At 34.8% G+C, this 72089-nt stretch overlaps 1 protein-coding gene across 4 annotated transcripts; it reads left to right on the top strand.

Annotated features, from left to right (window-relative positions):
- The first annotated feature begins 15630 nt into the window (after positions 1-15630).
- On the top strand, positions 15631-58499 carry LOC145666368 (uncharacterized). 4 transcript variants are annotated; one of them, XM_081733538.1, is made up of 4 exons: positions 15631-16086; positions 38435-38557; positions 43146-43672; positions 53969-58499. In XM_081733538.1, the coding sequence occupies exons 3-4, from the start codon at positions 43209-43211 to the stop codon at positions 55155-55157; spliced, it is 1653 nt and encodes a 550-aa protein (XP_081589664.1). In that variant the 5' UTR covers positions 15631-16086; positions 38435-38557; positions 43146-43208; the 3' UTR covers positions 55158-58499. The 4 variants fall into 4 exon arrangements, with proteins under 4 accessions (XP_081589664.1, XP_081589663.1, XP_081589665.1 ...); XM_081733537.1 differs by lacking the exon at positions 15631-16086 and adding an exon at positions 32790-33702; XM_081733539.1 differs by lacking the exons at positions 15631-16086; positions 38435-38557 and adding an exon at positions 41273-41888.
- Positions 58500-72089: the final 13590 nt, after the last annotated feature.

The following is a 72089-nucleotide window of genomic DNA, read 5'->3' as shown; positions in this document are numbered from 1 at the left end:
TCATACTCATCTACCATCATAAAGCGTTTCTGTCACAATAGGGCTCTTAAATGAAACTGTGTTCTTAATGTGCTCCTTGGTCTGGTGAAATTTTGTTAATTTTAACAAAATCACTTAAAAGAGAGAGCAGTAGGATAATTTCACTAATACTCATGCACTAAACATATAATCACTATTTTTAATATTCTAATATACACTTTTATATACACTTTATGTAGAAAATTTTATGTAAACGAATACCTGTTTTCTAGTGCGAGAAAGTATCTAAAAGATGAAAGTGATTATATTTGTAGCTTAACAACTCTTGAACCACCAGACTGATCTCGATAAAAAAAATTTCAACGTAGATGAGGTTCGGGCCAGGGGTGGATTTTACCATTTCACTTTGAAAGTTCAACTTGGAGGAAGGAACTTCAGAGATATATGTATATTGAAAATAACCGAACTCATAGTTTTCGGAGTTGTTGACATGAACAGTGACATTTCCGATGAAGTTTAAATTCAAATTCAGCACTGCAACTTAGGGGAGGGGGAAGGGAGATATATAAAATGGTCAAAAATGACCGATATCAGTGTCAAATCATAGTTTTCGTGGTTGCTGAGATGAACAGTAACTCTTCCGATGCTGTTTAAATAAAAATCAGGAGAGGGAAGGTGATATATATATATATATATATATATATATATCAAATGTTTGAAAATAGCCGATATCAGTGTCGAATCCTTAGTTTTTGGGGCCTCTTAGGTGAACAGTGACACTTTCGATGCCATTTAAATCCAAATGTATCTGGAAGAAGAGGGATATATATATATATATATATATATATATATATATATATATATATATATATATATATATATATATATATATATATATAATGATGCAAAATGATCGATATTAGCGTGAATCTGCAGTTTTCAGGGCAGCTGAGATGAACAGTGATATTTCCGATGCAGTTTAAATCCAAATTCAACGCCGAAAGTTTAGGGGGGAGGAAGGGGATGATATATAAAAAATGATCAGAAATGACTGATATTAGTGTCAAATCCACAGTTTTTGGGGTTTCTGTGATGAACAGCAACACTTCCGATGCCGTTTAAATCCAAATTCAGGGCCGCAACTTGGGTAGGAAGAGATATATAAAAATGACTTAAAGTGGCCGATATTAGTGTCAAATCCATAGTTTTCGGAGTCGCTGTGATGAGCAGTGATATTTCCTATACTGTTTAAATCCAAATTCATGCACGCAACTTGGAGGCAAGGAGATATATAAATATGATCGGAAATGACCGATATTAGTGTCGAATCCATAGTTTTTGAGGTCTCTGAAGTGAATAGTAGTACCTCCGATGCCGTTTAAATCAAAATTCATGCTCGTAACTTGGGGCGGGAGAGACGGGAAATATATAAAAAAAATGATCAATATTAGTGTCGAATCCATGTCTTTTAGGGTCCTGAGATGAACCTTAACACTTTCGATACTGTTTAAATCCAAATTCAGCGCACAACGTAGGGGGAGAGAAAGGGTGGATATATAAAATTGATCGAAAATGTCCTATATTACTGTCGAATCCATATTTTTTGGGGTAGCTGAGATGAACAGTGACACTTCCGATGAAGCTTAAATCCAAATTCAGCCCCCATTAATTATCGTAAAGGGGAGAGTGACATGTAAAAGTGACAGATATTAGTGTCGAACTCATAGTTTTGGGGGTCCCTAATTTCATTCGTGACAGTTTTGGTGCCCTTTATACCCAAAATGAAATTTATTCTCCCCCTGCGAAGAACGGGTATTCAGCTAGTCTTTAATAAAAAACGAACGGAAATTTTACATGTTAAATTCTTTAATATATTTGCCACTGTTCAAATTTACACACTTGTGTGGCAGTACCCGATTTTAATCAGAATTTCATGTATAATAATTTTATTTTATTGATATCGGGTTTTATAAAATAATGAGGTGAAGGTAAACAACTGTTAAGAATCGAGATTAACGCAAGCTGATGCAAGTGTATTGTTTAATTGTCAGCAAGATTCAGTAAACAAAAATGCACAATGGAGAGTCTGCGAATGCAGGAAGACAATGTATGTAATGCGTTAACTCCTACATAAACGACATTCTGTAAATCATGAAAAGTAATTGTAATCTGTTTGTGAACATTTCATACATTCACGGATATGAGGAAATTGCCTAGAATCGGGAAATCGGAGTGTGTCGAGTGTTGCAGTTTTTGAGTCTTGACACAAGGAAAGAATTTGTTTTTCCAAATGAAAGGAGGTCACACGTGCCGAACAGCAGACGACACCAGAGAATTCCAGAACGGAGAAGTTGAACAAAACCAAGAGACAGGTGGTCTTCGAGAGGGAAAGTGATAGAGAACCAGGAGAGTGACAGACAGTCAGATAGGAAACCTTGAATTCTATTGAAAGAGAAGTCATCGCGATCTGGATGGAAGCTTCAGCTTTTAGAGAAGCTCCAGTATTTTATTAAAGAAGTTCTACGATTCATCTAGCGCATTGGGAGTGAGACCAGACTCAATGCTAAGCAACAACGCCTGTCCATAGAAGTATCAACTTTGAGATACTGGATTCAACTCGTCAACACCGAGGTCATCCAAGAACGTCATCTGAAAAAGAACTGAAAGGTATGTGTTTCTCCTATTCAGGATTCAAATGCTCAATGCTCGATAAGCGATACTCGTCTGGCAAAGTTTCCGAATATCCGTAATCAAATTCACAACATCTACATTCATTACATTTTACTGAATAAGAAATACAGTTGTTATCTAGTCATTGAAGTCAATGTTTTACTACTAGAACTCAATCCCCAACTGGTATGTGTAAAATTTACAAACCTCTCGCATATGAATTTGAGAACTTGCCCACTCATTCTAGATGGTGAGTGGAAGGCGCTCAGCTCAACTCAATTTTGCATCCCCAAATTAGGCACGAAGTGAGCTGGGTTGTCATGGTGGAGATGCTGGGTATATGCATATGTGCGGTATATGTGCGTATATTTAAATCATAAAGAGTTTTTTTAATTAGAAATCAGGAAACTAAATGTAAAATTAAAAGCTGTTGCTTTAAGTATTTTTCCTGCTAGCGAAATACGTTGTATATATGCTGTGGACACGTTACAGAAAATAAGATTAGTATCAGGCGAAGAAATAGTTTTTAAATTATATTTTCCGGCTTTTGTCAATATTTTCGAACAAAGCATTTTTTCTAATGGGTTCAAACTTTCCGGAAATTTTATACAGCACAAGGAGGACACGTATCTCCATAAAATATATATTTGATTTTAATATAGTGGTATTGACTAAAATGATTCTGGCCCTGTTATTTTAACACTTCCTTGCTATAAAACGGTAACATTATAAGATTACTTAAGATAATTTAAATGCGTCTATATTAATTAAGCTAACTAGGATTATATTTTCGTATATTTTGCAGCCATAGCCCCATTCTATCACGGTGCTAACTTTAAAGGAACGGTGAAAATTTATTTCTTGCCACAAAATTTCCCTATTCTAATACAAGAAACATAACTACTCAATGATCTTAACTGTAAACTAGTAAATATAAAAGTTTTCATTTTAAAAGCATAATGTAGTAAAATATTCAAAAATTTCGATTTTCCCAATTTTTCCGTTTTTCCCAAGCTCGGGAAAAAACGGTAAAAACTGTATAATAAATAGAACTAAACCTCCTCTGAGAATTGATGAAAAACACTTTTATAATTGACATTATAAAATGTGATTCCTAATGTAAAAGTAAAACGAAATGAAATCTTTAACGTCGAACGATTATGCCCTTGAGACTAAGGGAAACGGTTGAAGTGAAAGTGATTATAACTTATGATGTATTCATACTAGTATGCTATAATACTGAATTAGGTCTTTAATGTTATAAAACATGCAAGTCTAATAAGAATTCTTGTCTGTAGTTTTGTTTACTAATTTCACTTTGTTTTGAGTATTAGTGTCTTTCATTCAAGGATTTATAGCGTGTTTTTGTATACTATTGCAAATATTACCAATAAATTTACTGTTTTGGGCATAGTTATCTTGATTGGTCAAATCATATATTTATTACATATTGTACTTTCTTTGTATCTTCCTCATATATTTCTTCAAAGTTTATAGGCAGATGAACACAGTAAAAATATTACCTGCCAGTTTTAATTCCACCTATATGCAACATGTGCATTTGTATTGAAGTATATATAAAGAGTTCGAGTCCCGGTCCAGCAAACAGCAAAGATTCATCTTAGAATGGATAAATACTTCATGCTTCATCAGCTGAACAGCATAGTGAAGTGATTCACGTAGCTTTGCCATCACGGGTGCTCAAAAAGGAAAGTACAACGATAACGTTGTATGTAATATTAGCAATCTGCGCCAGTTTACAAAAAGGGATCAGAGGCGAATTATTTGAGCAGTATTGTGTATAAAGAAAAGAAAGACATATAGAGATTTCGAGACATTATTTTTTTGTAATCGGTAACTAAAATAAGAGAGTGATTACTATAGCAACGTCGTAAATAAGGGTACATGTACGTAGACATCTTGTCGAGAAAATAAGTGTATGTATAAAGGTGTAGACATCTTGCTGTATATGCAGAAAGTTGATTATGGACGCTTCTCATGGTTAAGTATTAAAAACCAGCTAAGAAAGTGTTAAAGCGTTTTGTATTATTTTGAAGATTACTAAAATACGAGCCAAGACAGGCCCCTTACAAATACATATTCAGATTTTAAGAATGCTCTTCTATCAAGTTATGAATACGATTTTATGGTAGCGAATAGAGATGCCGTTTTGCGAACGAAGCATTACAATCCAAAATTACACCGGAGTATTACTGAATTTGTAGTATCTACATATCATGAGTTAAGATCATTAAACCCAAACCATCCGGAATCCCGAATTATAGCTTCCATTAGGATCTTATTGCCATTTAGACTACAACAATTGTTAATGTCTGCACAGTGCATTAACTTCAACCATTTAATTATGCTCATTCAGAGTTATGAGAGTCAGTCTGCAATTCAGAATAACAATAAAATGCAGGATAGAGGTCAGGGTAATTATGTACGTAATCAGACACAATATGCTTCTGTTCCTAATGTAGATATAAAACCTGAAAATGATTCTAATGTTCGTAGTTTCAATAATAGAATGAGTAGTTATAATGGTACCGGAAATCAAACGAAACCTAATTATAGAAATGGAGTTAGGAATTTCAGAAATAACAACAGGAATTTCAGTAGAAGTAATAATTATCGCCGATCTTCACAAAATCAATTTGCAGATGGCAGGATTTCTTTAAATAGGAGTCAAAATATGGTATCATCTTATGAAAGACAAGAACGTACACAAGATTGTGCCATACAATGTTGCTTAAATGAACCCTTCGAACGTATAACTTGAACTGTCAAAAAGGCATCCGACAGATTTGTATTAAGTTGACCTTTGCTTACGTCTATGGTTAATATGTTCCTCAGTCTATTTATTATTAAAATCTATGTTGAAAACATATGCAATTATAAGATCAGTTAAGAAAGTGATAAAATTAATTTATGGCAATTAACTGAAAATACTATTGATTTGTTCCTTATAGTTTTGCTGCAATTTCCTTTTATAACATTAAATGAGGAAATGTTGATTTGTGTTTCATGATAAGAAATTATCTAAAAACCTTATAGTAATGCAAGAATATACTGAGTTTGACAATTTATGTTTTCTCCAAGAAACATATATTTAAGCTATTCTTGTTTTCGTATTTTTATTCTATTCTAATTTCATGCAAATATTATAGATATTTAAAAATAAAAGATCATAATTTTAATGTAAACTTATGAAGGTAATGATAGACGTATATAAAATAGATGCATCTTATTATATGGAAAGAATAAAAATAATGAATATCGAATCTCTTAATTTTTCAAAGTTTATTAATGTATTAAATGATAATCATCAATGTGTTTATACGTTCTAATTTTGATGTCTCTGACCCTATCGATATTTAATATTATGAAGATCTTTGTTTGTAAATAATGTTGTTTGTATATGAAGGAATAGTTAATTTGTACCCTAGAAGGAAACTATCAGTTAGGTTTAATTTTTGAATAGCCTTATTCATGATAATTGTAATTCGTCGTTATTAATATTGAGATATATTGACAAATATAAAAATATGTTTTGCTATAATATATTATATATGAATGGAAAAGTAGAATATGTGTATTAAAGTTGATATTAAATATACGAGGGCTATTCAAAAGGTTAATGTTTCATGATATTTAACCCAGGGTTCTTTCTTTCATAGTAGAACTATTATGGAAGTCCCGTCCGAGCGACATCTACAACGATAACGTTGTATGTAATATTATATTAACAATCTGTGCCAATTTACAGAAAGGGATCAGAGGCGAATTATTTGAGCAGTATTATGTATAAAGAAAAGAAAGACACAGATTGGGGCCCAGGCCCCCTTGGCTCACGAAAATGTGTATGTAATATACTAAACCACGTATATTAAATACCATAAATACCAGACGTAATATGGAAACCATGGAGATGACTCCCTTCCCAGAAATTTTTATTCGAGCGACCCAGGTTTAAATTTTATGGGTAAATCAGTAGACTTTGAATACATTCACATCGCATTCACTGAGTTGCGAAATTGTGTACCTCCAGACATGGGCGGCCGAAGAAAATTTTCTAGGGGTGCATCTTCAATGTTTGCTATATTAGTCTGGCATTTAATGTGCATGGTTTGTTATATTTCATATACATTTTCGTGAGCCAGGGAGGTTCATTCTTATCAAACACGGAGACTAAGAAGGAGCAGATCTCCCGCAGTCCAACCCCGAGACAGAAACATAAGAGATAGGCTTTTTGCTTTTAAACAAGATAACGTGACTAGCGAATGCTTTACATTGTGAATATTATATTAGTGAAAATGAAACGAATATAATTTTACAACTTAATATACATATCACTAAATGTTGAGCTCCTCGTTGCTATGTGGTTAGCGTATGCGCCTTTGTCGAACGAGGTTTGATTCATGGTAGGAGCTCATGTGTTTCAAATCCAACGTTAAACTGTACGTTCACTTCTTGTAGAGCTTTGCTCCTCAAAATGATGCTAAACTATAATCTAATTTAATATTACTAATGACTTACTTTAATATTACTAATGACTAATGACTTAAAAAATAATGACTTACCAAGGTGACGTCAATTTGGCAGTCATAAAATCCATTTTATACTTTCACTTAAGCCAGTGGATATTAATATATCAATTACAAGACACACGCGCATATAAATACTCAGAAACAAGCACATACACACGTACACATACAAATATGAACACTTCAAATCTATTTACATGTGGTGGACTGCGCTGAATCAAGCACTGTTATCTTCGTCATCATCTTCTCATTTATCTGCATTATTTGATTCATCCACAGTTTTGTTATTTGTACGCATCATTCATTTTTGCATTTTCGGGCGGTTCAGGGTCATTTCTTCATTTAAAGAGTCGGTTCTTTGTATTGGAAAGAGAATCAGGGGAGGAAGGGGGAATTTATACTTTATGAATGGATAACATTTTAAGAAATATATACAAAACATGCCGCTTCCGACGCAGCACTGAAGCATTTATTTTAGCGGTCATACCCCCTACCCTCTCAAGTTGTAAAGTGAGAAGGGACAGAAACATCCCAGACACTCAGGGTTCAGTTGACAATAATAGAACTATGGGTAAGTAAACATCTTGTACAGAGTCATGTTTTGCATATTTTTGAACATTTCTGTGAATTCAACAATACAACAGCGGAAATACTAACTGGTTTTATTACTCCAACCAACGCTTCAACTAAGGGATAATTCCCAACGGTCAGTGAGCCATCTAAATTTTCGTTCTTTTTCTGTTCTCCAGAGGAAAGAATGAGATTTTGCCAAGATGCTAAAGTCAATATGCTAGATGCTAAATGGGAGTGAATTATGCTAGATCTAGCACCAAGATGCTAGATATGGCTTCACTGGCGGGCTCCGATATCTACAGAACTTTCTCCCAAAGCATACAAAGAAACATTAGCACAATAGTTTCGATAACAACTGTGTGGTCCTTCGGTAGGCTACACATCCGGTAAAAATCTGATTCCAAAGAGTAGCTTGGATTGCACCCTTGGCCACAGTTCAAGTTATACGTTCGAAGGGTTCATTTAAGCAACATTGTATGGCACAATCTTGTGTACGTTCTTGTCTTTCATAAGATGATACCATATTTTGACTCCTATTTAAAGAAATCCTGCCATCTGCAAATTGATTTTGTGAAGATCGGCGATAATTATTACTTCTACTGAAATTCCTGTTGTTATTTCTGAAATTCCTAACTCCATTTCTATAATTAGGTTTCGTTTGATTTCCGGTACCATTATAACTACTCATTCTATTATTGAAACTACGAACATTAGAATCATTTTCAGATTTTATATCTACATTAGGAACAGAAGCATATTGTGTCTGATTACGTACATAATTACCCTGACCTCTATCCTGCATTTTATTGTTATTCTGAATTGCAGACTGACTCTCATAACTCTGAATGAGCATAATTAAATGGTTGAAGTTAATGCACTGTGCAGACATTAACAATTGTTGTAGTCTAAATGGCAATAAGATCCTAATGGAAGCTATAATTCGGGATTCCGGATGGTTTGGGTTTAATGATCTTAACTCATGATATGTAGATACTACAAATTCAGTAATACTCCGGTGTAATTTTGGATTGTAATGCTTCGTTCGCAAAACGGCATCTCTATTCGCTACCATAAAATCGTATTCATAACTTGATAGAAGAGCATTCTTAAAATCTGAATATGTATTTGTAAGGGGCCTGTCTTGGCTCGTATTTTAGTAATCTTCAAAATAATACAAAACGCTTTAACACTTTCTTAGCTGGTTTTTAATACTTAACCATGAGAAGCGTCCATAATCAACTTTCTGCATATACAGCAAGATGTCTACACCTTTATACATACACTTATTTTCTCGACAAGATGTCTACGTACATGTACCCTTATTTACGACGTTGCTATAGTAATCACTCTCTTATTTTAGTTACCGATTACAAAAAAATAATGTCTCGAAATCTCTATATGTCTTTCTTTTCTTTATACACAATACTGCTCAAATAATTCGCCTCTGATCCCTTTTTGTAAACTGGCGCAGATTGCTAATATTACATACAACGTTATCGTTGTACTTTCCTTTTTGAGCACCCGTGATGGCAAAGCTACGTGAATCACTTCACTATGCTGTTCAGCTGATGAAGCATGAAGTATTTATCCATTCTAAGATGAATCTTTGCTGTTTGCTGGACCGGGACTCGAACTTCGGATATTTGGTTTACTGTGCCAATGCCTTATCCACTCGCTGTGATCTAGTGAACTAACTAACCAACTCTATGGCTTATGGAACCCGGAGGTTTAATGTCGCGTTCACAAAAGCTCTCCACTGACTTCTATCCTTAGCTTACTGCATCCACTGTCTACTTTGTATTCCAATCTCTGCGTGATCCATCTTAATATTGTCCTCCCATCTGCGCCTAGGTCTTCCTAATGGTCGTTTTCCTATGGGTCTACCAGTCAAGACTTTGAAAGCGTTTCTACTTTCTTCCATTCTAGCTACCTCCTAGACTTGACGACCCTAACAATGTTGGGTAAACCGTATAAACTATGTAGTTCCTCGTTATGAAGCTTCCGCCATTCCCCAGTTTTAAGTATATTCTTTCCATAATATTACGTGACAATATATTCCAAGAAGAGTATTAAACGAAACGATCTAAGCGGTTAAATGAATAGTTTGATAAATACTATTATATGAAGACGGATTATTTAGAATGATTTCTTATTTACTTATTTATTTCATTCTTTATATGTGTAGGTACTGTAGCTGAACCTAGGCAATTCGTTGCTCTATTCAATATCATCATTTGCAACTCTCCTTTCCAAGAAAAACATAGCTACGATTTTAAGTATGTTCACCCCATCACAATGTTATTAGTGTTAATAAAAATAATTAATAAGAAGAATTATAGCGTCGGTAAGAACATATATAAAGTTAGCGTTTGTTTGTTGGGAATTAAGTTCTAACTACCGTTTCCGCCAGTTATATGCTATTTTAAGCTAGGGTGAAGCATGAAGGTCACTTCAGCAATTAAACTAGAAATTCAGTTACTAATGTCCAGAGCTGACTTACTTTGTTCGATACGTTCTATGATATTAACTCTGTCCATGCAACGTGACAATAAACGAATACATTGTAAAATATGGTATGAAAATAAATGGGCCAGGTTAGAAAATTTAACTATCATTATCATGAAGACAGTTATCAACAGGATATATTCACTTTAATTATCCTTTATTTATATATATCCAATTTAAGTACTTTATGCAAAAATCTTTATATATACTTCAATACAAATGCACATGTTGCATATAGGTGGAATTAAAACTGGCAGGTAATATTTTTACTGTGTTCATCTGCCTATAAACTTTGAAGAAATATATGAGGAAGATACAAAGAAAGTACAATATGTAATAAATATATGATTTGACCAATCAAGATAACTATGCCCAAAACAGTAAATTTATTGGTAATATTTGCAATAGTATACAAAAACACGCTATAAATCCTTGAATGAAAGACACTAATACTCAAAACAAAGTGAAATTAGTAAACAAAACTACAGACAAGAATTCTTATTAGACTTGCATGTTTTATAACATTAAAGACCTAATTCAGTATTATAGCATACTAGTATGAATACATCATAAGTTATAATCACTTTCACTTCAACCGTTTCCCTTAGTCTCAAGGGCATAATCGTTCGACGTTAAAGATTTCATTTCGTTTTACTTTTACATTAGGAATCACATTTTATAATGTCAATTATAAAAGTGTTTTTCATCAATTCTCAGAGGAGGTTTAGTTCTATTTATTATACAGTTTTTACCGTTTTTTCCCGAGCTTGGGAAAAACGGAAAAATTGGGAAAATCGAAATTTTTGAATATTTTACTACATTATGCTTTTAAAATGAAAACTTTTATATTTACTAGTTTACAGTTAAGATCATTGAGTAGTTATGTTTCTTGTATTAGAATAGGGAAATTTTGTGGCAAGAAATAAATTTTCACCGTTCCTTTAAAGTTAGCACCGTGATAGAATGGGGCTATGGCTGCAAAATATACGAAAATATAATCCTAGTTAGCTTAATTAATATAGACGCATTTAAATTATCTTAAGTAATCTTATAATGTTACCGTTTTATAGCAAGGAAGTGTTAAAATAACAGGGCCAGAATCATTTTAGTCAATACCACTATATTAAAATCAAATATATATTTTATGGAGATACGTGTCCTCCTTGTGCTGTATAAAATTTCCGGAAAGTTTGAACCCATTAGAAAAAATGCTTTGTTCGAAAATATTGACAAAAGCCGGAAAATATAATTTAAAAACTATTTCTTCGCCTGATACTAATCTTATTTTCTGTAACGTGTCCACAGCATATATACAACGTATTTCGCTAGCAGGAAAAATACTTAAAGCAACAGCTTTTAATTTTACATTTAGTTTCCTGATTTCTAATTAAAAAAACTCTTTATGATTTAAATATACGCACATATACCGCACATATGCATATACCCAGCATCTCCACCATGACAACCCAGCTCACTTCGTGCCTAATTTGGGGATGCAAAATTGAGTTGAGCTGAGCGCCTTCCACTCACCATCTAGAATGAGTGGGCAAGTTCTCAAATTCATATGCGAGAGGTTTGTAAATTTTACACATACCAGTTGGGGATTGAGTTCTAACTTGGAGGAATGTCGAAGAGTTTGGGCTCAGAGAGCGGTACAAGTAAGATGCAAATTTTCGTCGAGGTCGCGGGAAAATGAACGGATTGTCATCTCTTCCTATATTTGTTTGCTATTTTCTGTTCTAAACTTTTGATATTGGCGAAACGTAATATTTGTAAATAGTGATACATAAACCCATTAGTTCCCCATGTTGCCTGTGCTTTTAACATTTGCTGAAGCCGGCATTATTTTCTTCTACTGGTGCTTGCTCCTACGTCGAATACCCGAAACTTCAATTTTATAGAGTTCAACACCAACTGAATTGTTTTCCAAGTTTGATTAAAATAACATAAGCTGTTTCAGTCATTTATTTGCCTCTATTTATTTCAAAAAAGGTGAAAAAATAACCGTGACAAAAATTCTTATATCACAATATCTAAAATATGTTTATTTATTTATTTATTGTCAACACAACAGGCTATAGCCCAATTACAGTGTTGTAAATTACGCAATTACATGTTCGTAACTCTTGATAACATAACTTGAGTTCACAACTCTTGATAACTCATGATAATGGCATTCCGAAATTTCTTAGGCGACATATCACATATATCAAATTCATTGTTATTTGTACACATTCTATTATACAAAGCTATTGTCCTCCAGATTGGCGATTTCATCATTATATTAGTTTTTGATTTTTTGCAGTAATAAAGACCAGTGTTTCTACATACTTTTAATGTGGAGACATGAAAATTCAATAAAGAAACTAAATCAGGAAAATCCACAATATTTTTCGTTACTTTTTGAATGAATAATAAATCAATCATATGTCGCCTTTGTTCTAGTGTAGGAAGATTAAATTTAGCAAGTATGGTTTTACAGCTGTCAAATGTAGGATAAATATGAGTTTCTTTATATGTTAGAAATGTAAAAAAAATTGTTTGTATTCTTTCTAATTGCTTGCGATGATTTATGTGAGTAGGATTCCAAATAGTAGAGCCATACTCTAACTTTGAGCGAACATATGCATTGTACAACTTCTATAATGTTGAACAGTTCTTAAATTCTTTTCCCGTTCTAATTATGAATCCTAATAGCTTGAATGCTTCGCTTGTTATATTTACAATATGATTGTCAAACGTTAACTTAGAATCAAACGTAAGACCAAGATCTTTAACTGAATCATGCCTATTTACTATATATTTATTAATTTCATAATTAAAGTGACGAGGTGATTTGCTCCTAGTGAATGATAATACTTTGCACTTGCTTTCATCGACCCCAAGTTGATTCGAAAAGCACCAGTTACCAATATGATCTAGACCTTGCTGCAGTTCTATGTTGTCGTCCACATAATTGATTTTAGCATATATTTTTAGATCATCGCCATATAGTAATTTTTCATAGTTAGGAATACAGCCAGGTAAATCATTAATAAACAAGATAAATAGTAATGGTCCTAAATTTTAACCTTGAGGGACTCTTGAGGATGCAATATATTCTTTAGATTTGTAAGCATTAAAAAGAACGGATTGTTTACGATTAGATAGGTATGATGAGAAGAATTTAATCAGGGACGGAGAAAAGTGGAAAAGCTTTAATTTTTCTAGTAATATGTTATGATTAACTTTATCAAAAACTTTTTCAAAGTCAATATAAATCACATCTACTTGGCTGCCTACATCTAATGAATTCGGTATAAAATCAGTAATAATTGCAAGATTTGTTATTGTGGATCTTTGTGAAATAAAGCCATGTTGTTTAATTGAGATAACCGGTTTGACGTGATTAAGGATTCATCGATACAAGATGTGCTCAAATACTTTGCCAAAAGTTGGTAATATTGCTATGGGTAGAAAGTTTGTAATATCTTGACTATTGTTGGACTTCGGGATTGGACAAATTAATGCTGTTTTCCATTCGTCTGTGAAAGTACTTGTTCTTAGTGATAAATTGAATGCAATTAATGGGGGATATTTAATATATCAGCGCAACCCTTCACATTGTAGGCGGGAAGTCCGTTAAAACCAACTGCCGTTTTGGACTTAAGGTTCTTAATAGCCATTTCTATTTCATTCAAATCTATCTGGCAAATATTTAGCGCTCCTATGCTACCATATATGTTATCTCCCAGATCTCTGTTGGGGTCAATTATCGTTTCTGAAGAAGAAACATACATTGATGTAAAATACTTCGCAAAAGTATTGGCTATTTCCTCGTTACTACACAGATTATGACCCTGAAACTTTAATGATTTGGATGGTAGATCTTTATTTAAAATACTACTACTAATAATAATATATTTCCATTATGCTGCATAGTTTTGCTTCAGTTGAAGATTAAAGGAAACAATTTCAAAAACTTTTTCGAGTTCAGTCATTGTACTTGTGTTATGTTCTAAAAGACATTGGTGATGAAATTATCGTGACAAAATTTTCGGTGCGAAATTACCTATGTGGTAATATTTTGGTGACAAAATTACCGGTTACGAAATTACCGTGACGAATTTTCCGGTGACAAAATTACCGCCGCCCTCGCGTATCATGGATTCATAGTAATATTAAACAACAACTCTCGATTCTTAAGGTAAGAGGTCAATCTGTCTCCTTTTTCTACAGTCCTGCACATCTCGACATACCTGACAACACTGTCTCAGATACCTTGGCTAAGGCCGGAACACGGGAAAAACATAACATCAACATCCCTCTTCCAATGCAGAGTCTACACGCTTTCCTACATCATCAAAGACAAGAAAAATGGAGATGCTATCAAGTGCAAACAAGACACAGCGAAGGTAAACACTTCTGGAATATATTTCCAAATCCTACGAACAAAAAGTGGATTTCACCCGAAGGTTGGACGAGGAGACACGACTGTTTACTCTTTAGGTTATATCAAGGCATAGCTCAAACGCCGTATCGATTATATCAGCAAGAATACCGCAATACACCTTTTTTGTTACTGTGGTGAATCAGAAGGGAGACTACCCCATCTCATCTTTCGTTCAGTTAACAGCAGCTTATTGTGATATCCTTTATATGGTTCTGTGCCGGTACCATAACATAACACCAGTGAATGTGTCGTTTGCCTTAACGAATAATATACGCACAGTAGTTTATCATTTTCTACAATACATAATAGTGAACAACATTTCGCTCTAACAATACTTTTTACAACAATTCAGTGAACATAATTCACATGAAAGGTTTTTCTTAGTAGACCGTTTAAAGTATACCTATACCGTCAAACTCCTCAGTTCATAAATTATCCAAACGTGGAAGCAGGGGCAAGAAAGCAACAAGAACAAGAATTGCATCGGGTAGTGGCTGTTGTAGTGTGTGCCTCGTGGTGCTCCGTGAGGTAGAAGGCAAAGTGGGACTTGCTCTACACCTACATTACACTTTCTGTTACATTTATACATACATACACTCCCTTCTTTTTTATACGCATTCCTTTTTCATTTTACACTTCCCACTTACCCTTAAATTTTTGCCCTGTTCATCTTGGCTTTTCGCCCTCTTTCCCTGTCCGAACTTCTTTCCCGATTTTGACTCTTTTCCTGGCTTGTGTCACTTTTCCCCGATTTTGTCCTGTATATTCTTCTATTTTATTTTTCAATCATAAATCCTCTGTTTGAGGTACACATTTGACCATTTAGCGTTAGTAGCACATATGCCTAGTAAGCTGGTGCACCCACTTATTTGACTAATCATAGTCCTATGAAGAGAAGAAGAGAAGAATGGCATTCAGCAGGGGACTCTTGATTCAGCTTTTCTGCTCTCGTTTTTCCCAGGATACTTTGAGGCCGGTGACGTCACGTGGAGGTATCGCGGTATTTTTCAACAGAACAAGGGAAATACTGCATGAACAATTACGCTACTGTTTCAAGATGGGCAAAAATCATAATTGCGTAGTAGCTTATTGAAATAAAAGAGGAAGCAATACAAATGAATTAATGTTCCCTCGATTCCCTAAAAATGATGAGCTTCGAAGAAGATGGATTTCCCGCTATACGCAAAAGAACACGTTAAATATAGATAACGCACGAATATGTTCTGTTCACTTTTCATCACAGAATTATCAAAGGGTTTGAAAACTGAGCTTGTAGGTTTCCCGCAAAAGTAGTGTTTAAGATCTGACACTGTTTCTTCATTATTGATACCAAACGCATGGGGAAAAAATAAGCTAGACGCTAGTCAAGTTGAAAAACAGGTGTGTAACAACAATAATTTATTTTGCTTTTATTGACATTTGTTTCTGAGGGTCTGAAACTTAGGAAGTTTATGTACGTAAAGCGGAGTGGAAGAGGGTACCAACGAGAATATACAGTAAATGTATACTCTCATATATCCTTTAGTTTAAATGATATTCTTAAATTTTGTTGAGTATCTGAATCGTTATTATGGCAAAGTACTCAAAGTGCACGTTGAGCAGAACATTCATGGGAACCTATTACGAACCGAACTTAACATAACCTTACCTAATCTTGTCTAAACGAACCGTACTTGTTACACGTAAATAACATTGATTTTATTTCTCCTCCAATGTCACATCGTGAGACAAAATCACTTGAATGCTCAAAGTGCACTCTTACCATTATTATTATAATTGAAGGGCTGACCTACAGAGGGAGCAAGCCACGGAAACTAAATTCCAAGAAATCGAAGGGTAAAGTGGAGGACAAACAACTGCAGATTTTCCCCTATGAAGTGGGTTCTATATATATACCACTCTATAGATATCTGTGCAACTTGTAACCTGTAATATATAATGTAAAGTGTGTTGTATGGAGTAATAAACGAATATTAGTAATATAAAGGAAATATTTTGCAGTGATATCTGACAGCTTGATTAATGCACACGAAATACAGTAGGTTAGGTTAGATTTCTGACCTAATCTAACTTAACCTAACAGGTTAGGAAATGAAATCTTTGAGTTTTACGTCCCACGGTTATGCCGGTTAGGCTAAAGGAGACGGTAATGATGATTAATGAATGAAATGGTGGAATGAAGAAAGTGGGAGGAAACGGGAGAACCCCGAGAAAACCCACGCACACGGTGTTTGTCCACCACAAAGTACACTTGGCGGGGGCTGGGATCGAACCCTTGACCCCAAGCAACAGAGGTGAACGCTCTACCACTGAGCCACCGTGGCCCCTAAGTTAGGTTAGGTTCGGTTATGTTAGGTTAGGGTAAATTACATTTCTAACGTAACCTAGCCTATCCTAACACAACCTAACCTAATTTGTTATTATATACCCGGAATCTGAATATTTTGAATTATGTTTGTTTATGTATTTTACTTCCTGAAATGCTGCCATGTAGAGAATTTGTTTATGGAAAGTATTTGAACTCTCCCCCCTTAGAATTCACATTTCAGTGAAAGTGTAATGACAAAAATCTATAATGTCACCGCTTCCCCACGCTCAAAGAGGATGAATTTGGATTTAAATGGTATCGGTAGGGTCACTATTAATTTCAGTGACACCGAAAATTATGGACTGAACACCAATTTCGATTATTTGTCATCTCTTTCCTATCTCCTCCCACCCCCGAGCTGAAAAATGATAAGAATCTGTGTTAGGCCTGGGTTTCTTAAAGTACCAAAAATACTTGGCACTTTAAGTTGGTCGAGGAGGAGTAGCAGTCAAACATAGTTATAATGGTTTTTATTTATATGAATAGAAAATGCCCCTTCTTTCCCTTCAAACAGAAATTTTCAAAATAATGGGGCATGTTTTCCCTTAAGTTTAATGAGGAGTTTTTATACGAAGTTTCATCTTCTAACTTTATAGGCTCGTGAGATGCTATATTTTAGGCGCAAATTTTGAACCTCTTCTTCCCCCTTAGGATTCGCCCTTTAATCAAAGTAACGTGATAAAAATTTTAGTCAGGTCATTTCAACTCATGTACTTAAAATTATAAAAATTGTCCCAAAGGTCTGGAATAAGTTAGCGAGCAAACATTATATTCATCTTTATTTGTATAGATAATTAATCATTATTGATGGTATTTATTTATTTATTAAATCATATTGTCTCATCTGTGAGTAGAAAGAAACTCATTACTTGTATTTGGAAAGACAAGGAAGTTCATAATTATGTTCTGAATCCATTTTTACCAGTAAAGCGCGAAGTGTAACAAGCAGGCAAGCGAAAAAATCTTCACGGATACCTTTACATGACGTCACAGACCGGGAGCCAATCAGAACACTAATCGCGAACTGGGTCTACCTGTTATTTTATATATATACCTTGGGCATTCAGTCATAGTAACAATTACAACGTGGGTAATAGTATACATGAGAACGCCGTGATCTGCGTTTCTTCTGTGTTCTATTACCACTTCTACATGAAATACCATAAATTTTCTACGTAGTGCGATAGTAAGAAGTATCCATGTGCACAAGACATGTGATATGCGTTAAATTCCCTCCCCCCCAACACACAGTCATAAATAAAGTACAAGGGCGCTACATATGCAGATATAAAGTACAGGTACGTTTTTTTTTTTTCGTATCAGTTGATAAGTAAATCAAAGTCGCTTTGTTACCCCTTTGGTAAGTTCGTAGATACTAAATGAATAATTCCTAAAAGTATGAACTTCCAGCTCCTTCGGGAACTGACGCGGCTTTACTTATACTATATCCATTAGCACATTAATGTTCACGGTGAGTTAATATAAAGTACATATTAACAATGTGGAGACATCCATTTTTATATATTTATAAATCAGTTTGTGATTCACGCTTCTTTTTTTTAAAAAAACCCTGAAAGTCCTCGTCCCCTACATTACTTTGACCTGCGCCACATGACAATATCCTACTTAGCACAGATAAAGTTCATGGTGTCCTCCAGAAATATTTTCTTAAAATACATTTTTGCCCGTTTTGCGTTTAAATATTGGGTCCAATCAAAGTCAGAAAAAGCTGTAATGCAGAACACACAGATGAAGTTGAGCTAAATGCCCACGAAGTAGCGCGAATGCTATGTTACTCAGTCACGGAGGTGCAGCTTGAGTCTGTCCATGAGAGAAGGGCAGCAGTTACTCTGCATTTGCTCATACGCTTTAATAATTCGTGGAAAGACGAGACAGCCATCCGAGGATACTGGCCTTTTTGCCTAGCCTGATGGTTAGTTGATGGAGCTCAGGCTGTTTGCAGAATTGAAAATATAGAATAGTCATTAATATTGGAACCTTCATCTAAACGAAATCTTTCGTATGTTAACGGATTAGATCTGAAAATCTAGTAATGCAAAACTTATAGATCATACAGCGATGGAATATTTCATCTTTTCTCTTTATTTTGGTTTATTAGATACATTTTGGAAGAACACGTGTGCAGATTGAGTATACGTCCCCATAAGCATTCCGCCGGCGGGCCGCCGTAGGCCCGTCGACGTGCGAATGGCGGGCCGCTGGCGGACGCCGCCGGCGGGCCACCTGCTCGATTACACTAATTACGCCTTCGTCCCGCCGGCGGGGTATCCGCCATAATCCCGCTGCTCCCCCGCCTTTAGCCGATACCCAGCCGCCGAAATCCCCCCCACGTATTTGCTAGTTGCTCGTTGCATTTAGCTCTTTCTTCTTTCTAATAATAACTTAAGTGTGTCGAGTATCCGTGTTATCTTCTGTTTTTAATTCACTGATTTATATGGAGCTTTTCTTTCTTTCTTGAAATGGGCAGATCTTATTAATGGTTTGATTTTACTGAATTCAAGTTGAGTTCAATGTCTGTTACATTTTGAACATATACATTATTCGTATTATATATACATTTAATATTACTCACAGCAAATTTGATTTATAAAAAGATCAGAGCATTTAAATAGATTCGAAGAAAGCAGTAAAATCAACCATGAATAAAATCGTGGCTCATCGAAAACAAAAAAAAAAACAAAAAAAACTCCTCTATATAAATCAATGAACTAAAAATAATCATGACGTATATATACTAAACATCCTCAATTATACATCACCGATTGGTACACATCGCTACCAAGTAGTGAAGAAGAATTGAAATATAGCTGATAAGTATACGTTAGAAACTTAATATAACTATTTGATATTGTTCCTTCTTAGCTGTAGTAACAACCACAATCTGGTTTGCCTTAATGTCACATCTTTGAAAGTAACTTCAATTCATCGATTAAACTGATATAAATGTGCGACTTCACTGAAGAGATTAATGAAAAATAAGTTCAGTGAAATACACGCATTTAGAGTACATTATGTACTAAACTTAATAGAGGGGAGAACTTTCATATTGAGAGAAGCAAGAATTAGCTTTCAGTGATTTCCAGGTTTTTATGGTAAGCATGGTGGCTGTCCTGAAAGCTTCTATCCCTCTCAGGCATATGAGAGCTTGTGAGGAACAACATTGTGTCCGTGCTTGTTTGCAATGTCGCTCTCGTTCCGTCGCGGGATTGATGGAATGGAATACTCCAAAAGTTGACCCACTGAGTACGCAGTTTGTAACGTACGTAAACTACGTGTAGGTTGGTTGCAGGGTCATTAATGCAGTTTCCCATCGAGAAATATTGTCTACGGCATTAAGAGCACATTTGGTGTGAAACGAAGGGTTAATGCTTAGTTGTGTGGTCCAATCTGTCTTAGGCTAGGTATGGCGTATGCAACGACTATTCACAGTTTACTGGTGCTGGGGCATAATCTTACAAACTTAACAAGTGTTTCTCAGTGGTGCTCACAACATTGAAAATGTCAATATTTAATTCAGACACACTATTGCGGAACGAGCGAAAGCGGGTTCGGAGCCCCCCACGAAACGTCGTTTTCTCTCTTTTCCCTTATGTCCGCTTCTACCTAACATATAGTCCCTACAGCATTTTCTATATCTTGAAAACTTACTTTTATTCCACTCCCAAATAACAATCATATAATACGCTTTCCTCACTTGAACTCATATCTCCTGCAGTTTTGCATGAGATTTAGTGCCGGTACCGCCTTCGGCGGCTGTTTCCATTAGGGAATATGAGACGTCGTTGTCATGGGACTAATAGAATGGAGTATTACAAGGGCTGACCCAGTGGGTGCGCCGTTTACAATAAATGTAAGCCTCGCGTAAATTGGTTACTGGGTGCAATACATCCCCCTTCCTCCGCCCCTCCAGAAACAACTTGTAACGCAGAGGCATAGCATGCTAAAAGAAATGAAAAGTTCAAGAATATAAGTACGCTGACCTAAATTTAACTATCACGCTTTTTTTTCAATTAACAGATTTTACCTTTTAAAAAAAAGTGGCCCTCGCATTCTTAATATGCACCACGCATGGGTCTTCAGCTTAACGTGATCGGCATTTTTGCTGTTTTAAATCGACACAGAATTTCATACACAGTACACCAAACTTATCACTACAACTACTTTACTAGGTTATTGGTACTATTCAGTTACTACTAGTGAGAATAAACATTTCGTACGTACTAACCACTTTAAGGTTGCACAATTATTATGTACCCTGTAATCAATCTACACGAGGTTTACATTCATTGAAAACGGCGCACCCACTGGGTGAACTTTTAGAGTATTCCATTCCAACAATCCCGCGACGGAGCGATAGCGCCATCACCAAGGTACTAATCAGAAGCAGAATAAACCGCCGAAGGCGGTAATACAATCCACAAAATGCAATATCTTCGGCAAGGTTCTAGAGCACAGGTCCCCCTTCCCATTTAGCTGTACCAAAGACAGAAAACAACGTGCCCTGCGGGGCTCTAACCCGCCTTCACTCGCTCCGCTCGCTCGGCAATACTATATGAGTTTAATATTAAACTTTGATACAGAAAGGAACCAACCTAGCTACTAACCTATATAAGGGGACCAGTGTTCTAGAACCTTCCCAATACCTTCTCTACAGACACATGTGATTTATCAAAAAATGTCTCCTTTGTTGCTGCCTTCTCCCAATAACACTTCCCACCATTGAACTTAAATTTATAAGTTTCCCCTAGTTTCTTTATTGTCACTTCCTTTCTACACTTGCGACATCGTGTTCTTCGATTCTTTACTCCTTGGTTTCACGTAATTAAAGTAACTCTTCGTCCTTATTTGCGTATAAAATACAAAAAGTAAATACTATCACAGCCAGCACACATATTCGCCATTTTTACAATACACGAGCTTCATTATACCGTCATCTTCCACAATGAGTGAACAGATTCCTGCTATTTATTACCAGTTAAGGGAAAAAACAAAAAGTTTCCTGTAAACTTTACATCACTCTCTCCAGCTGCGCGTCGATAAGTAAGACTGCATTAAAATGGTGTAGTACAGTAGAGCAAAGTAGGGATAGGAACCGGTTAGCTGAAGGTAAGAAAATTTTGGTAATAGTATACATGAGAATCTCCTGATCTGCATTTTTTTCTGTGTTCTATTACCACTTCTACATAAATACCATAAATTTTCTACGTAGTGCAATAGTAAGAAGTATCCATGTGCACAAGACATGCGATATGCATTAAATTCTCCCCGCCCCCCCCCAAACATAGTCATAGATAAAGTACAAGGGCACTAAACGTGCAGATATAAAGTACAGGTACGTTTTTTTTTTATTTTCGTATCAGTCGATAAGTAAATAAAAATCACTTTGTTACCCCCTTTGTAAGTTCGTACATACTCAATGAATAATCCCTAAAAGTATGGGCTTCCTGCTCCTTCGGGAACTGATGGAGCTCCATGTATACTATATCCAAAATTTTTGACCCATTTTCATAAAATTAACAGAGTGTAATTCTTCGTTTCGGGTTAACATCCGCAGATGATGACCCCAAAATACAAGTACAAAACAACATGCCCTGCGGGACTCTAACCCGCCTTCACTCGCTAACGCCCGCTCTGCAATATTATGTGACTTATCAAACTTTGGTACAGAAAGGGGGACCAGTAATCTAGAACTTTGCACGTCCAATCCGGGGCCGCCATTTGTGGAAGTTAAGCCCTCGCTTCTTCGTAAGCATATGAGCTGGAGCGGACGTTGTAAATTTAACTTATAATTTCTTCCGTAATTTCCGTCTATTACAGACTTCAATACTCAAATTCGCTATATGTCCTTGGTAATTTTTCCAAATTTTTGTTAATCGCAGCGTGTCAAGACGGAAATTAACCCACGTGACCTAATAGATGATACCGGAAAACGAATTTGGGGGAAGGTTCTAGATCACTGGTGTCCCTCCCCTATAGGTTAGGTTAGCAGCAGGATTGGTTCTTTTCTGTACCAAAGTCCAATATTCAATTCATACAGTATTGCCAAATGAGTGACAGCGCGTAAAGGCGGGTTAGAGCCCCACACACGTTTTCTGTCTTTATTATAGATCAATGGGAAGGGGAACCAGTCATCAAGAACCTTGCCGAACTTGAGTTCCCGCTACATTATAATTCCTGATGAAATTGTTCATCACTAAAATTACGACAAGTCATGCACACCGTCATTACATGCAGATTTTCTAGCAACATATTGTTAATCTTTACATTATTATTGAAATTTACGACCTAAAACAAGAAAAATGTATTATGAAATTTCGGTCAATACATTTATTACGTAAATACGAGACAAGTGGAATACTACCAAGTACTAAATCTACAATAATAATTTATCTCATAATACTTCGAAATTCTCAAACTTACCACATGTATACATTACTTTCACTGTAAATCTTTTCCATGTTGTGGCGCTATCTGGAATATTACAAATTTGTTTATATCAACCAACAGTCTTCAATTTTGCTCATCACTTGTTACGCGCCTCGATTGTCCCTCGCTCAGAACAAATGACGTTCAGCACGCGAAGATTGAAGAATTGTGGGTAATGCAGAGCGGATCCCCACCACGGTCAGCGTATGGCCCGAAGGCCACAACCGTCGCAGTACCGCGTTGACGGTTACCCCGACAAAACCGCCATCGGTCCGCCAGTGGTTGCAGTTACTCAACCGACTCGGTGTCTCCCGCCTCGTTCCCGCTCGAAATCCGATTATATACCGCCATAGTAGCGATCGGCCCGACGATGTACGGCGGACAATTGCTCATGGGGGTGTCCATACAGAAATTCATATAATTTCTCTGAGTATTTATTTTCTGTATCTTTAGCAATCAAATCTGAGGTGTGCAACTTGCGCTCCATAGTGCAGTTTCACTTTTAGTTTTCTTGTAAAATAATGCTGACTATCATGTCCTAGGAGAATAGGGGGCAGTACGAATACTCTCTAACCGAGTCCAGGCAGGGACGCATGAGGTTTACGTACGCTAACACGGGGTATGTCTGTAGGTAACAGGCACATCAGCGATGTTAGTTATATGCGTAATCGTGAGAAACCCTGTTTTTTCACGAATAAATCTTTTCTTTAAAAATCCTTGTACTGAGGTGTGCACTTGCTATCACCGGATCTCCGGTGCAGATTCGTTTTAAGAGGTCTTATGCAGGACACAAATAATCCTGTGCTAGGTATACAGTAAGAAGCACGAATGCTATTTAATCGAGTCAGCACAGTAGCGGGGGGTTGCACGGGGAAGCGCGAGGTTTTATCCGTAGCGAGCGGTTGCGTCAGCGATGGTTCGTATAAACGTAAACTAGGATTGTAGAAAACCACTGCTTTCACGATACAAAGATATCATTTTGTTAAAATCTTTCCTCGTTACTTTCATCACACGTCATATAGTTCTTTATAAATCTACAAGTACTTACCTTATAGTTCAGTATGTGCACACCAGGTTCGACTTTTATTAATATACTTTCACGTAATTCCGCACCTCACAGGTAAGAGCACAAAAGACTTGATTACTTACATACTACCATACTAAAGTAATGTTATTAATTTCTGTAAATTTTTCAATTATATGCATCCGTATAATCAATCTGCTCCAAAATACGGATGGCAATATTGGAAGTGCATTCAGTATTGGATAAAACTAACAATAGGTAAAATGTTAAAAAGACATATATATGGAGAAAAGAAGCAGGTGCACTGTATTTTACTTGCTACATTCATTTCTAGTAGTTTTAAATTTCATTTTTAGCATTTTTAATCCACTACGTTGTATCAACTTATGAGTTTACTGCGTTGTTGTTGTGAAGTCTTTCCGTAAATATAAAAAGTAAATCGAAGCATGTTTCTTTATAAAGTGCTACTTTTGATATGGGATTTTGTGCATAAACGTGTTTTCTTGGGGTCAGCCTACTAATTGCATATCTTCCAAAATTTTCGCGCATGGGTCCTTTTTGTACAATCCGTCGCTCGCCAATATTTTTCATTTTAGATTCAAAAGAAGTAGTTTTCTGCTGGTAGTTTTGTTGTACAGTCTGCAAAAACTCTCCAAAACCACTGAATCTTGTGAAATGCGTCTGCATCAAAAACATCACTGGCACTCTCGCTAAATTGTTCCAGATTTAGGAGTATGACATCGTCAGACATATTTTCTCGCCATTTTTGCCGTAAGACAACATGCATATCGCTATTGGATAAGAATACCAACAAAACATTAAGGAGCACTTTGTAATCCAAGAGGAAGTACGCCAACTTACAAAAGGAATTTTAAAAATAAAAATTGACAATATTTTAGTCACCTTTCGAGAAAGAAATTTCTCACGTCATCTACGTGTATAACCAGGTTAATTAAGCTTTCAGTTGCTTCATTGATACCGTAATATTTTATTTGAATCTAGCATTCCTTGTTGTAAAGTTTGTAACACTACCAGGGCAATCTAAACCCTTAATAACACAGGATATATATAAAAAAAGATCTGAAAGCAGCAAAATAATGTACAATGATACAATACTTAAAAAATCAATATACCAAAGGGGTTGCGCAGAGCGCGTTATATGTAGTGATGGGCAATGGGACTATTCCCGGTGGGAAGGAACTTAAAGAATTGGAATATTTTCGGGATTTTTCCCCTGGCCTATAAATTCCCGGAAAGGAATTTATTTCCATTTCTTAGCATTATCTTCCAAATTGTAAGAACTATATGACTAATTACTTTATTTTAATATATTATGACTTCTAGATTTTAAAGAATTTGGAGGTTAAGAAGTTTAAAATTCTTTGACAGTACTTTATATAACTAATAATATGTTGTTGTTTTTTAGTTGCATTTCCATTTGCACTAACAAAGAGTAATTGTTTAGTATTGGGGGGCCAAAACTAGCAAAAAGTAGGGTGATTAATTATGGAATAAACGAATTGATAGTAGTGTTCAAGTAGTCAAGAAAGTATCGAACACATTTTTGGGGGGCAGTAGGGGATTTGTACAAACTGTAAAGATAAGTCGAAGTGATTTATGTAAGAAAAGAAAGTGAATTGTTGCTAACGAAGATAGAAAACAACGCTCGCTCGGCAATGCAGTCTAAATTTAAAGTTGGCAACGTAATTTAACGTATGAAACCATAAAACATCAGCATCGGAATAGAACATCACAAAAAAGTAGTTGCAAAATCTGACCCGCCAAAGCTAAACAATCGCCAAAACTAGCAAAGTAATAATTTACCAATGATGGAAGGGAACCATTTTGTAAAGTAATCTAGAATTATGTAGAAATAGAAATAAAGTACTATTAATAAACCTTGCATCACCGTTAGTAATAGACGTCAGTGTGTCTCCTCTCTCTGACTCGAATTTCTGAAGAAGTACTCGAACTTCTTTTACATGTGAATTAACGCATGGAATTTCGGGAAATTGGCAGGAAGATAAGTCGTGTGTGGCAATGTTACATGCAGAATTATAAAGACAAGAAAGTATCTTGCAAATATTGTGAACATACATATTAATGCACAAATGTTGACAAAATGGTGGGAAATGTGTGTTCTGGCAGTTACCCAAAATCATTTGTTTATAAAATTTAAAAATTTAATATGTTTATAATATCAGTAGTAAAGATTTAGGAAATCCAGTATCATGTAAATTTAAACTTTTTAGCAGTTTAAAATTATGTGGACTTACTATACCATTTTTGACACATATTTACTTTCATAGAACATATTGTAAATAAATATTCATTTTGCGTACACTCTAAAAATAATAAAATATTAATAACATAACATCGTTCAGGTATACATTCTAAAGACTCCCCTGGGGACAACAGTAATAATATACTGTGAGTTAATAACGAATTTAACTTTGAAATCTTATCGTAATATAGTAATAGAATGTAAATTTCTTTGTGATTGTATATAAATTCTCGGAAAATTCTCAATTTTGGGAATCTTCCCGGGGATATTCCCATGGAAACTTCCCGTAAAATATCTTGCCGGGAGTTTATCCATCGCTAGTTATATGTATACACTTGTAATGTTAACTCTAAATTAGAGATAATTCAAAATTGCAACATAATGAAATATGTCACAATAACTGACCTATTTAATAAGTATAACAAGTTTTCACAAATGTGGAGCAATGAGCCAGCGCTGTCCACTTCCAAATTATTCTAAAAAAAATATGCGACAGTACGATGTATCTACATCCAGTTATTAATACAGAAATAATAAATGTGTTAAAAAGATGGAAAATACCTAGTTGTTGTAGTTGGCATATCGCCAAGTATTGTAAATAAAAGCATTAAATATATTGCTGACCCCCTGTGTTTCCCCATAAATTTGTCATTCTTATATGGAGAATTCCCTAGGATATTAGAATTTAAAAAGCTAAAACCAATGTATAAAACATGTGAACAAATTAGTGCTTGAAAATTGTACACCTTTTCATTTCTCTCAATTTTCTCCTTAATTCGGGAAACCCCAACTTGTGTCCGAGCAGCATCCTTTTAATTTAAAGAGGATCTGCTAACACACGAGGATATGCTCCTTAAAAGAGAAATCGGAAACTGCGATATATATATATATATATATATATAATTTCTTAGAAATTGTCCATAAAACATAGATAGTACGGAGAGATGTATAGGTGTTATTTGCTTTATCTTTGCCACTCATTTGGGTTAGTTGCACATAGAAATCTTTCAAAGCAGCAATATTATGGAATAAGAGTCAAATTTTTTAAATATTATGCGGAAAGTAATAGACATTACACACATTTAACAAACCATACTACATACTGTACCACATATTGGGAAAACAAGCAATATCATGTGGAGTGCCACAAAGATTCGTATCAGGTCCATCATCTGTTATACATTAATCTCTTTCCAGATAATATTGCTCCAACGGCACTATGCTTTTATTTTGATGAAGCTAATATAATAGTAAACGGGAAAATAGACGACAAAAAAAAATTTCATCATCTGCGCAACAAACATGTACAGTCTGTAAATATTTTAATTGAAAGTAACTAATTAGACTGTAAAATCAACCAAGTTTTCAGGAATATAGGGAGATAAAAATCTCTCCTGAAACGTGGACATAACTAAACTTAGTAGCGAAAAATTAAATCAGATTTACTTCGCAAATAAAGTACCGTATTTAAAAACGTTTTAAAAGATTCTACTTTAAAAACAGTTTACTTTTGATTAATCCATTCCAATTTAACATGAAGGAAATTAGTTAGGAAGGTAGTTTAGGAAATTCATAAAGAACTAAGTATTTTTTACAATATAGAAGCGAATAATAAGAATAGTTGCAATATTACCAAAAGATCACTCTAAAGCAATATTTAGAAAACTTCGTATACTTCCAGTTCACTGTTTCTCTATCTTAAATTTCTTCATATTTGTAAAGGGGCATGTAGAGGGTGACCTCACGCAATTAGAGAAACAACATTGATGATACAAAAGACAAACGAAAGTTTTCTATTGTGGAACATAGAACTGCATTATATGAAAAGGTTTAAATACGCGGGTATCATGTACTGCAATAAAACTTCCCAAAATATACTGAGTCAGGAGTGAAATGAGTAAATTTAAAAAAGAACATTATTATCAGAACACTGCTTTTACTCGGTACAAGAACACATTAATTGCTAACTTCATATAAATTTTACACGATGTAGAGTAAATTAGCATCATCACTTGCTTTTAAGGTTTTATATATATATATAAGTTTTTCTACATACCCTCCCAGTAGTAACTGATTACATGCAAAATGTAAGGCATAATTAATAACCCAGTGTGTTTGATTTAAATCATTGTTGTGTTTGATTTGTGTTATATGACGTACGCACTTCAGGTGCATTGTAATACAGTACTGAATATATAAAATAGGAACGTACATAAATACAATACACCTGCGCATCATCTAGTATCTAAATTACGGTCTACAGAAACAAGTGACATTACATTTTCTAACCCAGTTCGTCGAGAAGTAGAAGTGACAAAATGTGAAATAGACAATGAAAAAAAAAAAAAAAAACGTAACAGTTGTAAAACAAACAGCAACCAACACCGAAACACTCTTTTGAAAGCATGTGTGTGTGGTAGACAGATGCCTTATGCAATTTATTCTAATAAATAACCGAACAAAAGTAGGTTACCTTTTATTTTTCTTGTAGGCAGTAAAACTATGTATTGTGGTTTATGAATGTACCAAGATCTTCTCATGTAGCCCACTACCAAATATTCAGTATCCGTACTGAATAAAACGAAGAGGATACCAGAAAATCATTACCATCCTATTTCTGTTTCCTTCATCTGTACACAACATCATGATTATATGGTTGTGCTCGCGAAAAAATAAGTCACATGTATAATCAAAAGCACCAGTTTTTTGAATATGGAATTGCTTAACTTTATCAAACAAAGGTATCCGTATCAATCTTTCTGGAATATCTAATGTAAACCTTACATCACATCCCGCCATATGTCCTGTTAACCCAGTTACTCCCTCCAGCTTACAGAATAATGGTTCGGTGACGTTTAGCTACATTAGGTTATTTTATATTATTTTGTTTGCTTTACCATGTTATAATTTTTTCCGGCGGGGCTTAACAGAACTTAACCCTCACATATCATTACGGTTGGCTAAGGAGGAGTGCTCAGTATAAAGTCGCTGTTTCGATTCCTGGAGGCATATTTGGTGCAGATTTATTTTGCGGATCCATGCATAAATACATTGCATATATACTTCTTTTTCGGTAAATCCACTTTGTGTATATTGTGTAACCATACGGTCCAGCTCATTGAATATTTATCAAGAAAATTTTAAGTTTTTGAGTGAATCTCGTATAAAAGTGCTCTCAAGAATTTTTCTCCAAGCTAAAAAACGAATATGCATATATGAATGTGCGTCTCGTCTGCGACGGAGATCGTGGTGATCCTCTCGCTTTCCCAAATAAGGTGCTATAATTCAGCACAGAACGAACGTCGTCTCTAAAAATTCCTGCCTATGGGTTGTCATAGCTATTTTTAACTGACATCACCAGACTGCGTCGTTGAGTCGATCTGTTGCGTAGCAACGCGAGGAGACGGAGAGAAAAAACTTAATAGTCTGACAAGTGCTTTGGGTGCAACAACAGCAAGATACAATGGAGCTGTGTTGGTGCGACTAAAAACATAACATTTTGTTATACAGCACATTAATACGTTAAAAGAATATCAATCACAACAAAATGTAGTCTAAAGAAGATAATTACAAATCTGAAAGTATTTATATGAGATAGTTAATTTTAAAGTCGTCTTAGCAATAAGAAGCAACGGAGCAGCGATAAGGAACCTGCCCATCGCAAAGAAGACGAAAAGGATGGAGAGAGAATGCAACCCGTAACCTTCAGGACAGTCCCCCTGGAATCACCAAAATGATTTACCTTCAGCGCCGAAGTGAGTGAACAGTAGCAGTGAAATTGCGTAAATCAACAATGTAACAGAATACAACCGGTGATTCGCGACAACCGCGTCATCCGTGTTTACAGCAATAATTAATGGGTCGAGTGTTAAAATTCTATTATCATATCTAATCATTCAGATCAAAGTGCCTAAATATATTGTAATATGTGTTCGTGAAGTTTTAGTGTTGTTAATTAAAATGAAAAGAGAAATCCTGAGTATCCTTCACCAAAATAATTATCATGATCTAAATTTGCATTTGTTAGTTTTAAGAAATAATCTAATTTACTTTTCTTTTCAGCACAAATAACCAGTGCCTACGCAACGTAATAATTTTCATGCTTTTGAATTCCATTAGCACCGAGAATACAATTAGAGTCAACTTTTATATCAATTTTCCAAAACGTTCTGATTCAAATTCTGAAGTGTGTTGTCTAGTGGCTATATGGTCGGCTTTGATGGAAGATCCAAATTGTCATTAAATTCTAAAGGAGACGTGTAAATCGTTGAGGATTGAATCCCGGACCATAGTAAACCCACACGCCCTCCTAGGGATACGTAAAACATGAACCTGGACACACTAATAAGAACGGCTTCCCGAACAGAAGCGGATAAGAACCGAACCCAGGCCTGTCATAAGAATGTCGCACCGAACGAAGACAGAATTCCTGCACCGTTAAATTGAAAGTAGTGATTTACGTTCTGGAACGTTTGGTAAACTTGCATAAGGCCGACGTTAATTGTATTTTTTTTTTATTAAGGTAAATCGTAGTGCCTTTTCAGTGTTATTTAATTTTGTTGTTCTGGCATTAGAAAATTAATCATCATGTACGTGAATGGAAAAATGATACCAGTTTTGCATGGAATGCGAAAAATTTGAAAAGAAACAGGAGTATTTAATAGTAGAAAGGCGATTTAGATATAGAAGAAAACCATTTACATTATCAGAAGTCGAAAATGCTTTAAAGGTTGATCAGGAAATATCTGAAATTCATAAAAGAGCTAAACAGGAAATTGCAAAATCTCGTTTTGAAATGAATATAGAATATAGGGCTGAAATTGAAGATGTTAATTGTTGCTAAAATGCATGAATTACGCAAATCTGATCTCTACTGAAAAGTTAAAGATGAATGTGTTTTTGAATTAAAATCTGTTTCTTTGTCAGACATTAAACATAAGTTGAAAGTCGACCACGCAAATTCAGATATAGTATGCTTTGCAAAAGAACGGTTAGCTGAAAGGATATACAAAAAGCATTTAAAGTATCATAATGTTAGTAGAAATAGGGATTCCTGTAATGACCGGCAGGCAAATTGTAAAACTGTGTCAGCAAAACGGGTTGGGTTTACTAATTCTCCTGAAGTTGTAACATTTGCGCATCCTTTTGTAAAAGTTAGTAATTTAGAAAATATTCAAAGTCGCGAGAATTACAAAAGCAAAACAGTACCATTGGAAATAAAATTTGCTAAAAGTAATTTAGAATTTGTTAGACCTGAGTTTGAAGGTATTTTGTGGGACGTTGCCCCCGTAGCTCAAAATTTATACGCACGAACAGTGAAAAACAAATGTGTTAAAAGTTGTACTATTTTGCCATGTTTTAGTTCTCAGCCACCAGCTGTTGTTTTAAATCAAGCCAACATTGAATTTCTTGACAATAAATTAGAACAGGTTGAAGAAATATCTGAATGTGAATTAAAGGTAGAAAAAGAAATAATCCCTGTTGTCAATCACATTAATGTTGAATTAGGTAAAGCCAAGGAATTTATTACGCCTCTTTCTGATAGCGTTATTGTAGAGAGGAGCAAAGCAAGAAAAAAAAGTAACGAACTCAGCTCAGCTATTGGAAAGGTCTCTCGACAGCGATCCTCAACCGACTTGGTCACGTCCATTGCAGCTGTGTGCGTGAGTCAGCAGCCAGCTGTCCCCGTCATTGTTTGTTTTGTAAAGGAACGAAAAGCATTTATGGGTGCAATGTGTGCTCCACTACGAAAAGGTTTACGAGAGTAGTAATAAATTGCGTTGAAAATTGAAGCGAGAGTAGCCCATTCACGCATCCTTGTAGTGTATTATGTTTTTTAAAGCAAAATTGCTTCTACGGCACCTTGCTAACCAGTAAATTAGAATGTGTTCCATTTCACAATACTTGTTTATTTTTTGTCTCTCTCAGGGCTGCTGAGATATATCAATATGTCATGAGAAGAGTAGTTCTTTAAGCTGTGAGTTGAAAGTTAAAGACATACAGATAAAACAAATGAATTGCGTTACTTTTTGCATAGTCACTTGCACTCAAATTGTGTATTTAGAAGATAGTACAAACGGCTTTATGCCAGGTAGGCCTAATGGTAATGACCATAACTTAGTAATGTGGGAAAAGAAATTAAAAACCTGTCAAGAAAATTTTAGTAAGCTACGAAATGTTGTTTGTCAAATGGTAAGGAAATATAATTTACAAGCTAGTAATGGCAAAAAGCACCGGCAACATAAAAAGAAAGTACGTCAAGTCAGACGGAAATTAAAAAGAGCTAAGTGTATGCTGTATTGTTTTTCTAAATTTTTCAAGTTTGTTCGTAAATGTTCTTTGAAAAATAAATGTCACAGTCACACCAATGTTCAGACAAGTAGTCATAAACGTAAATTTGTTTTGTCGCACCATGGTAAGCAATACTCTACATGTATTTTTATAAAAGGTGACAAAAATTTTGAATCGAACCATGCTAGCAACTTAGCAATTAATGATTTAGTAAAGGGGTCAGGTGCTTACCACGGATCACTTGCAGCAATCAAAAATCACGAAACTTTTCAGGAAGAATGTGGTATTTGGGTGAACAAACCTCTTACGTCTAATCGATTTGAAAATGGATATAATAGTAAGATTAAATGTCAATCACCAATTACTATCAGTGATGTGCTATCAGCTGATCATGACGTCATAACAAAGGTCAAACATACAGGTAAACGGAAAAACCTAGTGAAGCAAAAAGAGCAATCTAGTATCCGATCTGGACAAAGTAAAATTGGTGTGCATAGTAATAAATCAGTTGATTTCTTGTGTAATGGAGCGATCATACATGTTGAGAAACCTATTTTGTGTTTTGAGATATTGTTTTCTAAAGTAATTATTATTGGTGAAAATCTTGTAGTAGTTTATACTTTCAGATTAGTGGTTTATTGGCAAACGAAATCTTTCAAAATTGTTTTTGTGTTGAAAAAGCCTCGAGTAGGTGTAGGATAAACAAAAAAATCTCCTTGTGGCGGACCGCTTGTATTTTATGAAATCGACACTTGCAATGATTTTGATAATTCAAAAAAAAAAAAAAAAAAAGGTTTGTGTAGCAATATAATAACATTGCTATGATTTGTAGTACTTGTATAGTGCGTATTGATGTAAGCAGGCATCTGTGACCAGCGATGCGACTTCCAGATGACCGTTGATATTTTCTTTTCCAAAGTAATGGAAAAACCAGTAAAGACATACGCCAAGTTATTGGGACGAAGTTCCCTCCCATTTTGGGGTAACATTATATTTATGGAACGCCCGGCGTAGGCAATTTTCGTATTATACCCATCTATATTCTTTTTAATATTAACCTTTGTATTCTATAATTAACCCTCATCTCGGGGAGGAAAATAAATAACTTGAATGTGGGTGGTATCTTCCAAATTTAGGAGGGATGACACTTTAAAAAGTGTAATGGTCTATCAAACCATCCACTGCTCAGTCCATTCTTGGTCAAGTTTTAACCAGAATGTAATAAATCTAAGGTATCATGATTAATTAATTTTGTAGATTTAAGGAAAAATTTTGATATCGTAATTAATATTTTGAAAATACTTACATGTATTCTTACTTGAATTTAAATTGTGTGCTATGTATTCGTTCAAGGTAGTAATGATAATTGAAATAATACTACTACTAATGATGATAATAAAAAATGAAAACAAATACATTTGTTGTGTTGATTTTCAAATGTGTATGAAATTGCTATTAATGATAGTAAATATTGAAAATGAATGCTTTTTTAGGATAGAGAGATAATTAATTCATGTCAAATTTAAGAGTACAAGGCACTACAATAGTAAATATTTTATGTTATAGTAACTATTTAGTATACTTATAAATATAATATTTTTGTGTTTATTGGTAAACAATACCAGTCATTAGTTATTAAAATTATCAAGTATACTATGTTGAAGAAAATAATAATAACATTGTTTATATTTTGATGTGTTTGAAATTGTGGCATTTAAGTATTTTAAAACGACAAATATTAATATAATGAAATACATTAATAAACTTTATTCAAATTATGGCCCAATCGTAATCCGAAATTCGTCTTGTATGGCCCACGTGTTCGTTATCGTACTTCTGAATAGACTAACATTTTTTACCGTTTCATCCCAACAAGACTCGATTGATGTTAACCCTTTGGTGACCAGTGAAAGAAATTTGGTTATAATAGTGAAGTGATCAGTGTTGCAGGGTTCTGTTTGTTTTTCCTATTCTCTCAAAACAAACGTCCTGTAGAGCGCCTATGTAACAATATGGTCTAGCTCATTGAATATTTATCAAGAAAATTTTAACTTTTTGAGTGAATCTCGTATAAAAGTGGTCTCAAGAATTTTTCTCTCAGCCAACAAACGAATATGCGTATATGAATGTGCGTCTCGTCTGGACGGAGATCGTGGTGATCCTCTCGCTTCCCCAAATAGGGTGCTAAAATTCAGCACAGAGAACGAACGTCGTCCCTAAAAATTCCTGCCTATGGGTTGTCATAGCTATTTTTAACTGACATCACCAGACTGCATCGTTGAGTCGATCTGATGCGTAGCAACGCGAGGAGACGGAGAGGAAAAGTTAATAGTCTGACAAGTGCTTTGGGTGCAACAACAGCAAGATACAATGGAAGCTGTGTTGGTGCGACTAAAAACATAACATTTTGTTAAACAGCACATTAATACGTTAAAAGAATATCAATCAACAAAATGTAGTCTAAAGAAGATAATTACAAATCTGAAAGTATTTATATGTGATAGTTAATTTTAAAGTCGTCTTAGCAATAAGAAGCAACGGAGCAGCGATAAGGAACCTGCCCATCGCAAAGAAGACGAAAAGGAAAAAAATGAAATGAAATCTTTAAGTTTTACGTCCCACGGTTATGCCGGTTAGGCTAAAGGAGACGGTGATGATGAGAGATGAGTGAAATGGTAAAATGAAGAAAGTGGGAGGAAACGGAAGAAACCCGAGAAAACCCACGAGCGCGGTGTTTGTCCACCACAAAGTTCACTTGGCGGGGGCTGGGATCGAACCCGGGACCCCAAGCACCAGAGGTGAACGCTCTACCACTGAGCCACCGCGCCCCCCTAGAAGACGAAAAGGATGGAGAGAGAATGCAACCCATAACCTTCAGGACAGTGCCCCTGGAATCACCAAAATGATTTTCTTTCAGCGCCGAAGTGAGTGAACAGTAGCAGTGAAATTGCGTAAATCAACAATGTAACAAAATACAACCGGTGATTCGCGACAACCGCGTCATCCGTGTTTATAGCAATAATTAATGGGTCGAGTCCTTAAATTCTATTATCATATGTATAATCATTCAGATCAAAGTGCCTAAATATATTATAATATGTGTTCGTGAAGTTTTAGTGTTGTTAATTAAAATGAAAAGTGAAATCCTAAATATCCTTTACCAAAATAATTATCATGATCTAAATTTGCATTTGTAAGTTTTAAGAAATAATCTAATTTACTTTTCTTTTCAGCACAAATAACCAGTGTCTACGCAACGTAATAATTTCCATGTTATTGAATTGCATTAGCACCGAGAATACAATTAGAGTCAACTTTTATATCAATTTCCCAAAACGTTCTGATTCAAATTTTGAAGTGTGTTGTCCAGTGGCTATATAGTCTGCTTTGATGGAAGATCCAAATTGTCATTAAATTCTAAAGGAGACGTGTAAATCTTAGAGGATCGAATCCCGGACCATAGTAAATCCACAGGCCCTCCTAGGGATTCGTAGGACATGAACTTGGATACACTTTAAGAACGGCTTCCCGAACAGAAGCGGATGAAAACCGAACCCAGGCCGGTCATAATTGGACAATAATTTCTTGGATGTGGACTTACATTTGCCTGTACAGATTTACTTTATGAGGCTCAAGCGTACGTACATAATTGTGCAAAAACATTAACAAGCTTGTGCTAAGAACCCACTAAAAAGCACTTATGCTATCGAACCGAGTCATGGCAGAATGGCAGAATAGGGCCTGGCCGATAGCGAGGGTGTGCGTGAGTAAGGAGGAGCAGCGTCGGAAAAGATAGGTATAAATATAAACGATAGCGCTAAACACTGAATATGTCATAAATTATTTACTTTACCTGTTATGTATTGCACGTTACTGAAGATGATGTAGGTAATATCCCGATATGTTTTCATTGCTTGAATATTTGTGCTCCAAAGTAACATAGCATTGCTAATGTAAATTTCACAATCATGTTGATTCCTTACTCTCTAACAGTTCTATAGTTGCGCTTGATTACTGAGGAGTTAACAATTCGACATAAGATTCTTCGCGTTTATGGTGTGGTTACTAGGTACGTTATGGGCAACTCTGTGCATAACAGTTTCGATTACTGTTGATGTATGTTAATGTAAATGCGCAACTCAAATGTAAGGACAGACCATGTTTTGGTTATTTGTAACTAGCCAAATAAAATATTACAAATTTTGCACATCCGTAGATCCATATAGTAAATGCGCACCAAAGCCGTAATCGTGCACTGCCGTGGTTCGAATTCCACCTTAAACTCTATATTTTCATCCTATGTAGTCTCGGTGTTAGAAATAACGCTAAATTTACCAGTCTTTTCGCTAAAATACCATCTTGTATTTTCGCTGCTACTGCAGAGTAGGTATGGTTGTAAGGAACAACAAAATCTGTCGTGCTCAATGTGTATTCCCAATATTTTTGCAGTACTACTTTTCATCAATATATTGAAATTGCCGTCGGGAAAATCTGAAATCGTAATTGCTGCATAAATGAAGAATAAAGTTTTTTATCCTTGGAAACTAGTGGTGGTATTAGCTTCTTGTAATAATAATAGTAATAATAAAACGAAATTCGAAGTCCTTACAATCTTCAGAAAGTTAAGTTAAACGGTGACTTCATGCTTGAATTTTTTTTTTTTTTTTTTTGTCGTATAATAAAGTATTCTTTGATTTGCACTGTCAATTCTGATATTTCACCTTCCAAAAATATACATGACCCAAAAAATCATTTTCGCCTGCCTTGGTTTAGTGGCTAACGCATGTGTCCATGATGCACATGGTCCTGTATTCTATTCTCGCTGGGAGAACAAAAAATAGTATCAAAATCGTTCATTTTTATTCTTCTCCTTTAGCCGAGGTCAATAATTGTGGGACGTTAAGCCAAAAATTTGTGTTTTCAATTCACAGACCGGGCTATTTTCGGAGGCAACGACTAAACAATCCAAATTTTTACTTAAAATTGTTACGTTAAACTACATGTATTTAAGAATGAAGTGCTTTCTCAACTCAACTAAAGCAAAAATATGAAGTCAACGTACCGCCATATAGATGTATGGTGATCATATCTTAAGTGCATCATTTATTACATCGCTTCTGATGCTTGAGACGAGTATCTCAGTCAGTATAGATACGTATCAGTTTAATGGAAAATCATACTCAGAGATTAGAAAGGAATAATTGAAGCAATGTGCATATTTTAAATTGTTTCTTTTCCCGCTTCTCTCTCTCAGCAGTAATAGTATACTCATACAACATCACACTAAATGTTCATTTATTTTTATGTATTTCAGCAAAAATTGAACCGAAGTAATACGCACGAAAACAGGAACCTTATCAATTACCACATGATCGGGTCATTTGCTTCCAGTTGAAACCAAAGAACCAAACTTCACTAGGACAGAGAAGCTCATGAGGTAAAATATGTTACAGCATCTCTCTCTCTCTCTCTCTCTCTCTCCCTTTATAATTCAGAAACAATCTTGGCATATGTATATTATTTAGTAATTTATGAAATTTTAAACCGAACGTGTTCTGTGAGATTTTCTTACACCATCCACAGCAAACATCACATGGCATGGATTTTTTTAAATCCCACAATCATGTTCCTGGGCTAAGGGAAACTGTAAAGATTATAATGAATCAGAGAGTGCAAGAAAACAAAAGATCCACGCACACAATGTTTGTTCACATCAAGTTCCACTTGGCTATAGGTGAGATAGAACCAGGTACACAACACACTAGAGATGAGCGCTTTACCATTTGGCCATTGCGAACCAGGTATCACCTTCCTAATATGGAAGTGTCCTAAATTCCTAAGAAAGTGAAGAAGGTGTGTTGAAAATAATAGCTAACTGAAATAAAAGGTCGGCATTTTGAATTCCATATGGACACTGAAAACTTTCCAAAACCGTTGGTGCCGCGAAAACGATATTTGAGATATTAATGTGCATTATCATTCACCTTAAAGTACGGTCAACAAAAATTTAAAAAAGAACTATATAAAACCACTTTAGTAAAACTATTTGATTTCTAGTATCAATGTTGGACTAATAGGTATATACAAGATTATCGGCGCAAATCTGTCCTCAACAGTGAAAGGGGAACATTTGGAAAAGAATGCTGTTGAAATGAGGGGTCAGAGTTGTCTTCAACATGGGAGGCGGGCAGATTTGAGGTTCGTTCTGGGGAGAGAATAAGAAACATTACGATAGATGAATCTGATTTCTGAGGTGAACGTTTTGTGTGTTATATATCAGGCGATGTAGATCAAGTACACCCATTTCCTCAGGATTTCTGCACGTGTGTACAGCTGAGACAATTTTCCCTTATGTGGAGAGGGACATATCCTCCTCTTTCATTTATTGCAATTTTTGTCTAAGTAGCAGGAGCAAAATTAATACAGAGTGATTTGACCTAAATGCGCCAGGCACGAAGTTTAGACTGAAATATTAAAGAATACGATTTGTTCCTAAAAGTGAAACAAGCTAAGAGACGTCAATTTCATCTCACTTTCCTTTCTGGCAGTTGGACACAAGTCGTCACATTTCTCCCCAAAAAGCACTTTTCAAATAGGATTGTTGTGCTGGACACTCCTCCTTATTCCAAGATTTGGGGACATATCCCCCTCAACCTGGGATTTGCGCCAGTGTACTGGATGAAACTGTAATACTTGTTGCAAGTAGAGAGTAAAAAGTCTTAACATGTAAGTTATTACACGATTTTCAAATATGTGTTTAAGATCGTGTGTACATTGCTTTCAACATGTTTGTTTCCGTGTGTGTTTTAAAACATTCTGAACATTTTTAAAACATTCCGATCATCTTTCTAATGCTGTAAACACATGTTTTTAAAACATTTTTTTCAACCATTGCAGAAACAGGTTGGTTTAGGCCTTGACACGAGTTTTAGTATAGCTTTGTCATGTTTGCATACTAGTAATGCTCCAGTTCTAAAGATAAAATACAGCTTCAGTGCACTGTGCGGAAATACGTCGCCGTAGTGTCCGCCTAGCAGGGGAGGTTAGTTAGGTTATAATTCTATAAAATTTAAATATGCTTTGTTACAACCTTGACTACAGGCACCATTCTCACTCGCTGTCCCACAACTAAATCATAACGAGTGTATCTCTCCGTCCAATAGTCCCTTCCACCACCACATGCAGTGCCGCTTACATCATCAAAAATATGGAAAACAAACATCTTCTTTCACCTGACTTCACTCATTCTTCATCAGAAATCAAAATAAGTTATCCAATTAACGCGGTAAATTTCCTTTGGTCCGGGGATACAGCAGTTACCCCTTAATTAAATTTAAAGAGTTTACGGAATGGATGTTAGTGTGGAAATTCGATTCGTTAACTTCCTGCGTTTTATCGTTCACTCACCCACCTAGTGTTAGTCGAATACATGCTATGGAAATGTTACTAGTGTAAAATCATTACAAGTGCTTTACGACCGGTAAAATAATTGAATGCATGGAAGATGACTGTTATATATACTATTTTACACCGACGAGGTATTTCTGCAGTGTACAGAAGTTCTGCTTTATGTATACATGCTGAGGGTTACTAATATAAAACCATGAGAAGTGCTATTGAAACACGTATCATAGCCAAAACCCACTTATTTCTACGCATGTACCCACCGTCGCTGACACATTTGGTCGGCTTCTACTTGTGTACCCACTTACTTCGGCATGCAAAGGAAGTTACAATTATTTAAGTTATATAACAAAACTTAAGGATACGAACATATTAACAAAGTTGAGTAAACATATAATACATAGAACTGTTTCTTAAATGAAAATCATGGATTCTATAGATATGACTGGATACTATCTTGTCGTCCAGTGTAAATCCTGCATAAAAGGATAAAAATTATTAGTCAACTATTTTTTTTATTTTAAATGGTCATTTGTACAGATATCTTCACATTTAAATGGTTTACAAACCTTCAGTAATAAATGCAAATCCAAATTTACTTAAGAGCCTTTGTACCTACAATTTTCTTCAAAGTAAAAGTTAAATAATTTATCCATCTCATTTTTTCATTCGTACACAGCCTGATAAGATCACTAATGCTCTACGTGTATCTCTGTTCATTGCAAACATAAGTTTCAAAATCCCCAAGTTATTAAATAGACTACAATTCACTTGTATTGCGCTGACATAAAAAATTGACTTGTCCCACACTATGTGATCTTATATCGCCTTCTGCTTTTCAACTGTTTTACTTCTCTCAACTCTCATCTTTCTTCCCCCTCATGGCTATGATGTCATACTCGAACGTCACTTCCGCTTCTCGACAAACTAGGCTAGAAAATGTAATGTCATATGAAACCCAGAATATAATCCCAAATTGCTAACTTCATACGAGTATGAAGTAAAGCATATAATAAATGTTGATTTCAAACCGTCTATATATGTGATTGCAGTCTCTGTCTCGACCACGCAGTATATATACGTGATTACCTCAGAGTGTTAATATGTTATTTGAGTAATTAACTGTAGCTGTGATGAGTTCAGAAGATTTCAGTTTAGAGAGTGAAAGTAATACTCTGAAAGCAGTGGTTTCTTTGGATGAATCATATTAGAAAATTCTTCCGAGGAGGATTTCCCTGTCGGAAGGAGGCATCCACTGTCGAAGAAGAAACTCATTTGACAATTTAGGAGGAGATTGTTTGGCAACTATGTTATAAAAAACGTCAGCTCTGAATCAAACAAATATTTATAGAAGAGGAGGGAAGGTACACTACTATGTGTAAAGTAAAAAATGACTCTCTTCTACTTTCAAGTAAGAAAGATAAGATTAAATCATAAGAAAAAGACTACTAATATGAACAGGGATTAAATTGAAAATGGGTTATGTAGGAAAATGAAGTAGTTCTCTCACCCATTTATTTTACTTAAATGTTCAAAAGAAATGGAATTTGTCGTTAGCATTTATGCCGATAGACATGTTCGGTGTTAAGATTTGGAGATATTGATTTTGATGTTTCAAATATTGAAAATATCGGTATATCTCAAAACAAAAATACCATGAGAGAGAATATGTTTTTATGAAATGTTTGTTTAGTCAAATATAGCGTACATCCCTTGTACTACTTTTGTTCTTTGGTACATTTACGGTAGATTATATTACATCTACCTATATAAGAGCTCTATAGATGCTCTGTTGTTAGCATGTGTGCCTTCTACGCAAAAGAGCGATTCATTTTCAACATTAACCGATAGCTCGTTGTTCGATATGATATTGGTACTACTTAAAATGGATACCTAACATCAATACAACCCATCAAGTAAAAAGTAGTAGAAAAAAATACAGTAACAACGAAATACGGCAAAACCGAAAATACCAAGAAAATTACAGACCAGCAAATTAAAATACCCAACAGCAAGCACAAAATAAATTTAACTGGAAATTGCTAGCGCTACATGTATTTAAGTAAATACGAAAGACTGCACAGAACGAGTAAATCTTTCTTTAAAGTATTACAGTGCGCCTTAAAAGGGTTATACCATTTTAAGTGGAAAATTTGTATCAGATTGCTTTTCGTATTTTATTCAAAGAATATCAACTAGGAAGTTATCACAGAAAATTTTAGTTTTGGCGTTTTCTGTCCTCATGCAACACTGATCGTACGTTGTGAAATCGTAACTATTTACAAGGAAAAAGAAGTAACATTTGTACTTCGATAAAATATACTTATGTATAGCAAAAACAGAATATTCTAGTACCCTGCATTGTTGTATTTACAATATCGGAATTTCCATATTTGTTCTAGTTCTGGATTTTCGTTATTTAAGTATGTCGATATTTTGATATCAGTAGTAGCAAAATTTCGATATTTAAAACACTGGTTTCAGTATCTATTACATTCCTAGTATAATTAAAAATCATTTCACCCGCTAACTCAATTTCACGAAAAGTAGCAATAACCATTGTTTTTCTGCGGCCTGTTTATAAATTTTAAAACTAACGATACTTTTCTTGTTCCTTTCAGATTTGTTTGCTTGAATGCTGAAGGTTCCAGATCTATAACGTGAACACTTTTTGTGCTAGCAAAATGGCTTTTCATTATTTCAACTTTGCTTCTAACGAAGTTGAAATGAAAACAGAGAACGTTCGTATTAAAGCTGAAATGGAAACAAAAAGTGAGTCGTTTGAAGAATGTAATTATAAACTATATACTAATAACACTGTTGATCATAAAGATCCTCTTTCAATACATTTGGAATGTAAGGAAGAAGAAATTGCAACGGAAGGAGAGAATATTTGTTCTGAAAGTAAAGAGGATGAAACAGTATCAGATTGGAAAGTAACTTCGCAAGCAATATGTTTGCTCAAGCGTTTATCAACGGCTGATATACTTAAAAATTCCAAGCGTTTTCACAGTAAGATCAAGCCAAAATCCACCGATTTTATAGACAACACGGAACAGTCTGCCACTATCGGACCTAAAAATGATCACGAAGAGGACGTTCAAAAAAATGATAACCTCGAAGGAGATGACAATTTTCAGGCTCTCAGGTACGTTTAAATACGTTTGTTCCTTCAGAAATGTTCTGTATTAATATTTCATTTCAACAGTTTCAATACTGCATTAAATAAACTTCTTTTAGTGTATCTTAAACTTAGTTATTTGAACCGCAAACATTTGAACACACAGAAAACGCAGCCGAATCCATAGCCTTGAAATATTTGTTCAAACGTAACGGTATTTTTTTTAGAAATTTCCTCCTTATGGCCTTAAGAGTTATTATTGAATACTGACGGCCTCATGAGTAATGTTATGAGCGATTCTTGTTATAAACCTTTACCTTACAAGAGACACACATCATTCTAAGTAAAATAATAACTCAGCAATAATTTAAATAAGATTTCTCCGTGTTTTGGCCAGAATTTACTTCACAAATATACGAACCAATCCAGCGATGGAGTGCATAATAGTTGATCAGTAATTTGCATACTTTATCATCAATAAAGATAAAGTATGAGTGTATGTAGGAATTCAATCTAATAGATGTCTTGTAGATTTATCTTCCATTGCTGTTTCATTTGTACTCTCCATCTTGAATTCACCACACTTTCACTGAGAGTAATTACACAGCATCGCTCACACGAAAGGAAAAAAGTACATAACTTTAAATTACTACTAAAGAACACTAACATTTCACAAGCATTTGCACTTAGGTTTGTTTTGGAAGAAGTGAAAAATACTTTGCCGGTGTTTCTATGTTTAATATATGCATAAAATAAATGTGATAATATTAGTAAAACACGTTTGAACATATGTTACATATATGAGCCTGGAGACAAATGTAAACCATTGGAGAACATAAAATTTATTTATTTATTTATTTGTCATCAACACAATAGGCATAAGCCAAATTATAGTGTTCTTGTATTACGTAATAAATAGACTACAGTTTTTTTTAACATAGAGTTCATATTACATGTATCAGTTCTTTGTGTTTGATACATATTTAGTTATAAGAAGAGGATTGGTGGTTTCAATAGTGCGTTGGTCTTCGCTTTTTTGCAATAGAACAGGAAAGAGTTATAAGCACGAGATTTAAGGGTCGGGACATGAAAATTTACCGCTGATGCTGGTATGAGATGCGAATAAGGAAACTTGTTTTGTATTACTTTATGGAGAGAACTCAGATCTATCGCGTTTCGCTTTTCCTGAAATGTAGGGATACAGAGGTTGTCTATTAATGTTAGACAATTTTCATAATATGGATAGATTCCAGTTCTCTTGTACGCCAAGTATTTGATAAATTTAGACTGGACTTTTTTCAGTTTTTTTCGGTATGGTTTTTTCTAGTGGATTCCATATCACAGCAGCGTATTCGAGATTTGATCGGTCATAGGAAAAATTATACTTTTCTTAGTGTGGCGATATTGCTAAATTCCTTTCTAGTTCTTATTATAAACTTTACCATCTTGAGAGATTCATTAATTATGTTCTCAACATGGTTATTAGTTTCGTATGAAATGTAACCCAAGATCTTTGAATTTAATTTATTTAGTAAGATTTGATTCATTAAATACTTAAACTTTATTTGATATTATTCTGGTAAACGATAAAATGTTATATTTGTTTATTAACCAATTAAAAATATTTTCCATGTTACGGTGTAAATTTAAACAGTAATGGATGGTCTTTATTGTAGCGTATATTTTGAGGCCATCCCCAAACACAATTTCTCACTCAGTATTGTTAAATTAATGTTAATGAATAAGGCAGATTGTTAACAATTCATTCTCAGGCAGATTGTTAAAGAATAAAACGAACAATAACGGACCTAGGTTAGAGACCTGGGGAATTCCATAATATGCAATATAATCAGTTGATTTATACTCTTTGCAGATAACTGTTTGTTTACGCTTATTTAAATATGAAAAGAATTTGATCAAGAGAGAAGAGAAATTTTACTCACCTTGCTTATACATTAATATTTTGTGATTGATGCCGTGTACTGAGTTTTCAAAATCTATATACATTACATCAACCTGAGATCCTACATCTAACGAATTTGCTATAAAATCTGTGATAAGTTCATGGTTTGTTGTTGAAAAGCAGCTGAAGCACTGTTATTTTTTTCATGTAGATCAGATTCTGTAATAATTATTTTCGGTTTAATTATGTAAAACATATGTGGAAAAGCGCGATGACTCCAGATCCGATGCACCCCTATCTATATCGGAGTAGTGTTTCGAAGCGTAATGGGACATTGTACTAAAAATATGGTTAACTGAAGCTAACTATTCCCCTTTAAATGTGGTAGAAAGTTACGTTTTTCCTAGCTGTATACAATAGGTAGTGTATATATCTTGAGAAAACTTCTGTGTAGTATTTTCCATTCAATGTTGTAACAACTCTGTTAATAAATAAGTAACGTTAGTTTATTATCCTATGCCAATATTTATCTAATAATTTTCATACCTGAATAATAACTATTTTCTCTGCTATAATTGTTTATGAATGAATTTACTATTTCAAGTGTTTAAAATTAACGTGTTAGTTCAGCATTGCGCGCATAAACTAAAAGGTGTGTTTGAAGGATACACATATAACAATTATACTGTTTATTTTGTGCTAATTATACACCGAATTTCAAACGATATATATTTATAGTTTTAATGGAGTAGATCCGCGTTGTATGCTAATGCTAATTTTCGGAGTTGATCATTTTCGTTAATGGCCATAGAACACTTTTCCATTACTTTTTCTATAGTTTTAATTAGCAGAGTTCGATAAACTTTGTAGGAACATAAATCACATATGATATGAACAGACGGATTGCCCTAGGTAACGTCTTACTACTTTTCCAATTTCAGAGTCCTTCCTATTTCTGTGTTCTATTTGTGGTGTTTTATCACTAGAGACAATGCAACACATCGTCTTTGGGTTGGTACAATCTGGGTCGTCAATTTTGATGAAATGTGGTATAGGGGGACGCATCTGATTCAGATACGCGTCCGGGAATTTCGGAACACGTTTATGTAGTGATCAACCAGAAATTCCACCTCTAATTTCTTAGCAAGGTGAGAAATCAAAAGTCACCATGTTCTGTTTCCTGTCTGAGCATTAAAACAGTTTCCCCTTAGTTTAGTTTACCCTCTTACTGCTGGATACTCTTTTATATACAGTACTTATAACATGTAAAGTTTCGTGCTAACTTCCGCTTAATATATTGTCGATCAAAGCGTTGGGTCACTTCTGTTTTATGATTGACTATTTTTTGCTTATGTAACACCAAGCTATTCAATGATACGCTCTACTTTCCTCGCAGTCTCGGAACCACATTACAACTTACGCAATTGGTGAGCACAGTTGTGAAATTTTCATAACAAACTCGCATACTAGCTTTACGAACACTGCGCGTACCTCGCTTGCGTGACTACAGACTCACCCTTTGTCAACAGTACTACGAACTCAAAGATTACAGCTCCATTTTATGTAGACAAGTGGTGAATTTATACTGAGAAAATAGTAATAACACGTTGTGCAAGGTAAGAGATATGCAACGAGGTAAATTTTGTAGCTTCTGGAGAGAGACAGAATTTCGTCCCCAGAACAATTCGTGAAATTATTACTAGTTCACACATCTGCGAAACCAATACCGCAGTGTGACCTGGGGTATTGCTAACTTCTTTCCAAGGCTGTGTGCTTCACCAGGGATTGAATCAAGAATTAGGAGTACGTGTTAACCTATCTCCTTTAAAAAGAGAACTTGTTTCTTTCCACAAGGCTTTTGTAGGTTATATATTGTGGGTTTGTGTGTTTTATGAAACGAGAGAAACAATTAAAGTATTGCAACGTATACTCTTGTTACTATTGTAATATATATATTACCGCTGAAAAGTTCTCGAACACCTCCGTTTTTGTAAGCGTTTACTGTGATCCTATTAGTTTGGCACTATAACTTTATCGCTGTACATCAGAGGTACTACTGCCTAAGGAAAAAAAATTTCACAACAGTTGATTTGAGGTTTAAGAGGTACTGGTGATGTTATGTGAATTTATAATTCTTAAAATTGAAACCAAAAGTGACAATTTGTTATACGTAAATTGCACAGTATAAAGAAATGTGTGTGGTGTGGCAAGATGTTTGTTTTCTTTGGAAAGTGTAGACATTGAGGGTTAATGCAGTGCAAACAATTTGAAAGAGAAAGTAGTTTTCTAAATTTTGTAGTTATTTATACATTATAGATATGCTGATTTTATGAATGCTAAGAACGCCATTCTTTGAAATATGTGTGAGACGGTCGATATACATCCCTCTCTGCTCGATTGTCGCTCAGTGGAAGCGGGTATGTGATGCTCGTAGTTAGTATTTCAAAGAGCAACAATTGAGCACAAGAAACCATCGTAAATTATGGTATTTTTTTTTCGTTTTAACGTTAACATATCAACAAGTTATAAACAGCTGTATAATTTGGAAAGCTACGTTCTATTTAAATTTTTGTTACTACACTGACTATGTGTAAAGTTTCCCAACAAAACTAAATTATCTTCTCTCAGCTTCCACACTCTTCTCTATACTGTGCAATATCTATATCAAATTGTCTTTTTTTTTGTTTCATTTTTAAGACTGTATAGTGCATGTACGCTCTGTCTCTCTCCTGTGCTCATTGGACATCTTACTCTTAATAAAATGAATTCTCTTTTATTTATATTTGCAAAAACGAGACAATTGAACAGGAAAACCTCTATGACATGAACAGCATGTCCAAGTGGCGATCTCATATAATACTTTAATGTATTAAATCTTTCCTGATATATGGCGGCACCCTGTTTTAGAACGGAAGACGGCTTCAACAAAGGCTGAAGAGACAGCTCCATCTTCTTTTTTAAAACGAGACATCTCAACTTCAACACAATTATATGATAGACAAAACACTCTTTTCAAAAATTAATGTACTCTGCTTTTCTTTTTTCATTGAAAATTTGTTTTTCTTTAAATATTGCCTTGGCATTCGATAATTTTGATATGGTAAGCTTAGGCAAACGTTAATATAATTTTTCCGATTACTAAACAATGTACACTTTGCACGGCAGGCATGTCGTTCTGTATGCTCTTCCGAAAGGTCACTTCAACTCGCACAGCTTCGCTTGGCCGTCGTCATTGGTAAGGAACAAATTGGTTCTCCTAATCTTTCGCTAACAGTCTGTTGAATGTTGAGGCTTCGCTGTAATAAATAAATAAATAAAAAGGTTCCGTGGAATCTTTCTAAAGGAAAACTTTATCCCTGATAGCTGTTTATGGTGTTGCTTCGCATTTTTCCTTCTTCAGAGGAAGGTATCTGGAAACCAGAAAGAATTCCACAATCGTCAGTGATCCTTGCGTCCCGTTCAGTAAACATATATATACACTATGTGATCAAAAGTATTCGGACACTTGGCTAAAAATTACTTACAAGTCCGTGGCGTCTTCCTTTGGTTCTGCTGAAATTCAATATGGTGTTGCCCACTCTTAGATTGGATGACAGCTTCCAATTTTGCAACCATACTTTTAATCAGGTGCTGGAAGGTTTCTTGGGGAATGAGAGCCCATTCTTCACGGAGTGCTGAACTGAAGACAGGTATCGATCTAGGTCGGTGAGGCGTGGCACGATGTCGGCGTTCCCAAACTCCCAAAAGTGTTCTATAGGATACAAGTCAGGACTCTCTGCAGGCCAGTCCATTACAGGGATGTTATGGTCGTGTAACCACTTTGCCACAGACCGTGCAGTATGAACAGATGCTCGATCGTGTTGAAAGATGCAATTACAATCCCCGAATTGCTCTTCACCAGTGGGAAGCAAGAAGATGCATAAATCATCAATGTAGGCCTGCTCTGTGAGAGTGCCACGCCAAACAACAAGGAGTGCAAGCCCCCTCGAGTGGACACACGAACCACACCATAATTCCACCAACTCCGAATTTTACTGTTGGCACTACACACGCTGACAGATGACGTTCACCGGTCATTCGCCAATACCCACATCCTGCCATCCCAATCCCACACTGCGTACCGTGATTCGTCACTGCACACAACGTTTTTACACTGTTCAATCGTCCAATATTTACGCTCCTTTCACCAAGCGAGGCGTCGTTTGACGTTTATTTGCCTGATGTGTGGCTTATAAGCAGCCGCTCGACCATGAAATCCAAGTTTTCTCACGTCCCGTCTAACTGTCATAGTACTTGAAGTGGATCCTGATGCAATTTTCAATTCCTGTCTGATCGTCTGGATAGATGTCTGCCTATTACACTTTACGACCCTCTTCAACAGTCGGCGGTCTCTGTCAGTCAACATACGAGACTGGCCTCTACGCTTTTGTCATGTACGTGTCCCTTCACGTTTCCATTTCACTATCACATCAGACACAGTGGACTTAGGGATGTTTATGAGTGTGGAAATCTCGCGTACAGGCCACTGACACAAGTGACACCCAATCACGTGACCTTGTTCGAAGTCCGTGAGTTCCGCGGAACGCTCCATTCTGATTTCTCACGATGTCTAATGACTAATGAGGTCTCGGATAGTGAGTATTTGGCAGTACGTAGTAGCACAATGCACCTAATATGAAAAACGTATGTTTCGGGGTGTGTTCGGATACTTTTCATCACATTGTATATATATATATATATATATATGTATGTATAATACCAAAGTTTACTAGTTTGTAAAATTCTGAAGCTTAATACCAAAGATGTCACGTTGTAAAACAAATTTTCTTTAAATAAATCATAACGTTTGTGATAGTTGTTTCTGTAATTACGTATTACAATTACGTAATTAAGTATTGAAATAGACCTATAATGCAGCTATAGTGGCTTTTTTTAAGGCATGAGCTGCCAACACTACTTGGAATCGAATAGGAAGAAGAGCAGGCTCACAAGATATCTTCTTAACTGTAAAAAAATCACCCGCTGAGAAAAGCATGATTTTTCCACCTATCTTCATTTAAGTACACAACTTGACGTTGTCAGAAGTACACACTATCGTATTATATAGATAGCGCTCTAGATGTAGTTGATCTTTAAAATAGAATAGTATCGCAATATTTCAGAAGTAATGAAATGGAGATGTCTAAGGTAAGCCACGACGCGTGCGGGTATAAAGCCCATGGGAATCGTAAATTTTTGTTAAAGATAAACGTAATTTGCCGTTTGTTAAATGAAAATAATAAGAAAATATAGAATGGGATTCTATAAAAGTGGTTTATATGAATCCAGGGTGACTTGGTTGACACCATGGTAACATAAAATGGAATAGCTTTATTTCTGAGTCTATAAGCCTTCGGATCAGGTTAATCAGAGGGTCAATTAGTTTCGTATATTTCCAAATGTGTTAATGTTTAAGTATTAAGTTTATATTTTTTCAGTGTGTAACATTTGGTGTTAATATTACACGCTGTAATTACTATCAAAGGTTCAATTCAAAGTCAGCAGGGCTGTTGCAAATATTTAACTCTATTTGACCTGTTTTCATACTTTCGGAAACGTATGCACAATAAGTTCTTCACCTACTAATACCCAGCAAACCAGGCTGTCATCACTGAAAGAGAATATCCAGGAAATCAATGCATATCTTCAACTTTTTAATTTTCTCAGATGGTGCAGCAAATACAACGGGAGTAATTTAGTGCGTATTGTTTTCTGTTCATTACCTGTGCAGGTTCTCGATGTGACTAATTAGTGAAATGAAATATTCATCAGTTTCATTAGGAATTGTTCTTTTACAAAAAAAAAAAAAAAAAAAAAAAAAGAGAAAGAAAAAAAAACTTAAATCAAATAATAACGAAATGTCTCCTCTTTTCAGAATGCATTGGTAAAGGCAGAGAAAGAATAAATTCCCAAAAGTTTTATTTTAAATGTGAACTCCTTTTCTAGTTTCAGCGTTATAACGGTTTATAAATGTTGAATGTTCATCACAACATTAGACATATGTTATATAATTTTTAATCCTTAAAGGGTGTGTTTTAAAAAAAAATTATGTGTATATAGCCTTTAAAACTACTTAGTTATACTTAGTAAGGGGGTGTCAAGAAAGTCCTGTTCCCTGAAAATCGTAGTGTTGCAACTCGGAAATGAAATACGTAATATGAAGGTAAATAATGCGGGAAAAAAGTGTGATTATTTGACATATTTTTCTAAGTAGAATTTTCCGCATTAGCAAAGGGACACTGAAAGAACGGGAAAATGGCGTTATTTAGAAGAAGGATGAGAATACTTTGTTTGGCTGAAAAGACTTCAAAACTTCTATGCCACATTATCCGCTGTTTTAGACGTTCTTATTTTAAAATATCGAAACATGTCTATATGTTGTGTTTATATCTATGCGTTCACAGCTGAATAACGTTTCGTGATGTCCGTAAGAAAATCTAGATTTCATAAGATGTCTGGTCTGATAGAAAACTGTAATCTTTGCACTGCATCACTTGACGTGTTTTGGATACCTGTATATTAATATTATATCATAGGGTACTTTTGTATATTAAGAAAACTATGAAAATTACCCTCATGCCTTAAAGAGTAGATACTTGCCCACTGTTTATAGTAAATATTTTATGTAGCAATTATCATCTCCACTCGTCAGATACCTTTTCCAGGCATAAAAAATTCAATCCGTTCTGTTACTTATAGGTCCTGATTCTACTGATAATAACGTAAAAACAAGGTCGGTTGAAAGATTGCTAAGTGCAGTAGAAAATTTAATAGCAAATAACCCTTTCCTGAGCAACTAACAGATAAACTGGATGGCAAGTTTACATGCAGAAAACAATATGCAGATTTTTCTTCTTCTCCCTCTTTAATATTTTAGTTTCTGAAACTTTGGTGCTGGCCAGAGTTTGTTTTAAAGGATAACCTTATGTGCTAAGTTTTCTCTCTGTAACAAGGGGGACTTGTGAGAAGATAACTTTAGACATACATCTTTATTCATCCTCTTCTTTTTATGATACCCATGTCAGTGAAAGTAACATTATAAAATCCCAGTTGAAGTTTGGCACTAAACGTTTAGGAACATCTATTTTGAATTGTTCACAGTCTTAATTTTATAATTAAATGTATTTTTCATTTTTAATATACAGAGTAACAATCTCTTTTACGTTTTTGAAGTAATGATGAATACACACTAAAGATTTTCAAGATGCAAATAGCACCCGGGAGACAGTCTGACAGACACAACCTGCAATAGTAACGTTGCGAACCCAGTAAAAAAATTCCAATGCCATTACATTATGTTATTACAAATTTAATCCTACATACAAATCGAAAACCCACAACACAACCCTTATTTCTGAATATACCAGAATGACGTCAGAAAATGAGAACCTTAAAACTTCTGGATGCCTCTAACTGATATAATCCACGAGACGAATACGGCAATGACCTTAGTCTCGAATTCTGCAATCATAATATTAGATATTCCTTACATATAGTCTAAAAACTACATGGAATCGAAAACTCAGCGTCTCTAATAGGCTTTATTTCTTTAAAATGTTTAAATATGTATCACGTTTAACGACATAGATATATTTGAATAGACGCAAATGTCGTAACGCGGATTAAAATTTATTATCTCATAGCATTGCGAGGGTGCTAGAAACACTAGCAGAGATGGTATACTAATAGAAATGACGTACTTTGTGAAAAGTTGTAACAATTGGTATAGCCTTATTTTGTCATTATAGTAACAGTTCCTGGTAGTTATAATTGAAGAATATTTTCGCAATTCCTAATTCTCTTTTATAAAGTTAATGACAAAATGCATAAACATCTTCGTAGTTTTGTTTTTACCTGTATTACTTAGTATTCGTTGCATGGTGTTAATTTTTCCTTGTATGTAATGATTTAGAGTTAAGCCTCATGTCAAATATATAAATGTACATGTAATTTGACACTAAAAGAAAGGACATTCGTTTTGAACATTAAAAATATGAAAACTTCTCGATAATTCTCGGTTCCACATTTCTGAGAGATTTATTGTAGAACAATTAGACCAGTTTATCACGAAATGTAAGATATGATTTCATATGAATGTCTCAATATCCAGTAACGAATATAATAGAAAGCAGTTACCTCCCTCTTGTTGCTTTATTTTGCATCCAAGGCTTGGAATTTGATTCGTTTTCCATATTATCTCAATATCCACTGCTCTGTTGAGTTCGCGCCTATGGCGTGGGAGACTCGGTTTCGATTCCCGGCGTGAGCTCACGTGGTTCTTATTCAAGGTAATCAGTAGGCCCACATCTCATATAGCCTTGCTGCTGAACGGGACTTTAAACTCAAAATCAACTCAGGTCTGTTCATTGACTTTTTTACAGGCTTCGTAAAGGTACGTTTTCCAGAAAAGAGAATACTTTTACTAAATCAAAGGAAATAGTTTCTCATTCAGAAGTGAAAAGTGCTGCTTGTAAGGGATTATACAAAGGATATACTAGATCACATGTGTCAACACTCATGTTAAAATATAATCGGAAAAAGCATCTCACGTGCGAAGTGTGTGGAAAGGGATTTAATCATAGTTCATATTTGAGAACTCACATGTTAATACATAGTGGAAAAAAACCTTATACGTGCGAGCAGTGTGGAAAAGCATTTACTGAAAAATCAAAATTGGGAAAACACACCTTAATTCATACTGGTGTAAAGCCTCATTTGTGTCAAGTGTGTGGCAAGGGATTTACTCAAAAATCATCTTTGACAAGACACATGTTAATACACACTGGTGAAAGACCTTACGCATGCCAAGAATGCGCAAAAAGATTTAAACACAGTTCAAGTTTGACAATGCACATGTTAACACACACTGGTCAGACACAGCATATGTGTCAAGAATGTGGAAAGGTATTTAGTAGTCGTTCATATTTGGCAAAACACATGTTAATACATATTGGTGAGAAACTTCATATGTGTCATCAGTGTGGAAAGCGATTTATCGTACGTTCTGCTTTGACAAGGCACATCTTAACACACACAGGTGCGAAACCTCATACGTGCCAGGTGTGTGCGAAGGGATTTACTCAAAATGCACGCTTAGCAACACACATGTTAATCCATACTTGTATAAAGCCTCATCTGTGCCAAGTGTGTGGAAAGGGATTTACTCAAAAATCATCTTTTACAAGACACATGTTAATACACACTGGTGAAAGACCTTATGCATGCCAAGAATGCGCAAAAAGATTTAACCGACGTTCTTGTTTGGCAGAGCACATGTTAATACACACTGGTCAGAGGCGGCATATATGCCAAGAGTGTGGGAAGGCATTTAATCAAAATTCTTATTTAAGAACTCACATGTTAATACATACAGGTGCAAAATCATATACGTGCCAGCAGTGTGAAAGAGCATTTACTCATAGATCAAACTTGTCAAAACACATGTTAATCCATACTGGTATGAAGCCTCATACGTGCCAAGTGTGTGGAAAAGGATTTACTCAAAATGCGAGTTTGAAAAGACATCTGTTCACTCATACTGATGAAAAACCTCACGCAAGCCAAGCGTGAGGAGAAAGGTTTAATGATCGTTCAACTTCGGTAAGCCACGTGCTAATACACACTGGTGAGAGAAAACATACGTGCGAAAGGTTAGAAAAAGATTTATTAAACGTTTGACACTTCACATGTTATTACATACCGGTGGGAAACTTCAAATATAACAAAAGTCCGGAAATGGATTTAAATTCGTTCAAGTTCGACAAAACACATGTTAATCCATCCTGGTTAAAAATTTTGTATATGTTATGAGTGTGGAAATCGATACGTACGTTCTACTTTTGCAACGCACATGCTAAACAACAAATAAAAAACCTCATACTTGACTTGTGTGAGAAAAGATTTACTTAAATTCAAGTTAGGCAAAACACATGTTAAGGCAAACTGGTGCCATGCCACATTAATGCCTGGTTTGCAGAGAGCGATTTCATTAAAATTAGAGCTTGGCAACACAAACTGGTAGAAAGCTCACTCATGCCAAAATTATGGAAAAGCATTTGTTCAAATTTGAAAAGACGTGTATCCCTTGCCAAAAGGGTGAAAGAAGATTTAACCAACGTTCAAGTTAGGCAAACCAGATGTTAAGGCACAAATGTTAATAACTTCATACATGCAAGATTGGGGAAATCATCTTGTTTGAGTTACACTTTGGCAAGGCACATGATAATACATACTGCAAATAAACCCCACGCGTGAGTCAACAGAGATTTAGCCTATGTTCAGCTTTGGGATGGCACATGTCAACATACACAAAAAAAATCTCATGTGTGCTGAGAATTAATGTGGGAAAAGGAATTATAAAAAGTCAAATTTAATTCTGAAAAGACAAATTAGTACACAGAATGAGAAAGACCGTATGTGACATATCTGGGAAGGTATTTATTGAAACATCAAAGTATGGAAATGCAAAGTTCATGTTTTGCAATACATTTATCACACACGCAGAAACCGCGCATTTTCCAAAAGTGCGGGGAAGAATTTACTGGCAGTTGATCAAGAAGGCGTAAACACATACAGGTGAAAAATATCAGATGTGCCAAAACTGCAAAGTGATGTCTCCAAAGATAATTTTTACACAAGAAGAAACTGTTCACACGTGCCGAAGGGAACTATCAGACGTCCCAAGAATGTGTGTATAAAATGTAGTTGAAAAGCAAGGTTTACAACTGTCGGTAACATCAAACAAGATCAATTTAGTCAATGTGTAGCCTTTGCAACAATCATAACATGTGCAGGTGAAGTGTGGAGTGGAGTGGAGTATATGTGTGGAGTGAAATATACTCGAAGAACATATTTGCTAAGAAACATTAAGATATACAAAAGAAAATTTAGAGGTGAGTAATTTGGGAAAGGACTTATTAAAATGTCATGTTTCGCACACATACAATATTCAAACAGTATAACCGAGAGCCGAAATATATCTGATAAATGGGGGGAAAGGATATAGTAAAACATTATTTTGGTAATTTATATTAGTATATCATGTGGGAAGCATCATACCTGCCAATAACTAGAGAAACATGGTCAATTTGCTAAATAAAGCTAACACAAAGCTACGCATTATATCTCAAAAACATGATTCTATGTAAAAGGTATGAAATGAATTTAGCAGTTACCGATGTGTACTGATAGTTACAGCCTGTACAAATAATTTTCTGAGATATGGTCGCATTTTGTTCTTTGTATGTGTGAAAAATGTTGTAACAGTAGAACAATCATGAAAAATAAAACATGGTCATAAGGATATTTAATATTCTTAAATTTTCACATGCTTGATATTGTAAGACGGTGACGCAGCCAGAGAAAGAAAGGATAACCCAAGTCATAGTCCCTTTGTTAGAGCAGTCAAATTAAAAGTAAATTCTGCTTACATAGAATGTTTTCCTTTTGTGATCCATAGTTAGGCCATTTCATTGGATTCCGTGGGAAGTATAAGAGAAATTATAATTTCTTCTGATATACATATATATAATGTATGTCAGTATGTAGTACGATTATTTCCGGCCGGACCTGAACGAAATTTAATGAGCATGTAGCATCGTCTAAGGAATAAACGTTCCTTTTGATACCCGAGATCGACCAGGAATTAATCTAAGTTGTGTCTGTTCATATGCCAATGTTATTTCTCTGTATGTACTTGATAAATGTGAAGAAAGTTTATTGAACAAAGCCCGTTCTCTGAGAAATAAAAATCGGTATATTTGAAAGCTCTTTGGCCAAGGTAAGACTCTTCTCCTTGTACATAGTATTTTACCTCTGCGCAACTACTAGCTGAATCTTATCGAAATTCTCTGTCTAAAAAATGAAGGTCATTATATTTGGTGTGCGAACGAGGGAAAAGCTACTTTCAAAAACGTAGTCTGTGCACCACAGCTTTGTACGCTGAGAGCTTTTGAGTTAGATTCACAGGCTGTGTTTCCCTTGTTGTAATTTAGAATAAAGTCATGCAAAAGAAACAATGTACAGTCATGCTAGAAATACTTTTGACAAAGTCTGCATTTAACTAAATGCAGTATTAATTGTTTCTCAATTACTAAGCAAGAAAAAGGATAGTCAAATATATAATTCCAGTTCTTAATTAGCAGAATTGTTAATCCTAGAACTTGTAATATATGGCCTTTGGTGCGAGTGGTCCCGGTGAAGACGCTAGGTCGAAAATGTGTAATTGAATTTTCAGGCCACTCATCCTGCTTAAGACTTTACCTTAGTTTACCTCATCCACCAAGCAAATGCTGGGGAAGGACTTAACATAATGACTCTAGGCTGCTGACTTCCTTTTCACGCACTACGGTCCAGAAAGCCAGACATATTGGCGTCTGAGGCAATGAACTGATCACGCATCTCCAAGTTGAACAAGCAGCATTTTACCGACCATAGATGTGCATGAGCTGAGAAGTAGCCTATAGTACTTATTTATATCAATTAGCAAATTTCATAATTTCTCCATACCTAGTAAGCTGGAACAAGACCGTCTGGAGAGGGGTATAAGGATATTGCTTCTGGATTTTAGGAAGACAGTTTTATCAAATTGTTTTAATAATACTAACAAAAATATGGAACATACGTCACTGGACAATCTTCCTGCCTCTCGCGAAACCTGGAATGATGCTACTGTTCTATAGCAAGGGACACATATTTGATTTGGATATTTTGATATAACACAATATGTTAGTACTGAGTTAAAAATTACCATATGGGCGTTTCAATAATGCATATTACAATTTTCCTTTTACGGCTGACCCAGCTTATAGTATAACCGAAAAAGATGTTAGGATTTTCTTTTCATAAATAACATTAGTACACTAATTAAAAATCCTATCATGTTGAAGTGTATTATATGAAAACAAAACACAAATAAAGCATTTCACTTTCATTATGTTTTTTTATTATTGAATTTATAACTACTCTCTTCAGTATAAATCACTTCTTTATAACCAGACGTCCGCTTCGTCGATACTCTCCGAAGGTTGATTATTTGTTTTCCCCCACCATGCTTCTGTCTGTACGCTATAAAATAAATCAGCCATAATTGCATGTATGAGTTTGTGTTTACAAAATACTTTCATTTCCAATTTTAATCCTTCACCATCAATGTTCACATCACTTTTCCTGTCAAAAAGGATACTTGGAAAATTGATGTCCATTCCATTATTAATACTCTTTTCATCTACACATGTATGGATTCCAGCAATTCCTCTGCATGCAAGATACTGCGATTGTACATGGTTGCGCGTAGCATCTGTACACAAATCAAGATATTAATGTAGCACAACACTGCAAACTTTACCGTTTTTCACAGCATGTTCAATACACCGTAATAAACTTAAAGTTAAATACACAGTATTTCAAGGAGCATGAAGTGTTCCCTTCTTCTCTAACATCACTAATTTTCACCCAATAGTTTTCGCATCACCAGTTTGCTTTTTCTTCAAAGAGATTTTATAAAAGTAATTTTCACTTGAGAATTTAGTCAGAAACAAACGGAGTCAAAGGTACAAGCTTTTTCCACTCTGCCAAATTTAACTCCACTCCAAACACAAGTCCTTTACCAACGCGAATTCTCAAGACATTGATCTTAAATTGAAGCTTCTAAATGTAATTATTGCCTTCTGATCTTGTTGACATTTGATACGATGACGATCTTAATTATAAATAATGTTATTTGTATATGAATGTTATCGCTCGATGTAAAAATGAACAATTAACTTGTAACTCCGCGTAATCATCAATTAGCTATAATTTTGAATAGACCCATAAACAATATTTTTAATGAATCGACGTTTTTCTGATATGTGATTTGTAATAAAATAAAATGTTGTTATGAATGAATTAATATATATATGGAGAAAGAAGAGAAGAGAAGACTACTTATATTGATGTAATAATAATTAATACGAGGGCTATTCAAAAAGTGAATGTTTTGAAAATATCCTTGGTTCTTTCCTTCACTGTAATACTGTTAAGGAATTCCCGTTCTGGGCGACATTTATATAATGGGTGAATATATATAATGGTATTGTATATATTCTTGTTATAATGGTATTGTTAATCTGTACCTATTTTGTCAATACATGGTCAGAGGCGCAATAATTAAACATATATATATATATATATATATATATATATATATATATATATATAGTTAAAAGAAAAAAACATTATTATTGACATGTTGTCATGATAAATATATTATTGACATGATATACATGAAATGGATGGCTGTAGATGTAAATCAACGATAACTGGATACGAGTCAGGTGATTTCAAAGGATTAAATAAAATGGTTAGTAGCTATTAAGTGATATGTTTATTGTAATAACTTGATATATCTGCGAATTAGGGCTAAAGTGATTTTTATTCGCTTTACATCATATCGAGAAAATCAAAGAAAAATAATTTTTGCGTTTCGAACAAACTTGGGTTGCACGATAAATGTGGCTCCAACTTAGGAATTAAAAAAAAAAGATACGTGGCATCCAGAGCACAAAGATCCAAGTCCATTTTCAAAAAGGTTCATTTTTGCTTAGCAACTTTGTATTTTCGTAGCAAAGAGTCCGAAATAAATTAAACAAAAACCACGTGAAAGTTTAAGTGTGAGCTAGAGTTTCATAGGACAACCGCTAGGCAAGAGCGTTTATGGAACGCGAGATCACAAGGGCTAACGTCCATCTTCGTGCGCTTAAATTTAAGATAACATTATATTGTGTACTTTGCAGCGTGGGAAAAATTAACAAGTCAAGCTCCAAATGTAATAGTCCGTAATGCATAATTACGTTACATAAACTCAGGGGCTGTAAAAAAGAATGCACTGGCGGAAAACGTCATATCTTCACAACTACGAATCCGAAACGAGAGAAAGACAAACTACGTGACAAGCTACAATCTAGAGCTTTATATGATTGCCGCTAGAGAGGGGCGTCGTTTAAATGTCATCCGCCCTCCAACCCTGAAATTCAGATTTAGAGCAGTAATAGAGACTTAGAAACCAGAATAGAGACTGAGAAAAGTCGTACAGAACAAATTTGAAGACCTTACACCGATTAAATACTGATTTTAGCAGTTAAAATTCATTTCCATTCTCGAAATTGGGCCTAAGCAGCTTTTCAGTTTCGGTCATATGTATTTTCAGTGAGAGGACCTTATATTTGTTCTGTTGGACTTTGTTTATGAAAAGGTTTCTAAATCTGCCTTACTTCGCCCAAAATCTGAAAATCAGAGTTAGGTGGGGAAAGCTTCCCTTCTGCCGCCACTAAATCCCTTTAAGTGTGCCCCCTCGAACGGCGCGGAGCTTCCCTGTTGAGCAGTTGCCACCTGCCCTCCGCAAATTACGGACCTGACAACTTGAAGTGTGCTTCAAATATTACTTTTCGGAAATTAGTTATTTTAAAATGATTATATTACAGGGTGTCTGCTGATACTGGAAATACTTGAATTATACTGGAATTTAATTTTAATAGTGGAAATTATTGGAATTTTGACCCACATACTGGAAAATCGTTAAATTGGTAATATGTCGACAATACATTTTTGTAATTGTTGTAATAGACTTAAAAACAATTTTGTATCCATTCAGATTGTAAATTTTTCCAAAGGAAGAGTTGTACACATTTTGTAATTAAACATTTAAAGCAGAGGGTGGAGGGCTGTGAAGGAAGTTGGTAGGCCCTTTAAAAAATGTTTAAAAAATCATTGCATTAGCATTAGTGTCCTGAAATAGCAATCAAATTTTGCAACTAAAATTTCACCCACCTCCAGGTGACCAATCCAATAAAAATTATGTACACATGCGTACAATTCCGATAACCCAATATAATTATTTGAGACAAATGCTGCAGGAAATGCCATACTAAATCCAATAGCCATTCGAAAGTCAGTCTTCAAACTACTGGTGTTACACAAATTAAATTAGATAAAATAAGAGAAAAAGGTGCCTTATCAGTAATAGCTAACAATAATAGAATGTCGGCATTTTGAATCGATACGGACACCGAAAAGTCATTTCCAATATCGTTTTTGTCACGAGAACGATATTTGATATATTCAGGTGCATTAGTGGACTACAAAAATATTTATCATTCTTTTTTAGAAAATTATCTGAAATCCAATATGGCCAACAAAAATTCAAGAATGAACTATATAAAAGCCATTATAGTAAAACGATTTGATTTCTGGTATCAATGTTGGACTAATTGGTATATACAATTTCATCGGCGCAAATCTATCCTCAGCATTGACAGGGGGAAATTTAAAAGCAATGTCGTGGAAGATGAGGGGTGCAGAGTTGTCTTCAACATTGGGAGGCGGACAGATTTGAGGTTCATTCTGGGGGGAGGATAAGAAACAATACGATAGATGAATCTGATTTCTGAGGTGAACGTGTTGCGTGTTATATATTAGGCGATGTAGATGAAGTACACCCATTTCCTCAGAATTTCTGCACGTATGTATAGCTGAGACTATTTTCCAGTATGTGGACAGGAACATATCGTTCTCTTTCATTTATTGCAATCTTTGTCTAGGTAGCAGGAGCAAAATTAATACGGACTGATGTGACCTAAATACGCCAGACGTGAAGTTTAGATTGAAATTTTAAAGAATACGATTTCTTTCTAAAAATGAAACAAGCTAAGAGACGTCAATTTCATCTCACTTTCCTTTGTGGCAGTTGGACACAAGTTGTCACATTTCTCCCCAAAAATCACATTTCAAATGGGATTATTGGGCTGCACACTCCCCCGATTCCAAGATTTGGAAACATATCCACCTCAACCCGGGATTTCCGCCAGTGTACTCGATGAAACTGTAATACTTGTTGCAAGTAGAGAGTAAAAACTATTAACAAGTAAGTTTTTACACGATTTTCAAATATATGTTTGCAAGATCATGTCTCAAACTGTTCATCCTGTTTTCAACATATTTGTTTCCGTATGTGTTTTAAAACTTGTTTTCAAACATGATAAAAACAGATTGGTTTAGGCCATGACATGAGTTTTAGTATAGCTTTGTCATGTTTGCATACTAATAATGCTCCAGTTCTAAACATAAAATACAGCTTCAGTGCACTGTGCGAAAATACATCGCCGTAGCGTCCACCTAGCAGGAGAGGTTAGTTAGGTTATAATTCTATAAAATTTAAATATGCTTTGTTACAAACTTGACTACAGGCACCATTCTCACTCGCTGTCCCACAACTAAATCATAACGAGTTTATCTCTCCGTCCAATAGTCCCTTCCACCACCACATGCAGTGCCGCTTACATCATCAAAAATATGGAAAATAAACATCTTTCATCTGACTTCACTCATTCTTCATCAGAAATCAAAATAAATTATCCAATTAACGCGGTAAATTTCCTTTCGTCTGTCGATACAGCAGTTATTTAATTAAATTCAAAGAGTTTACGGAATGGATGTCAGTGTGACAATTCCATTCGTTAACAACCTGTGTTTTATTGTTCACTCTCCCACCTAGTTTTAGTCGAATACATGCTATGGAAGTGTTACTAGTGTAAAATCATTACAAGTGCTTTACAACAGAAAAAATAAGTGAATGCATGGAAGATAAGTGTTGTATATAATAAAATCCACCGAAGAGGTATTTCTACACAGTGAACAGAAGTTGAATTTTATGTATACATGCTAAGGGTTACTAATATAAAACCATGACAAGTGCTATTGTAACTCGTATCATAGCCAAAACCGACTTATTTTCATTCCCTTGTTTACGCGTGTACCCACCATCGGTGACACATTTGGTTGCTTCGGATGCACTCCCACTAGCTTTGGCCTGCTAAGGAAGTTACAATTATTTCAAGTGATATAACAAAACTTAGGAATACGAACATATAGTAACAAAGTTGAGTAAACTTGTAATACTTAGACTTGTTTCTTAAATGAAAATCATGGATACTATAGACATGACTTGATACTGTGTTGTCGTCCAGTGTAAATCCTCCATAAAAGGATAAAAATTATTAGTCAACTAATTTTTGATTTTAAATGGTCATTTGTAGAGATGTCTTCACATTTAAATGGTTTAAAAACGTTCAGTAATAAATGCGAATCCAAATTTACTTAAAAGCCCTTGTACCTATGACCGGCCAGGTTCGATTTCCCATGTTCGTGCTGTTAATTTTTTTTATCCAAAACGGATTGAGTGGTTAGTAAGAACAAGTACATAACTCTGCAGGTGGCAGTGGTTAGAACAGTAGTTAACTATAGCTCTTAATCAAATCATAAACCAAGATGAACTCATACAGAGGTCGCTTTCGTACCTACCCACCACCTCTGACGCGTCAATCGGTGAGGCAGACAGAGTACGTATGAATACCATCACAAAATACTAAGAATTCCTGTAATGATTATTGTAAGAAACGTGGAAAACATAACTGAAAACAAAAAAAAAATGCATAGGATAAGTTTTACTTGATCAATAGGTAATTTACATTTCACACTTACTTACGTGTATCCTTTACTAGTATACTTTTATTCATACATCTATTTCAATATATATTCAGAACCTACCAACCCATTTAATATATAATAAAAAAAATCAAAAAGGACGAAGAATTGATTTAAATGGTATTATATCTTATTGCCGGCTTATATTAAGATTGGTGGTGCACGACCACTTCGCAGACGTTGGTTCACTGAACACTTCACAACTTTTGACATTGATTGTGGGGGATTTTGTGATGGATTTAGTGTAATTCCGTAGAAGAGAAATTCCTTTTAGTTTTGTCTTCCTATTCCAACGATGAATTTAAGACACACTTCAATTTGCACCACCTCATTGTAGAATTTACGGTGAAGTTACTTGATATACAATAAATTGATAGTACGACGAATGAATTTGTCTTTTCACATAACTTTCATTAATGTTGATGTAATTAAATGCGAAGATTCATTTTGTTCATTGACCAGACATGTACGCAATAGGTTTTCACGATGTGTGTTCACTTGGTTTTTAAACTAATTTATATCATTTTTACATATATTCACTAACTTTCACTATAATATTTACGTCGTGAAACTGCGTTAACAATAGAGGATATTTATATTGTTAATTTTACAACACCGTGGAAGATTGCTTAATTAATCACTGATTTTTTCTTTCACTGCAATTACACGTTTACATGTTTTGTCCTTGTTCTTGTGATGGTGTCGCAATGCCAATCTTTGGTGCCTTCGACACAAAGCGTCTGGCTTCCTACGCCTATTAATGGTAGTGAGTAATATTAAAATATTATTAGAAAGCAATCTTTTGTAGATAATATGTGTACCATTAAGTTTTGTACCTATTTGCCATTTAAATAAAGCAATGAACTTACCAAAAACAATAGAAATAAATGTCGATCAAGTTTTACGAAACTACTTTTTGAAAACATCATAGCCACTTCACATCCCTTTTGTTTCCTGAACACTTATGGGAAGTCATCACGACAAAGTATTACTAAACGTTAAAAAACAACACCATTATACAAGGTTTGCGTCAACGTTTTGTGCATAGAGCCTTATTCCACTTCAGATGGGGCTGACTAGGGAATTTAAACAAATGGAATGGGAGTGAGGGTGGACACACGCTCACATATCTACAATTTTCTTCAATGTAATAGTTAAAGTTAATTTATCCATCTCATTTTTTCATTCGTACACAGCTTGATAAGATGAATAACGCTTTGCGTATATCTCTGTTTATTGCAAACATAAGTTTCAAAATCCCCAAGTTATTAAATAGACTAAAATTCACTTGTATTGCGCTGATATCAAAACTTCACTTGTGATCTTATGTCGCCTCTTGCTTTTCCTCCTCATGGCTATGATGTCATACTCCAACGTCTCTTCCGCTTCTCGACAAACTAGTCTAGAAAATGTAATGACATATGAAACCCATAATATAATCCAAGATTGCTAACTTCATACGAATATGAAGTAAAGCATAAAATAAATGTTGATTTGAAACACTTCTATATATATGAAGGCAGACTCTGTAAGTTGGCCATGCAGTATATATACGTGATTACCACTCAGTGTGTTAATATGTTGTTTGAGCAATTAACTGTAGCAGCGATTATAACGGTTCTTTTAAATAATTTATTGATGAGCCATTAATAATGCAAAGCTCTTTTGTAATTTTTCCATTTATTTATACTTAGTTGTCCTGACAACCAGACACCAAAATCCTATTATTTAAAAATTATATAACATATGAATATCTTAAAATCAATATTATTTCTAACTACTATTTTCTTCTTCTTCAAAAATAATCTAGTTTATTACATATATAAAATACTTTACGCCCAACTTTACAAGTTTACTAGTAATAAAAATATAAAAATACACAACGTATCGTGTTACGATGAGTTCAGAAGATTTCAGTTTATTGAGTTGAGTTGATTTTGAGTTTAACGTCCCGTTCAGCAGCGAGGCTATATGAGACGTGAAGATTTCAGTTCAGAGAGTGAAACTAATACTCCGAAAGCAGTGATTTCTTTGCTTGAATCTTATCAGAAATTTCTTCCGGGGAGGATTTCGCAGTCGGGAGGAGGCATTCACTGTCGAAGAAGAAACTCATTTGACAATTTAGAAGGAGATTGTTTGGCAACTATGTTATAAAGTACGTCAAATCTAAATCAAACAAATATTTATAGAACAGGAGGGAAAAATACACTACTGTATGTAAAGTAAAAAATGACCCTTTTCTACTTTCAAGTAAGAAATATAACAGTAAATCATAAGAAAAAGACTACTATGTGAACAGGCATTAAATTGAAAATATATTAAGTAGGAAAATGAAATAGTTCTCTTACCCATTTATTTTATTTTAATGTTCAAAAGAAATGGAATTTGTGGTTAGCATATATGCCGAAAGACATGTTTGATGTTAAGATATGCTGATATTGATTTTGATGTTTTAAATATCGAAAATATTATATCTTAAAAAAAATATCATGAGAAATAATATGTTCTTATGAAGTGTTTAGTGTACATTCGTTGTACTACTTATGTTCTTTCGTACATTTACGATAGATTACATTACATCTACCTATATAAGAGCTCTCTAGATGCTCTGTTGTTAGTCTTTGCCCTTCTGCGCAAAAGACCGATTCATTTTCAACATTAACCAATAGCTCCTTGTTTGATATGATACTACTTAAAAAGGGTACTTAACGTCAATACAACCCGTCAACTAAAAAAAGAGTAGAAACACATACAGTAAGAATGAAATAGGCATAACTGAAAATACCGAGAAAATTACATACCAGCAAATTAAAATACCCAACCGCGACTACAAAATAAATTTAACTGGAAACTGCTAGCGCTACATGTATTTAGGTAAAAACGAAAGGCTGCAGAGAACGAGTAAATCTTTCCTTAAATTATTACAGTGCGCCTTAAAAGTGTTATCCCATTTTAAGAGGAAAATTTGTGTAACATTGCTTTTCATATTTTATTTAAGAAATATAAACTAGTAAGTTAGCAAAGGAAATTTTAGTTTTGGCGTTTTCTGGCCTCGTACAACATTTATCTACGTTGTGAATTCGTAACTATTTACAAAGAAAAATAACTAACATTTGTACTTCGATAACATGTACTGTGTATACCAAAAACATATTATTCTAGTAACCTGCATTGTTGTGTTCACAGTATCAGAATTTCCATATTTATTCTGGTTCTGGATTTTCGTTATTTAGGTATATCGATATTTTGATATCAGTACTAGCAAAATTTCGATATTTAAGACACTGGTTTCAGTATATATTACATTCCTAGTATAATTAAAAATCATTTCACCCACTAACCCAATTTCAAGAAAAGTAGCAATAACCAATGTCTTTCACTGGCCTTTTTGTAAATTTTAAAACTAACGCTACTTTTCTTGTTGCTTTCAGATTTGTTTGCTTGAGTGCTGAAGGTTTCAGATCATTAACATATATCTTTTTGTGTTAGCAAAATGCCTTTTCATGGTTTCAACGTTGCTTCTAACGAGGTTGAAATGAAAACAGAGAACGTTCCCATTAAAGCTGAAATGGAAACAGAAAGTGAGTCGTTTGAAGAATGTAATTACAAACTATATACTAATAACGCTGTTGATCATAAAGATCCTCTTACAATGCATTTGGAATGTAAGGAAGAAGAAAGTTCAACGAAACGAGAAAATATTTGTTCAGAATGTAATGAGGATGAAACAGTATCAGATTGGAAAGTAACTTCGAAAGCAATATGTTTGCTCAAGCGTTTATCAACGGCTGATGTACTTGTAAATTACAAGCGTTTTCACAGTAAGATCAAGCCAAAATCCAACGATTTTAAACACAACACGGAAGAGTCTGCCACTATCGGACGTAAGAACGATCACGAAGATGACGTTCAACAAAATGATAACCTTGATGGAGGTGGCAATTCTCAGGCTCTCAGGTACGTTTAAGTACGTTTGTTCCTTCAGAAATGTTCTCTATTGATATTTATTTTCAACAGTTGCACTACGTTAAATATACTTTTTCGCGTAGCTTAAACTTAGTTATTTGAACCGCAAACTTTTGAACACTTAAAAAAATACAGCCGAGTCCTTAGCCTTGAAAAATGTGTTCAAACGTAACGGTAAATTTTTAGTAATCTCCTCCTTATGGCCTTAAGTGTTAGGGTTGAATACTCACATGATTATGAGTAATGTTATGAGCTATTCTTGTTACAAACCTTTACCTTACAAGAGATACATATCTTTCTAAGTAAAATGATAACTCAGCAATAATTTAAATAAGATTCCACCGTATTTTGAGCAGAATTAATTCACAAATACACGAACCAAACCAACGATGAAGTGCATAATAGTTGATCAGTTATTTGCATACTTTATCATCAATAAAGTATCAGTGTATGTTGGAATTCAATCTAATAGACGTCTTGGAAATGTATCATCTATTGCTGTTTCATTTGTACTGTTTATCTTGATTTCACACTTTCACTGAGAGTAATTACACAGCATCGTTCACACGAAAGGAAAAAAGTACACACTTTTAAATTACTACTAAATTACAGTAATATTTCACAAGCATTTGCACTTTCGTTTGTTTCGGAAGAAATGAAAAATAGTTTGCCGGTATTTCTATGCTTAATATATGCACAAAATAAATGTAATAATATTAGTAAAATACGTATGAACATATGCTACATATATGCGCCTGGAAATAAATGTAAACCATGTAAAAATTCACCCGCTGACAAAAGGATGTTTTTTCCAACTATCTTCATTTTAGTGCACAATATAACATTGTCAGAAGTGCACGCTATCGTATTATATAGTTCTGTTATTGACAAACATTAACGAAGACTGAGGAATTCCGAAAATAAAATATAGAGTAAGCTACTTAGCAAAATGAGGAACTAAGAGAATATTTTTAGTGCTCTAGATGTAGTTGGTCTTTAGAATAGAATAGTATCACAATATTTCAGAAGTTATGAAATTCAGATGTGTAAGATGGGCCACGTCGCTTGCGAGAATAATGAGCATGGGAATCGAAAATTTTTGTTGAAGATAAAGGTAATTTGCGGTTTGGTAGGTGAAAATAATAAGAAAATATAGAACGGGATTCTATGAAAGTGGTTGATAGGAATCCAGGGTAACTTGGTTCCCTCCATTGTAACATAGAATGGAAAAGTTTTATTTCCGATTCTAGAAGCCTTTGTGTCAGGTTAATCATAGGGTCAGTTAGTTTCGTATATTTCCAAGTGTTTACTAATGTTTAAGTATTAAGTTTGTATTATATTTTTTCAGTGCTTAACCTTTGGTGTTAATATTACACGCTGTAAATTACTCTCAAAGCTTCAAATCAAAGTCAGGGCTGTTGCAAATATTTCACTCTATTTGACCTTTTTTCATAGTTTCGGGAACGTATCCAAAATAAGTTCTTCATCTACTGGTAGCCAGCAAACCCACATCAGCTCACCAGGCTGTGATCACTGAAAGAGAATATCCAGAAAATCAATACATAACTTCAGTTTTTGAATTTTCTCAGATGGTACAGTAAATACAACGGGAGTAATTTAGTGCGTATTGTTTTCGGTTCATCATCTGTGCAGGTTTTCGTTGTGTCTGATTAGTGAAATGAAATATTCATCAGTTTCATTATGATTTTTTTTTTACAAACAAACTTTAATTGGAATAATATTAATAAAATGTCTCGTCTTTGCAGAATGCGTTGGTAAAGGAGGACAAAGAATGAATTCCCAAAAGTTTTATTTTAAATATGAAGTCCTTTTCTAGTTTCAGCGTTATACCGGTTTATAAGTGTGGAGTGTTCATCACAACATTAGGCATATAATATCATAAAATTTTTACCCCTTAAAAAGTGCTTTGTTTCTAAAAAAATAATAAAATAAAATTGTGTATGTTGCCCTTAAAACTGCTTAGGTATACTTAATAAGGAGTGTCAAGAAAGTCCTGTCCCGTGAAAATTTTAGTGTTATAAGTCGAAAATGAAATACATCATATGAGGGTGAATGACGCATTAAGAAAGTGTGATTCTTTGACATATTTTCTAAGTAGAATACTCCACATTAGTAAAGGGACACTTAATGATCCGAAAAATAGCGTTTGTTTGGCTGAAAACATTTCAAAAGTCCTATGCCACAAGACCAACTGTTTTAGGCGTTCGTATACTAAAATATTTAAACATGTCTATATGTTGTGTTTATATCTATGCGTTCACAGCTGAATAACCTTTCATCACGTCCGTAAGAAAATCTAGATTTCGTAATATTTCTGGTCTGATAGCAAAACTGTAATGACCGTACTGCATCACTTGATGTGTCGTGGAAGCCTGTATATTATATATTAGTGTTATATCATATGGTACTTCTATATTATTAAGAAAACTATGGAAATAACCTTCATCCCTTAAAGCGTAGATACTTGCCCACTGTTCATAGTAAATATTTTATGTAGCAATTTTCATCTCCACTAGTCAGATACCTTTTTCCTGGCGTAAAATTTCAATCCGTTGTGTTACTTATACGGTTTTCATTCTACTGATAATAACGTAAAAATAAGGCCGGTTGAGAGCTAATGCTAACTGCAGTATAAAATTTAATAGCAAGTAACCCTTTCCTGAGCTACTAACAGACAAACTGGAAGGCAAGTTTACATGCAGAGAAATATAATGCAGATTTTTCTTCTTCTCCCTCTTTAATACTTTATTTCCCAAAACGTGGGTGCAGGCAAGAGTTTGTTTTAAAGGATAAGCTTATGTGCTAAGTTTTCTCTCTGTAACAAGAGAGACTTGTGAGGAGATAACTTTAGACATGCCCTCTTCTTTTTATAATACCCATTTCTGTGAAAGTAACATAATAAAATCCCAGTTGAAGTTTGGCACTAGGCCTTTAAGAGCATCGATTTTGAACTATTCACTGTCTTAATTTTATAATTTTATGTATATTTCTTTCATTTTTAATATACAGAGTAACATTATCTTAACAATACCTTTACGTTTTGAAGTAATGATGAATACACACTGATGATTTTCAATATGCAAATAACACCCGGGAGACATTCTGGCAGAGACAGCCTGCAATAGTAATATTGCGAACCCAGTAAAAAAAGTTTTTCTTCGAATGTCATTGCATCATGTTATTACAAATTTAATCCTACTTACAATGCGAAAACCCACAACAGAAGGCTTATTTCTGAATATTCCAGAATGATGTTAGATAATGAGACCCTTGAACTCCTGGATGCCTCCAACTGTTATAATCCACGGGACGAATAGGGGAATCACTTTAGCCTTGAATTCTACAATCATAATATTAGTTACTTCTTACATATAGGCTAAAAACTACATGGAATTGAAAACTCAGTGTTTCTAATAGGCTTTATTTCTTTAAAGTGTTTTAAATACTGTATGTATCACGTTTAGCGACATAGATATATTTGAATAGACGTAAAGATCGTAACGCGGATTAAAATTTATTATCTCATAGCATTGCCAGGGTACTAGAAACACTAGGAGAGATGCTATACTGATAGAAATGACGTGCTTTGTGCAAAGTTTTAAGAATTGTTATAGCCTTCCTTTGTCATTATAGTAACAGTGTCTGATAGCTATAATTGCAGCATATTGTAAAATTTCTTGGGTGGAGCAATGAATATGTGCACGAGATTTCCCTTCACCTTTTTATTATAAAACGTTTATGTACAGAAATAAGAATTTTCCATAATATTTAGGTAAGTTTAGATAGGAGTTCGGTGACCAAGCGTCGTGGGCTTTGAGGTGAGGTACTCTCGGTGACCAAGCTTCGTGAGAGGGGTGTAGATTAGGTATCTCTCTCTCGGGGACCGTGCGTCGTGAGAAAGAGGAAAGGAACCCGGTGACCAAGCGTCGTGGGTATAAGGATGGGTACCTCTCGGTGACGAAGCGTCGTGAGAAGGGTTTTAGGTGTTGCCATCAA

Source organism: Thermobia domestica, chromosome 12 (assembly GCF_964235325.1).
Source record: "Thermobia domestica chromosome 12, izTheDome1.hap1.1, whole genome shotgun sequence".
In the NCBI taxonomy this organism is placed as follows: domain Eukaryota; kingdom Metazoa; phylum Arthropoda; class Insecta; order Zygentoma; family Lepismatidae; genus Thermobia; species Thermobia domestica.
This window is presented reverse-complemented; position numbering and strand designations above follow the sequence as displayed.

What these genes read in the sequence shown, in the direction of transcription:
- LOC145666368 (XM_081733538.1), top strand. Translation starts at nt 43,209, where the DNA reads ATGGCTTTTCATTATTTCAACTTTGCTTCTAACGAAGTTGAAATGAAA. An exon ending in GACAATTTTCAGGCTCTCAG is followed by an intron (nt 43,673 to 53,968) that starts GTACGTTTAAAT and finishes ACTTTTTTACAG; the next exon opens with GCTTCGTAAAGGTACGTTTT.